Source organism: Hemiscyllium ocellatum, chromosome 13, assembly GCF_020745735.1.
Source record: "Hemiscyllium ocellatum isolate sHemOce1 chromosome 13, sHemOce1.pat.X.cur, whole genome shotgun sequence".
In the NCBI taxonomy this organism is placed as follows: domain Eukaryota; kingdom Metazoa; phylum Chordata; class Chondrichthyes; order Orectolobiformes; family Hemiscylliidae; genus Hemiscyllium; species Hemiscyllium ocellatum.
In genome coordinates this window covers 98,208,115-98,272,229 of record NC_083413.1, presented here as the reverse complement: position 1 = coordinate 98,272,229, position 64,115 = coordinate 98,208,115, and the positions used below count along the sequence as shown (strand labels likewise).

The 64,115-nt window shown below is 42.6% G+C and overlaps 1 pseudogene; it reads right to left on the bottom strand.

The window, feature by feature from the left end:
* Positions 1-9,558: 9,558 nt before the first annotated feature.
* On the bottom strand, positions 9,559-31,809 carry LOC132821648 (Ig heavy chain C region, membrane-bound form-like; annotated as a pseudogene).
* Between the last annotated feature and the right edge of the window lie 32,306 nt (positions 31,810-64,115).

Here is a 64,115-nt window from a genome sequence, read left to right as displayed (position 1 = left end):
CTTTTCAGCTAGGAGCATATCCAAGGCCAGCCTATTTTTCCAAGCCATACGACTGGTGGCATCCAGTTGTTCCGCCAGGCCCTTTACTGCAGTCCTAGTATGGTTAATAAATCTTGCTTGGTTATAATAAATGTAGTTTATCCAATCGACATTCTTGTTAGTAGTGACCCACCAGAACAGGGACGACTCAAAGCCTGCTGCAATTTGGTTACGAGCTTGAACTCATCAGGCACCCCCCTAGGGACCCCTATTGATTCAAGATAAATCTTATCATCAAAAGAAGTGGGCAACAGTGACCTCCTATCCCTTCCCTTTCTCCCGACTATCTGTTCTCACATTGGTGAGTTTCTGTATCCCATAAGGTAGGTTCAATCCAGTCAGTAATGAGAAATAAAGCAGATCAAATATAATGTTGTTAATTATTATTAGGTCAATTAATAGGGATAACTATATGCTGTTCTATGAGCCTCAGGATTTAAAAGCCTTTTCAGTGGAGCCACTGCTGATTTACCCAACGGGCTATCCTGGTGAACTCACTGATACTGAACCCTCTATAATCTGGGACAATGATGAAATACAAACTGACTGGAACCGCAACTTAGCAGAAAAACTAGGGAACAGAGAGAGATTGGGGCCGAAGCTCAGAACACAGAGGCACTGCAAACCCAAGCACCCACTGACACAGCTTCTCGAGATGGGTTATGATGTGGTTCTGCACTATTCAGTTCTGATCTATGATCGGAACCAATGCTTCTCTGTCAAGCCGATGTGGTTTATGGATAAAAATAATGTCTGCTAAAAGGCAACTACAAAGCTCTCTTGCGATAATGTGACACAGAATCAAGTGAAATGTGGAGTATCTCCTTTTGGGGCTTCTTGCATCCTTTCAAGTGGCAGCTGAATTTGGTGATCAGGTATCAGTTACTATCGAATTGGATGAAATCTTGTTAGTGGTTCATTTATTTACATTTCCCTATCTCTGAGGTTTGCCCCATTTCTTTATTAAAGAGCCAATGTGTGTGAGATCTCTTTAGGGCTGTCCATAGGATAGCCGTACTCCTGCCACTGTGCAAATGCATATTGATATCTGCCTTTAAAAACAATCTGAATCTATGGTCACATACTGGTGTAGGAACTGAGTGGGGCCCAGAACAGAATGAGCAACTCTTCAACTGCTGCAAACCAATGTGGGCAGCTTTTCAAACTGTCATTATCACAAGGGTGTTTTTGGTGCCATATTCACTATTCAGAATAACAATTAATTTTCCTGTTCGTGCAGCATTTCTCTCTATTACTTTACATAACAGTGTGCTGTGTGTATGTGCATGTAGTTCGTTTCTATTTATTCCTGTTCCTCAATGGCTTTGAAATTGTTGCTGTATAGGATCAAAGGTAAAGTAATGTCTCCACAAGGACATTGTTGCTGGTTTCCCTCTGAGACCAGTGCAGAACTTTACCAGTTCATTGTCGGCCTGATACATTATAGTGAAGTTTCACCTCTGCCAGCTGGGGCAGCATGGACATTTGAGTATTGATGAAAATAAAGTGTTTTTTTATTGAAGTCTTTAGTATTGTACTTATCAGGACACTCTCAAGAATACCAATGGTAAGGGAGAAAGCATTTAATCTGTCTGGGTAATGAGTGCTGATTGGTAAAGGCATGGAGAATGGACCAGGTGATGATTGGCAGTTAACTGCCAATGCTTGTTGTGATTTGACTAAATTGGTGATGGCCATTCTCGGACTCATTTGGCAGGGCAATACCTTGACCACTCAGGCAACCTGCCAATTGCAAACTTAACAAAGTTTAGCTGTTAACTGTCCGTCACCATCTGACCAGTCCATTTCCATTGGGGACATCTCGATCAATCATTGTGCACTTTCCAAAGCATCAGAACTTGTTCAGTGTAAAATGTTGTTTCCCTTAATATCAAAATCCTTGCAGCTATCCTGATGTATGCAAGACAAAAAAAAAAGAGCATGTCCTATTTTATATCAATATCCAATTTCTATATTTGCAAACAACCGTTTGAATATGGGAACCTTTTGTTAATGGAGTATCCAACATCCAGTTGATATAATTAAAATGGAATCTAGTTTTCGAATTTGAAAAGATTTAACCCCCTGACAAGCCCACTTTGTACATGCAGATCCTTTTTGAATATTGTATCAGTCTGGCTGTTGAAAGACAGCTTTGGAAAGTTGTTTATTTCTGTTAACTTCTATTAAAGGAATTGCTGAAACGGTGGATAATGCATTCTATTGCATTTACAAAACTGAGATATCTTGTGAAATCAGGAGATGTGCACAGTGCAAATAAAAATCCCATTTAATGCTGGCCTGGACAAGACTGGTAAACTTAAACTTGTGCTTATAGAGAAAGGACTGAGATCTTAACTGGCTCATTATCATCGAATGTATTGAGTTTAAACTTATGTCTATCTCTAAATTCTTCAAGGCCTTGATCCACGCTGTCTCTTGTACCCCTTATATACACACTCTGTTCTTTGGTTCTCTGATTGCTTTATATCTTTTTGTCCATGAGTATGGTCAAGCCCCCTTAATTAGCTGTACTTTACTGATAAACTTCCTTACATGCCCTCTGGTACTCATTCTCACTCGAATGCTGAATATAGGGTTAAAGGCAGGATTCTTGGCAGTGTGGAGGAACAGAGGGATCTGGGTGTGCAAGTACATAGATCCCTCAAAGTTGCCACCCAAGTGGATAGGGTTGTTAAGAAAGCATATGGTGTTTAGGCTTTCATTTACAGGGGAATCGAGTTTGAGAGCAGCGAGGTTTTGCTACAGCTCTACAAGTCCCTGGTGAGACCACACCTGGAATATTGTGTCCAGTTCTGGTCACCCTGCTATAAGAAATAGATAGAGGCTTTGGAGAGGGTGCAAAGAAGGTTTGCCAGGATGCTGCCTGAACTGGAGGGCTTGCCTTATGAAGAAAGGTTGAATAAGCTCAGACTTTTCTCTCTGGAGAAGGAAGAAGAGAGGAGACCTGATTGAGGTATACAAAATAATGAGAGGAATAGATAAAGTCAATAGCTAGAGAATTTTCCCCAGGGCAGGATTGACTGGTACGAGGGGAGTCATAGTTTTAAGATATTAGGAGAAAGGTATAGAGGAGATATTAGAGTAGGTTCTTTACACAGAGAGTTGTGAATGCATGGAATACATTGCCAGCGGTGGTGGTGGAAGCAGAGTCATTAGGGACATTTAAGTGACTGCTGGACATGCACATGTTTAGCAGTGAGTTGAGGGGTGTGTAGGTTGTTATATTTTACATTAGGATTAGACCTCGGCACACTGTTGTGGGCCAAAGGGCCTGTTCTGTGTTGTATTTTTCTATGTTCTATGTTAAAGCATCTCATAAATGTGAGTATTAATATCCACTTTGGCAGATTTAATTGATTTTCATTGGAATGTATCTGCCAAACCTTTAGCAAAACTGAATCAGCAAACAGCTTCAGACTGTGCACACGTCCATCACAAAACATTGCTGCTCCTCATTAACTTTTCAAATGCACTGCTCCATTCCAAATAGCGGACCACCCGTTCCCATTCATAGAAATGTGTTTCTGACAGATGGAAGTGGTTGTTTCTGTACTTCTGCCATTTTTATTGAACTCATCTCAAGTTACACTTTAGAATTTGACGGTCAGGCCAAGACTGTTTGTGTTAAGCTTTGTCAATTTTGACCAGGTTGCCAGCTCTTCATGTTCTTGAATATTGGAATGGGACTGGGTTCTATCAGCCCTCTAGGGACAGGCTGCAAGGTCATTAGGTGGATAATAGGGTGGAAGATGATAAGGGAAGGAAGGAGTTTCCACCTCCGTAGTATGTTATTGATCCCAAATTCGGGAAAGGATGACCACTCAGGTGGTCAATGTAGAGTGTGTTCCAGCCAATGCTGGCAGTTTATTAGCAGTAAGGTCCTCCATTGTGTGGGAGACCTCCCCCTGCATCCTAGTGACACACCTGGAGGATGTCCCTCCTAATGAAGTACCTTGTGGCTCACAACAGGGTATCCCATCTGCACACTGGAACAGTCCCCTGTCCATGGTGGTGATCACTACGGGAACTGGAAATCAGAGTAAGTGAGTGAAAGAAGCCGTGAGGGCTAGAGTGTTCACAACATTCCCAGGACCAGGTTGGCAGCTCCTACTGAGGCCATTAATAAGTCATTAAGATCCCCCAATTGGTGCAAGGACGATGGGTTACTCCTACTCCTAGTAAGAGGACTGTGATTACTGCTGTTTCAGTGCTATCAAGCAAATCGTGAAGTGTGGCCATGTGATAAAATCATTTACATTCAGTGCTGGATACTTGAGACTTTTTGTGAGAAACTTTATAACTCTTCTAAATGTTCTTAATGCACTTTTTGTTTCATGCAATGGTGATTTTCTAAGTAGGATTATAGAGGAAAAACAGACCATTTGGCACAATCAGTTCATGCCAGTGCTTATGTTCTACTCAAGGTGTTTCACATCTTTCCTCATCTAAATCGCCCGTTGTAATTCTCTATTCCCATCCCTTCCTAGTGCTCGCCTAGTTTCCTTGAAATACATCTAAACTATTGATTTCAACTATTCCGTCTGGTCACATATTCCCCATTCTCATCATTCTTTCAGTGAAGAGGTTTCTTCTGAATTCCCTTTTGGACTTCTTGAGGTACCGTCTTATATTGACAGCCTCGAGTTATATTCTATCCCACAGTGAAATGTTTTCTTTGTACCTTCTCTTTTCAAAACCTTTCTTAATTTTCGAACTGTCAGCCTTCTTTTCAAGAGAGAAGTGAACAGCACAACAATTCTTCCTGGAAAAACACAGCCAGAAACTTGTGGAGCATTCTCATAAATCATCTCTTTACTCTCTCTCATACATTCTATAATATGTCAACTCGAACTGCAAACAATACTCTTAATTATAGTCAACCAAATTTTTATAGTGACCCTACTTTCAAATCTATCCCTTTAGAGATAAAACTTAGTACTTTGTTTGCATTTTTATGGCCTTTGGAACCTGTGGTGAAATTGTTAGTGACTGATGTAATTGTCTGAAATCCCTTTGTTTGTCTCCCTCACTTAGACGTGCATCTTTGAATAAGTGACCTGCACATTATTCCAAGGCCCCAAGGGATCCTTCCATATCCACCACAAATTCACCTGCACCTCCACACACATCATCTATTGCATCCGCTGCACCCGATGTGGCCTCCTCTATATTGGGGAGACGGGCCACCTACTTGCGGAACATTTCAGAGAACACCTCTGGGACACCGGACCAACCAACCCAACCACCCCGTGGCTCAACACTTTAACTCCCCCTCCCACTCCACCAAGGACATGCAGGTCCTTGGACTCCTCCATCGCCAGACCATAACAACACGACGGTTGGAGGAAGAGCACCTCATTTTCCGCCTGGGAACCCTCCAACCACAAGGGATGAACTCAGATTTCTCCAGTTTCCTCATTTCCCCTCCCCCCACTTTGTCTCAGTCGAATCCCTCGAACTCAGCACCCCCTTCCTAACCTGCAATCTTCTTCCTAACCTCTCCGCCCCCACCCCACTCCGGCCTATCACCCTCACCTTGACATCCTTCCACCTATCACATCTCCATCACCCCTCCCCCAAGTCCCTCCTCCCTACCTTTTATCTTAGCCTGCTGGACACACTTTCCTCATTCCTGATGAAGGGCTTATGCCCGAAACGTCGAATTTCCTGTTACTTGGTTGCTGCCTGACCTGCTGCGCTTTTCCAGCAACACATTTTCAGCTCTGATACTCCAGCATCTGCAGACCTCACTTTCGCCTTGCACATTATTCCTACCAAGATGTAATACCTTACCTTTATCTGTGTGGATCTTCATTTGCTAATTATTTGAACATACCGTAAATTAATTAATGATCTCTTGCAACTTCTTGTAGTCCTCAGAATTGGCTACATTTCAACATTCCTTTCCAATTTCATGTCATTGTATTGCTAATTTTTTTGTCGTAATTAGATGCAATATTTAATTTGCAGTTTTACTTTATTTTGTTTTGAATTTTTAGAGAGGTGCAGTAATCCACACATTAACTACAACAACTAAATGTAGAATGACAGATAGATGAAAATTATTACAAACACTGGACTAATTAATAGACTCTATTAACTTCACGGTCAAAACAGGGAATTATTTTTTACACGAATGATATGGTGCACTATCTGTAGTACAATAACTTTTTGTCCATTTTTTTGTTGTAGTTTATTTTCCAGGTCTTTCCATACACACCATAAATTGAAAAGGCACCCATCCTCCATTTTAAACTAAATGATAATAAAAAAAACAACATTTATATTAAATGCAACATGATTTATGAAGCCAATCCTCTAGGCTTATACATATTCACAGCCATGTAGAGTTATATAGGGAGAGGCTGAATAGGCTGGGGTTGATTTCTCTGGAGCGTTGGAAGCTGAGGGGTGACTTTATAAAGGTTTATAAAATCATCAGAGGCATGGATACAGTGAATAGGCAAGGTTTTTTCCCTGAGATGGGTGGAGTCTCATCTAAACCTACACTCATGAGTCTAGGTTTAGAGTGAGAGGGGAAAAAGTTGAAAGTACCTAAGGAGTAACTTTTTCATGCAGAGGGTGGTGTGTATGGAATGAACTGCCAGAGGAAGTGGTGGAGGCTGGTGCAATTTCAACATTTAAAAGGCATCTGAGTGTGTATAAGAATAGGAAGGGTTTAGAGGGATATGGGCCAAGTACTGGCAAATGGGACTAGATTAGTTTAGGATATCTGGTCAGCATGGGCAAGTGAGACTGAAAGATCTGTTTCCAAGTTGTACATCTCTATGACTCTGTGATCTACCCCTTTGCTCTTAATGTACTAGTCGAATCTCTTTGGATTATCTTGAACATTATCTGCCAAGGCTATCTCATTTTCCTTTCTTGCCCTCCTCATTTCCCTCTTTAGAATGTCCCTGCCCCTCTTTTACTCTTCGAGATTCACTGAATCTCACTTATCGATATCTAATATATGATTCATTCTTAATCTGAACCAGAGCCTCAATATCTTTATTCCTCCAGTGTTCCCTCCTCTTACCAGCCTTATCTTCACACTAACAGGAACATCATACCTCCGAACTCTCGTTATCTCACTTCTGAAAGCTTCACTCTTGCCGGCCGTCCCTTGAGCTGCAAACAGTCTACTCCAATCAACTCTTGAAAGTTTTTGTCTCATACTATCAAAATTTGCCCTAGTTCAATTAAGAACTTTAACTTATATATAATGCCAATCCTTCCATAGATATTTTAAACTAATCGAAATATGACCCGGGCCCCAAAAAGCTCCCCTACTAACCATTCAGTCACTTGTCCTGCCTTATATCACAAGAGTAGGTCAGGTTTGCTCTTCTGTGAGAGTTACATCTGTATATTAATGAAGAAAATTGACTTTAGCACTTACCAAATTCCTCACCATCCAAGCTCTTAAGATCATGACTGTCCCACTTTATGTTTGGAAGGTTAAAATTTGCGATTATTGCAATCCTATTATTCTTACATATAAATAAGATCTCTCCACATATTCATTACTCAATTTCACTCTGACTACTGGTGGAACTATTACAATTGCATCAAAGTAACCATGCCCTTCTTATTTATGAGTTCCATCCACATAGCTTCACTGGACCATCCCTCAGAAATACCTTGTGTTAGAACAGCAGTAATGTATCACCACAAGATAAAATGACTCCAATCTCCTTCTAGCTCTTCCTACTTCTGCCGTATCTTTGATGGTGGGAGGGGCTTTGAACATAAATTATTCAATTTACTGGTGATGGTTAGTAGCAGAAAATAAAGAGACTGTGGGGGACTTGGGTGATGGGAAATAAAAGGTTACATTGTGTGGAAAGAAAATTCTGGATATAAACAAGAATTTTAAAAAACGAACTCCACTCTGTCTGCCCAGCTCTTGCCTACACCGCTGTACCTCCAGAGTACTTTCCTTTTATTTTGATGAGTTCAAGTTAATCTCACCCGCTGTTTTGTACTTGTCAACCATTTGTTAACGGGTGTTTGCTGTTACAGAATGTAGGCTGTCTTACTGTGTACGTTCTCAGAGTTCAGTGTTTGGAGTCCTTGTTGTTTCAACCTGTGCTTTGGTCCATCATGCAAAATTACAGAAAAATATTAACAGCAATTTAAGGTAAAATGTTAGGATATTGGAAGAACAGCTAAGAGCATCAAGTTTGACAGAGGGGTTGTGGGAAAGGACATGGAAAGCAGCAGGGTTTCCAGAACTTCTGATCTTTGTCTTCTCTGATCGAAATCAACCTGTGATTGATCATTTTTGAGGATTGTTATTCATTAATATCGGTGTGTCAGATAGATCTCCGTCTCAGGGAGGGGTGACGTGCTTCTTTGTTTTGTGATGAACTCAGGGGAACATACAATAGTAAGGGGGTAAACCCAAAGGGGGTGAAGGAGCAGAGGATCCTCCATGTGTATGTGCACAAATCAGGGAATGTACCATGACACGTGGACAGAAGAGCAACTAAACCCTACTTCATCAATAACACCGTAGAGAACAAACACAAAGCAATTATGTTAAACTGAAATCAAACAGTCTCTTGTCTCACCTGGAATGTTGCATCTAGTTTCAGGAGCCACGTTTTTGACAAAAGGCAAAATTATGAGATTGGGTGCGTGACTGATTCACAACACTATTCCCGGGATGATACACCTCACCAACTCTGAGAAATTGAGAATGTTCTCCTCTGCTGATAGTTTCCAGACTCTGTGAACAGTTGCTATGATTGGTTCCCAACTCCGTCTTGCATCATATAGATCCCAATGGCTGAATATTTCAGGGACTCATGAGCTCTGACTTGCCTGATCAACATCGACCTCTGATTTATTATTTTTGAGGGTTGCTGTTCAGTAATATCCCTGTATCAGATAGATCCCAGTCTCATTCCCTGGGATTTGACAGGTGTGGTGTGTCAAATAGATCCCAGGAATAGTGCTCCATGAGATTTATGTGTGAGAAAAACTCCAGTTCTGAGAATCCGCCCTTGGATTGTGCACGTGTTGTGTCTGACTACCTGACTGAACGTTGACATTTTTGGCTGATGAATGTTTCGTTGGGCGCTTTAGGTGGTGAGTTATGCATTACTAACCCAGGCTGTCCGGACATTGGGAGTACATGTAGTTTAGACGGTGTAGAGTAAACTTTCAAACTCCTTTGCCTGCCTTTTATAGGCTTCTGGTGGAGCAAAGCTCCTCATTTGTATCATTACGTGACCCGAGGCCGTGACCTTTGGTGCATAAGAGGAAATGTTCTCTAATCATTCTGCCTCTGGAGTGTTCCATCAGGCATATCGTGTGAAAGATGTATTTACATTAGTGGGCGGCATGGCAGCGCAACATTAAACTAAATGACTGGATGAGACACAACCAAACAGAACAAGTGAAAGTATTTGGCTGGGAAAGGAGTAGGATGTGGGAAAATGTATGATTACTGACTGGCCTTGAAGAAAGAATGAAGCAAACTCAAGGTTAGTGCATATTCATTCGAGATTTATTAACCATTTCAGAAAGCATTTTTATCCAAAAAGTTGATGTAAAAGCTAACAGAAGTGAATATAATGGCTGGGTGCCACATTGAGATGAGAACACATGCGCTGTGAGGTGGGAATTTTCTGTACATCAGTAACAGTCACAAGAAAGGGAATACAAAGGCTCATCAGAAAGGGTAGGCAACCATTCTGAGTAAGGAACAAATAAAAACAAAACAAATGGGCTTCAAACAACAGGGAAGCTACAAATTCTTCCAACCACAACCATTTCAAAGATATCAAAGTAAAAACGAAAATCCATCAATAATTGTCTCAGTTACACACTGATAAACTGAAGTGATCTCACTGTGAGAGTCAGCAACAGGACAGATTGTAGATTGGGAATTCAGAGACCTTGATAAGCAGATCAGGAAAATCAAAGGGGTCCACAACTCATTCACTTAACCTGGAAAAGAGAGATAAAGCAATGACACAGATATTTATGATCAGGGACTTTCAGATTTAATGTTTATTCAATGGCACACTTAGAGATTTCACAAAACATATTGGGCTGTTTGGCATGAGAAAGATGTGATTATTCTCACCTTCACCAGAGTGACGGCAGCGCTGTAGAAAATACTCAGGAAGAACAAGGTGATGAACGTGGAAGCAGTTGTCCAGATGTTGCTGTTATCATCCTCATAGTCTTCAATCCAAGTGCGATCTATTGAATCTATGAATATAAAGCCGAGAGAACGCATTTAGATCGTTTATTGATCCAGATCGATCTATGTGTATCCAAGTCATGTAATTAGAGACCATTACATCTTCATAAAGCAGTCAGGTATTTCTCAAGTGTGACTCTTATCTGTATCCATCAGTGCATTATTGACTCTCAGCAAGAAATTACAAATACTGACTGCACATGTTCTTTCTTCATTGTCCATGTCAGAATGTTTTAATTTTTTTTAACCTATTATTTAAGGATATTATTATTTGAGGAATGCTTATTACGAATGATTATTTTAATTATATCATTATATTTTAAATATAGGCTGTGACAGCACTTTAGTTGAAAATTGTGGCCATCACTGAGTAAAAGTTCAAATGTGATTCTCACCTTTATGTATTGGTGACCAATTGCTTGGCAAATCGTGAATATAAGTGACATCACAGTCAGGACATTGCTTCATATTTTTGTTTGTAGGATCTGTATATTTAGGAATAAGCTTTTGTACATGTGTCCCTTAATTTATTTGACCTACTGCTTGGTGTGTTTGGTTTCCCTTTAATGGTTGTGTATGTGGTTATGAGTGCCTCTTACTTCACTCTTGCCCATGTTGGAGTCTGTGCATGAATAAACATATTCCTGTTCCTTTACTGCTAGTGTTCTCATGTGTTTGTGTACGTACATTTTGGTCTTTTCACATTGTGTAAGCATCATTATGCGAATATGCCACTTCATTGCTGCCTATGCTTATCTTGTAATGTCTTTGTGAGTGTTCACTTTTCATTAGTGCTATCTAAAATGTGTGCTTATGTGTCTGTTTCAGGTCCTACCTAAACTAGGTTATTTTCATGTTTATGCTTAATAAATGTTAGCATGCAATGTTATTTTGGTGGATGTTTATATTTATATGATGATGTCTGCTTGTGTGGCAATCTTTCCCAAACCATCTCCTGAGAAGCTTGTTTGTGTTACTGTGTGTGGATGCTTGCTGATGCTTGTGCTCATTATCCTTATTTAATAAATGCCCCTCTATTTGTTGACCTATGCACTTGTGTGTCTGCATGTGAGACTCGGAATTTGTGTGTACGTGTGACATTGTATACATGCTGATCAACGTGGTTTAAAAATAACTAATTAAGCTGCCTCTGTCATCGTATGTTTGTGATTCTGAAAATGGGAAAATAATGATATTAATGTTTATCTCTGTGCACTTACGTGCCTGTGTGAGTTGGCATGTGGGAGGATATTTTTTGGAATTTGTATCTGTGTGTTCATGCGTGTATGCCTGTACGCATTGTGCTGTATGAATGTATATGTATCCATGTCCATTTGTGTGTTACCGTGTGTCTATATTTCTCATGGTTATGTGTGAGTACCCTGATCATTTGTGCAAATAATTTTCTTTCGGTGTATGTGAGTTTTTGTATGAGCTTAGGTGAGTGTTCAAGTACCACTTGCATGTGTGGCTCTGTGCGAGTATGCGTGTGTGACATCTTATCTGTATGCACATTTGAGTGTGCACATCAATATGTGTCTTTAGGTGAGAGCCCATATATGTGTCATTCCGTGTGTATTTGCGATCATCTCTCTGTATCTGTTCTTATACCAGACTGCAATTTTTATTATTCTAATTTATTGTTCTAATTTTAATGGATTGCCTATAATTAGATTTGACCTTGGTGTTGTAGGAAACATTTCCCATCGTCGTGAAGAGATAAGCGTTTTATGAGCAACTCTTCTGTTGCAGTGATAGAATTTCTGTCTCTGAGAGAAAAGGCGTGAGTTCAAATCCCCACTGCCCCAGAGATAACATTTCTGAATATGTTTATTAGAAAATGTCTACTTGTGTTCTGTATGTGAAACAAAATGGTATCAGGTATTCGAATACCAGAATTGATCCCATGTGCTCCAGAAAACTGAGACAAAACTATAGAATTCAAACCGGGACAATGCAAACACCAGTTTTGGATTAGGGGAATCAATGTTAATCATTTGTTAACAGAGCCAAGCGTGTCCAACATGTTTCAAAGGTATTATTTTGCATGGAAATGTTCAATCTTTGGACAGTAAGCAAGAAGCTGACTGTTCCTGTTAGTAACGGGGTTACATTACAGAGGACATCGACCATGAAAACTCTGCACAGGGAGCAAGAGGACAGACCATTCATCGTTCCCCTCCCCTCTGCTCCACGACAACTTATCTGTCGATTCTCTTTGGTGTGAAAGTGAAGATACATTCTGTCAACTCATGCGCTGGCGCAAGATCCCTGGCAGTTCCCCAGAAACAACGGTTACATTCAAACTGTTCTGCACTCTTTACGATTGGTATGTTCCAATCAAATTTAATTTTAAAGTATCTTAAATTTACATTTCCAATTGGTGCAATGTGGCAGTTTAAAACTGACATGAATTTTATAAGAATGTCCAATCAGGGGAATCAAGAACACCAAGTTCAAAACTCGTGCTCTACCCTTGACATAAAATGGACATTGTCAGATTTTGTCACAGAGGGATTTAAGATGGATAAGGGACTTGGCGGAATCCTGCAATGAGTGAGCTTTACTCTGTCTCTGACCCAGGGTGTATCTGAGCAGAGAACATTAACTGCACAAGACACTTGTCCTAGACCTGTTAATAACCCACTTTAACTACAGAGATGGAATGTAAGTCAGAGTGAGAAACAACTCATTCAGTATTTAACTCACAACTGGAGGAAAAAGAAACTTTATTACTTCTGTTGAATTATTAAATGCAACTTTGAGATTTTTATTGACATGAATTAACAGTGTCCATCAGTGCAAGTGAAATGTTTACGAAACTCGGTTTACCGCTGGATTTATCGACTGTTCTGTTGATGATCTTCAATGGAATCGCTTCATGTCCCACCACACAGGAGTAAGAAGCACCGCTGGCCCACTCCTCCGCTGTAATGGATAACAGGCTGTAGATGAAGAAGGAAGTGTTGTCACTCTCTGCCATCACCTCGGTGTTCTTGTAGTTACTGGGATTCACCTGCTTGTCATTGTTTGTCCACTTGACGAAGATCTCTCGGGGGGAGAAACCTCTCACTAAACAGGTGAGGGAGAGAAACCTCTGAGCGGAGATTTCTTCTGTTGGTGGCAGGAGGACCGACACTGATGGCTCCAGCGGATTAATCACTGCAGAATATTTGAGACAAATATAAATCAATCAAAAACATCCTGAACCAATATCACAATTTCACTCAATATTAAAATACGCCATTTTTAATTTGGGATTTATTCACTTTCGTTTTCTAAAAGAGTACACATTCTGTTCAGTAAAAAAAGTAAAGTTTAATGTGAAAGTTGCCTCCATGTTTCCAGCCCACAACAAGGGCATTCTGTCCAACTGTCATTGCTGATGGTGACATCACAACCCAGGTTTCTTCCCACCTTATCTGACTTAATCAGAATACAATATCCTTTGGTCCATCTTTTTCTTAATCAGCTACTTAGTTATCCTGCCTTCAGATGCATCATAAATGCTCCCAACGGTGTTTGTTCATTACCAATCAAAGCCTGCCATTGATGTAACTGGATCTGGATTCCACATGGGATGCTTTGTGTTTTAATCTCACCGCTCACCTTTCTCCTTGTGGATGGAGTCTCTCAGCGGAGTCGGTAGATTCTGATGGTACACCACACATTCAAAAGTAACACCACTCAGCCAGGCTTCAGTAGAAATGTCTAATTTGCTGATCACGCTGTCGGGATTCTGTCCAGGCTGGTCAGCAATCTCGGTTTTCAGAAGCTTCTTTTCTTGCTTCCAGGTCACGCTGACTCCAGATGGAAAATTGGACACAACGCAGGTTAACGTCACCGTCGCCTCCAGTAAGACTTGTTCGATTGGCGGTGGGAGGATTTTAACGGTGTTAGGGTGGCACTCGGTATCTTCTATGAAACAAAAATCAAAGTCAATGAAAAATGCCCCTTTATGATACAAACACCCAATCTTCAGATTACTTCTTCACAGGGTGAAGACACCACCTTCAAAATGGCAACTCCAACCATTGCTGAAACAATGCTTACTATTGTTGATGTATTTTGATTTGTGAAAGCATTTGTGATTACCTATGACATACCCTGTGTAATTATTCCAAAAGAACACTGGCTTTGTAACAAGTGAAAGCTGTGAAAAAAGTAAAATCATCGAAGATACCATGATGTAACCCATGGAATTACCTTTCTTTCAGAGTTTGTCTCTCACTTAAGACCATCTATTGATACTTGTGACAAGAGTAATCTGAATATAATGAGTTCATTTCCATGTTCATAACCCTTAGGTGCAAGTGCTGCTGGTCACGCTGACTGCCAAATCACATCCCAAATTTTGGACAAATTATAAGAAATAATAATTATTCTCTTTGCAGAGTTCTAAAGTGCTACAGGAGCAGTGAATATCCATGGAAATTCTGTTCATTATATTTAACGTGATCAAAAATACTTTGCGTTATTGGTGTGATGTCATTCTCTGATTTATGTCATTGTTCCTCGTGGGCTGAGTTTGGAGTAGATCTGAAAACAAGGCACTGAGTACAGCATTGGATATCGAGAAGGACACCCATCTCCTTAAGTCTTTCCCTCCATTCAGTTAGTTCATGACTGGTCTGTACTTTCACTTTATTTACCAAGCTGCATTTTTTAATTTCTTCATAGAGCAGGGGAGAAAAAAAAACAAACAAAAGCGTCTTAAATTAATCTACAAACGTGATGGAAATGTACACTAATTTTATAGACATCCACTACCCACTGTGTAAACATCGCCACCCCAAACCAGGCTAAATCAGCCTGTCTCGAGTTCCTCGTTCATTCATCCCTATTGTAGCATTCTTACCAGAATTTATTCTCCTGCCTCATCCACTACTTACAGAGAGCATCTTAAAGAGGCTCAGTGAGATCACGTTTATCCCAGTTCATCAAATGTGATACCCACTTGGTCTGTGGTCTGATCCCATAAATGAAGTTAAAGAGCTCAGTACCAGATAAAAATCGATGTCGTACAATGTCCAAGGCCAACAGGTCATTCCTGAGCAGGGAGTGAAGCATTGAACGCATTTTGATTTATTTTCAAGTTAGGGTCACTGCATATTTTAACCACGTCATTTTGAGACCACAACATCATAAGATAGAGGATCAGAATAAGGCTGTTCGGCCAATCCAGAGTTTAGATCAGAATGATGCTGGAAAAGCACAGCAGGTCAGGCAGCATCCGACGAGCAGGAAAATCGACATTTGGGCTAAAGCCATTCTATGGTCTTCTCCCCACACTAAACAAGAACCGATCCATCTCTGGCTTGAATATACACAATGGCCTGGTCTCCACAGCCCTCTGCAGCAACAAGTTCCACAGATTCATCACCCTCTGGCTGAAGAAATTCCTCCCCATCTCAGTTCTAAACGGTGCCCCTTTGACCCTGAGACTGTGCCCTTGGGTCCTAGTCTCGCCTACCAGTCAAAACATCTATTTACATTCACTCGACCTCAGTCTCTCAGTATTTTCTATGTTTCAATTAGATATCTCTCCAATATCCCCCCTCCACCCCCAAACTTATCCTTGAAGCCACTACCAGGCAAGGATTCATCACTCTGAATGCCTCTCCCAGCATGGTCAGGCAACAAACTATTTAACAAACTATTTAACAAAGCTCACTGTCTATATATCTATCTTCAACAGAGAGGAAACATGCTTTTCTGACTTGCCAAAATGTTGAATTATGAGCAATGCTAATGTAACATTCAAACTGAAATGAGATACGTGACATGCTGGGAAATGAGAAGCTGTACCGTGCTGTTTACTACGCCTGATAAATTAGTGTGTTTGATTCACATCAGAGTTCAGAGTGATTTGTAGCTCTCCCAGTATGTGTCTCTTACCCTGGAGTGCGGTGATGTTTTTACTTTGAATGTTCTCTTCGTGAGTGACCTGGCAGGTATAGACTGCGCTGTTGTACCATTCACCATAAGGGACCATCAGCCGACTCGTCACCGAGAAGTTCCCGTTCGCCTCACACACGGGAGACGTGAAGAAGCCAGAATCCAAGCGTCGGCCATTTTTCAACCAAGTCACGTTGATTGCCTTCGGATGGAAATCGATGATTGAACAAACGACAGTTGCAAACTTGCTGCTTGCGATTTCTTCACTGGAGCTCACAGTTAGGAGAAGAGTTGGTGGGAGAGGACCTGTACCTTTAGGAAACACATCGCATAAATTATCTGATGAATTTCATAACAAATACAATCAGTTCTCATATATCAAGGTTTCTTGTGATTAATGGATACAAGAATCATAATTGTGCAGAGTGCTGGAGAAGCTGGGATCCACACAGAAAGATCATCAGGACAATGTGAAAGGCTAAAATTATAGGACACAGCAAGGGAGTCAAGGAGGCATAGAAACTATAGGCCGATAACATCAGAAGGGAGATAGCAACATTGGATGGTATTCGTTTTAATGACAGAGTCTGATGATCAAGGCAGATGAATTACCGGCATAAATGAGGAAATGATGCTGTTGCTATCACGGAGACATATTGAGAGCGGGGCAGGAGTGGCTATTCAATTTTCCAGGATTTAGTGCCTTCAGGCGAGACAGGGAAAGATGGAAAAGGATGGGGGCAGGGGTGTGCGGCACGGAATGTTGCTTCTGTCACAATTCTGACAAGAGTATTTTAGGCTGTAAAGAGAAATGAAATCATAGATACCTCCTCGAACAAAGGCAAATGGACAGTACTTCAAAACCAAAATACAGCAAACATAACTACTGGGAGAGCACGATAGGCCTTACTATAGGTCCAAAAGACCAAGTGCAAATACATGGATAAATTTCAGAGATATGTAAATTAAATAGGGGAATGAGAAAAGAGGTTTTTAACTTCCTCAGCATAGGCTTGGATATTCATTTTGTCTAACGTTTAGAGGGAGCACAATTCTGAAAATGCCCCCAGGAGAATATTTAAACAAAGTATGTGTTAATACAGAGAATTTTAATCCAGACCTTGCAAGAGAGGGGTGAACCTGAATTTAACTTTTGGGAATGAAGTCGACCCAGTGGGTAAAACATCAATGGTGGTGCACTTTGCAGACAGTGATCGTAAATCAGTTGGATTTCAGAGTGTACTGCAAAGGAATAGACATTGGCCCAAAGTTCTGAAAAGGGGAACGACAATTTTAGTAAGATCAGGTAATGACTTAACCAGAGTGGACTGGAAGCTGACACTTATTGGTAAATCTGAGTCAGAGCAGTGTGAAACATTTAAGAAAGAGACAGGAAAATCATAGGGAGGACATTTCCCAGGAAGCCACTGAATGGGACCAAGAATGTAACGTGCTCTGGACACCAAAGGGCATGGAGGGTGAGATAAGGAGAAACAAGGGAGGCTTCCTGTCTATACTGAAATCTCAAAACAATAGAAATTAGTATGGAGTACAGAACGCGCAAGGGGGAGTTTGAAAGACAAAGGAATTAGAAGAGCAAAAGGGACCATGAGAAAATAATAGGAGTCAAAATAAAGGAAAATATTTTTAAAAGTTACAGGCTCATTCATAATAAAAGAATTATTCGGGAAACAGTAATGCCCATTAAGTGTTATTATTGGAGTGGAGCCGGAGGATTAGGTTGTGGTCAAAACGAATGTGTTGTGTCAGTGTTCACTAGTAAGAGGGACAATGTGGGGACAGAAATCATGGAGGAGTGTTGTGATGTACTTTCCGAAATTAGGACACATGACGTGATGTTCTGTGTTGTCTTGCTAAATGAAAAGTGGTTATATTTCCAGGGCAGATGAAAAGTATACCAAGCGGTTGAGCGATGCAAGGGATGAAATAGTTGGGTCGCTAACAATAATTTAGAATTACTGTCTGGCCACAGCAGTTGTGCCAAGTGAGTGTAGATCAGCCAACGTTGCACTGTTACGCAGGACAAAGGAAGGGATAAATAATGAAAACACAGATCTGTCAAGCTAGTCTCAGTGGTAGGGAAACTATTGAAAAGTGAAATTAGTCTTCATTTGGAAGATAAATCAACAATTTTCAGCATAGTTTTATTGAGAGAAAGTCATGTGTAACAATTTGATAGTAGTTTTCAGAGAGATAACTCGATGTCCAGATGATAGCAATAATCAGAGCCAATGGGATCCGAGTTAATTTGACAGATTGGATCGAGAACTGGCTGAGTGATGGGAGCAGGGGATAATAGTCATCGGGTGTCTGGGTGACTGGGAATCTATGTCTCCTGGTGTTCTGTAGGGATTGGGGTTGATTTCCACGTTATTTCTCTTACATACCAATGATTGAGACTCAAATTTAGGAGGATTAACCAGTGAATTCACAGATGAAATGAAAACTGTCATGTTGGTAAGTCATGAGCATTATGGCTTTAGATTGCAGGAGGATATAAAAGGGTTGGTTGTATGTGAAGAGAAGTTGCAAATGGAAATTATTCTGGATAAATGTAAGGTAATGTAATTCGGCAGAAGAATCTGTGAGGTATGACATTTTGAATGGTGGAACCCTGGAAAGGCCTGAGGATCTTTGGTGCATGTACCCACCGATCCCCTATAGTACTGTGTCGTCTGGATAAAGAGACTAAGGAGGTGGGAGGATATTTGCTTTTATTAGCCTAGACATTGACAATGAAGAATCGGGAGATGATACTGGAAATTAATAGAACACTGGTTAGGCCATACTGAAGCGTTGTGTGCATGTTATCGAAGGAATGTGATTACACTGAAGGCAGTATTGATTAGATTTGCCAGGATCTTGCCTGGGTTGGAGGGTTTTAGTTATGAAACTAGATGAGATAGACAGGGGTTTTCCTTGAAGCAGAGGAGAATTAGGGAGAAGATTATCATGATGTCTAGAATTATTTTAGGCATAGACTGGGTAAACTGGATGAAACCTTTCCCCTTGATGGAGAGATCAATGCCTCAGGGGCACAGGGTGAAGGTAAGGCCAGGAGGTTCCAAGTGGATCTCAGGGGAAAACAAAATCAAACAGAGGGTGGTGTTAGCCTGGAGCTCAGCACCTATAAGTCATGTAGAGACTGAGCCCCTCATAATAAGTATGAAGTATTGAGATGCATCCTTGCAAGGGCAAGTCACACAAGGCAATGGATCATGTGCTGGCACATGAGACTGGAATAGTTAGGTGGCTGTTATTGATAGGCGTAAACTGGATGGATCAAAGGGCCTTTTTCCTGTGCTGTATAAGGGGATTCTGTGAAAATGGTTATAAATAATGCCTTATTCATATTAATGCCAGATGCTCTGTTTATCTCAGTCCCCACAATACGTACCTGGACATGGCATTTCTTTGCTCTTGTGTGACTCTCTGTGTTGAACCTCACAGTAGATTTTGCTGGGGCAATCTACCGCTGACCCGGGCAGGGTTAACTGGCTGCTCAGGGTGTAGGTTCCCTTCTTGTTTCTCACTGATGGGTAAGTCTTCAATCCACCATTCGTGATTAGCACCCCACCTTTCTTCCAGGTTACCTTGGTGACTTCTGGGGAATAGTCCATCACCAAACAACCAAAGATTGTCGAACCGGTGCTGTGCTCCTCACAGGAGGAGACCAGGCCATAAAGCGTGGGGGGAGATGGTGTCTCTACAATAGAATGACCAATTGAGCATGTTAGTTTCTGTTAATTTGACCTTATCAGTTACTCAAATGTATCCTCAGCTGTAACCGTTTGCCAGTATGCTCCCGCTGAAGTCTACAGCATAACTGGAGTTTATTTTTGTTTCCTACCAGTTGCTGATCATGATCATTGGTTCCCTCTTGAGAAACATGCCCTCGACCTTGACCATTGCCATATAATTTAGGAAGAAGAACATCCTGATCCCACCCCAGTAACTGTTTGAAGATCTCACCAATTGACACTTTCATTGGATTGCTGTGAAGAGCAGAGAAGTTTCACAAAATACAAACCAAGGAAATGCAGATTCATCGAAATTCTACAGTGTGTGCAAACAGGCCATTTGGCCCAACAAGTCCACACCCACCCTCTGAAAAGAAACGCATCCAGACCCATTCCTCTACCCTATTATGCTACGGTTAACCCTGACTAATGCATCTAACCTCCCAATCACTGAACACAACATTTGCAATTTCCCCAGCTTGTACAGATTTGGACTGTGGGAGGAAATGCACACAGATATGGGGAGAAAGTGCCAACTCCACACAGACAGTTACCCGAGGCTGGAATGGAGCCAGAGTCCCTAGCACTGTGAGGCAGCAGCGCTAACCATGGAACCAGCGTGCCGCCCCACTAGGTACCGTGCTGCTGGAAATACCCAACAGCTGGCAGTACCCCCAGAGAGAAATCAGAGTGAATCATAGAACATAGAACATCACAGTGCAGTGCAGGCCCTTCGGCCCTCGATGTTGCGCTGCCCTGACATACTAATATGAAGCCCATCCCACCTACACTATTCCATGTACATGCATAGGCCTGTCCAATGACAACTTAAATGTACTTAAACTTGGCGAATCTACCACCATTGCAGGCAAAGCACTCCATACCCTTACTACTCAATGAGTAAAGAAACTACCTCTGCTATCTGTCTTATACCTATCTCCCCTCACTTTAAAGTTGTGTCCCCTCGTGTTTGCCGTCCCCATACTTGGAAATCAGGTCCAGTGAGCCTTCCTCACTTATCAATGTAAGACAGAATGTTCTCTCTGGGAGGAAGGTCACAGCAGCAGCAGCAGCAGCAGCACAGGCAGGAGCTGAGCACTGGGACGGGGAGGATGGCTGTCACGGCTGAACTCAGGCCAATTGGCTGGAAGTTGAAACATCTAATTTACAATTATCTGAATTCTGGAGGCCTCTGAAAAATGGAGGACCATTAAGGTTCAGAGACTTTGGAGTGTTACAGCTGAGTATTTATGTAAATATGATTTGAGAAATGAACAAGTAATCTTTAACTTTAATAACTATCAAACTGATACGCAGTTCACCACCAAACCTCATCTCTCAGACTAACCACTGCACTTACTCTGCCTAGACCTAAATTTCCACTCACATTGACAAACCCCACCCTGCTATACACCCATTCATGCCCGGAACACACAACCCCCTATCACACAAAACACATCCAAGGCAATCCATATTGACAGTGTAGCTGAGCAGAGAGATCTCGGTGCCCATGTACACAGATCCCTAAAAGTTGCCAGCCAGTTTGATAGAGTTGTTAAGAAGGCATACTTTGTGCTGGCTTTCATCGATAGAGGGACTGAGTTTCAGAACCACGAGGTTAGGTTGCAGCTGTACAAAACTCTGGTGTAGCTGCACTTGGAGTATTGTGTACTGTTCTGGTCGCCACATTATAGAGAGAATGTGGAAGCTTTGGAAGAGTTCAGAGGAGGTTTACCAGGATGTTGTTTGGTATGGCGGGAAGGTTTAATGAGGAAAGGATGAGGGTCTTGAGGCTGTTTTTGTTTGAGAGAAGAAGGTTGACTTAATTGAGACATAAAAGATAAACAGAGGGTGGACAGTGAAAGTCTTTTTCCTTGAATAGTGATGGCTAGCAGGAGAGGACATAGATGACAGATGTCAGAGGTTGTTTCTTAACTCAGAGAGTGGTAGGGGCATGGAACGCACTGCCTGCAACAATAGTACACTCGCCCACTTTAAGGGCATTTAAAAGGTCATTGGATAAACATATGGATGAAAATGGAATAGTGTAGGATAGATAGGCTTCAGATTTTTACACTGACCTGTGGAATCATCGAGGGCTGAAGGGCCTGTACTGCACAGTAATGTTCTATATTCTATATTCCAGATGGACATATGATCTCAATTCCTTTCAGTCATTTACACTCCTGCCGCCCTGTACCTGGTCCATGGTGAACCTGGCCCTGACTGGACCTGACACCATCATTTCCACAACCTCTGACAAAAGCCCACTACCCAAGACATGACCTCAGCCCTTGATCACTGACCTCTCATCTTACCCAAGACAACCTGTGCACATTGCATCCTAGCTCCTTTGGCATCTGTGCTTTACAACCTACCATTTTGCCAGACTCTGAGCTTTGCATTTTGACAACACGTCCACCTGTCACTTCATTACAGTGACCTTCCACCCCCTGAAACATCCTGGCACCCTGCCCATCTCTACACTAACCAGCCTGGCATCCTGCCCACCTCTCCATAAACCAGCCTGGCAAAGACAGACCTCCTGCATTTCAGCTCAAACTACCCCTCACCTACCAAGCACAATTCGACCAAATTATCCTGTGACCATTACCATTTACCTTGATGCCACCTTGCCAGACAGAGTGCACGCAAGCTTACCCAGCAGCCAGCCTACCAGCCTACCAGCCCAAACTCTCCCACATGCCCAATCTAGCCCCTCACTTGTTCACCACCTTCCAACTTTGAGCCTATCCACCATAAAGTCAGTGAGACATAAAGTCGTACAGCACCGAAACAGTTCCCTTGGTCCAGCCCATCCATGCTGACCAGAGTTCCCAAATTAAACTCATTCCACTTGCCTGCCTTTGGCCCATATCCATCCAGACCGATCCAGTTCCTGTAGCTGTTCAAATGTCTTCTCAATGTGGGACCGATCTCTGCATTTACCGCTTCCTCTGGCAGTTCATTCCAATGTTTTGGACAATTACAACATGAAGCCCTAACTCCTGCACTCAGTGCTCTGACCAATGAAGGTACGTGCGCCAAACACCTTCAACACACTAGGTACTTGAGACAACGCTTTCAAGAATCTATGAGTCTTGAATCTATGAATTTCTGTGGTGGAGAATTCCAAACGAATTCACCATTCTTGTGTTGAACAGTAAACAAATCAGGTTCAATGTTATCAGTGTGTTGGGAAGATTGATGAGCAGCAAGATTAATGATGATCCCATGAATGGAATAGCCTTCTAGAGAGGCCGAGATGCCTTCTTCAGCTTCCATTTTGCATGCTGACATGTCCCTTCGGCAGCATATTCCAAAATTGTGATCCTTGAGGATAAGGGCACACATGCATGTGAAGCTTTCCTCCAAATCAGACTTCAACTTAACTCTCAACTATTTCCCTGCCCGTTTCCTCTTCCTCAATCACAGCCATGGGGCTCACTTCCTAACAGCGCTGTGAATGTGCTAATACCACACAAACTTCAGCAATTCAAATAGACTGATGACAACTGGTTTCTCAAGGCGATATAAAAAGTCTGACACTTCCACACCTGTCTCGAGATTCAAACAACCACTAGAAGAATTGAAAATTATTTGAGGCACTTGTGTGTCTACACAAGATGACATGATTTCCTTTTTTTAAAAATCACACAACACCAAGTTATAGTCCAACAGGTTTAATTGGAAGAAAACTAGCTTTCGGAGTGACGCTCCACTATCACCTGATAAAGGAGCGTCACTCCAAAAGCTAGTGTGCTTCCAATTAAACCTGTTGGACTATAACCTGGGGTTGTGTGATTTTTAACTTTGTACACCCCAGTCCAACACCAGCATCTCCAAATCATGGTTTCCTTTTGAGTGATTTGACTGTGTTTTCACTGAATGAACAGAGCTATTTCTTAATCATATAATAGGAATGAAGCTTCCCTCATTTTTAGCAACTGCTGAAAATGTATTGCTGGAAAAGCGCAGCAGGTCAGGCAGCATCCAAGGAGCAGGCAGCATCCAAGGAGCCCTTCCTGAAGAAGGGCTCATGCCCGAAACGTCGATTCTCCTGCTCCTTGGATGCTGCCTGACCTGCTGTGCTTTTCCAGCAACACATTTTCAGCTCTGATCTCCAGCATCTGCAGTCCTCACTTTCTCCTCATTTTTAGCAAGGCAATCACACATTATATTTCTTGATTCCAGGGAAGTATAGTGTTAAATTAATGAAATATGATGATTGGGATGTTTCAATTGGAAATTGTCAGATATTTAAAGTTTACTTTCATGAGCAATTAATCCCAGCCTCATTGTATCACAGTACTCACAGGAATGTCTTTCAGAAATGGTGTCTCCCTTTGTTATGGGCAGTCAAATCAGTAAATCTGGGATAGCTTTTGCTTGTTAAACAAAGGTGTTAAAGAGCTTTAGCCAAAGGGAGACCTGTGGATTGAGCTCACAGATGCACCATGATCTAAGTAAGTGGGGGAACAACTAGAGGGGCTGAGTGCCCTCCTCTTGTTCCTACCTTCCTATCATTGTGTCATTCATTAAGCTAGCACTGGCCGTGAATACTTTTTATTAAAATATTTCGATAAATTAATTGTTTCACACATGCTTTAAAAAAAACTTCTGTTGATTATTTGGAACGGGATCACTGACATTCTCTATTTGAGTGATCAAAATAACTTCCACCCAATTACAGCAGCCACTGCACTCTGCAGTGTGTTGTTACTTCATAATAGTTTCTTGTGAAACTACAGCTCGAGATCAGGGCACTCAAATTCAATAATATCTCTGAACATTTGCAATTTGTTCAAATGCATCCTTTCTCTGAAGAACGTGTTTAATCGAACAGAACGTTTTTCAATGAAACAACAAACTTTAAATGCTAGAAAACCAAAATAAAGACAGAAACGTCTGAAGAAACTCAGCAGGTCTAGCAGCTCCTGTGGAGAGAAGGCAAGGTGAACCTTTCCCATCCAGAGACCCCCTCTTCACCAAATTGTTTTCATGTTTTTGGCACAAGAGCTCACACCCGTTGAGATAAACAGTGATTCCGTTGGCTTGACTCCTGTTGGAAAAAGGATTCTTAGCAGAGGTACTGGACGGTCTGAGATAGCAATGGAAGACCAACTGAAAAGCTATCACCATCTGCTGCAAGTGTTGGATTCAACGGAAACCCCCACAGTACTGAACAATCAAATTCAGCTACAGCACTGGTTTAATATAAAGTAAAACAGCCTAAGCAAAATCTCATCAAATATACTTTGAAAATGATTCATTCGGGATTAGTTATAAATGATATTGTTAGAACAGCAAGTCAAAAGCTGGGATTTCTTTGAGCACTTACTCCATTAACCCCATCTAGCGATGCCCAAAAGCTTGTGAACAAATATTGATCTGGAAAAAGCTGCTAACCACCAAAATTCTGTTTAATGTCTAAGAGACACAAGTCAGGACAGCGATTGAATAGATTTCACTGGCCTCTGTGAGTGGAATTCCAACAAACACCCAAACATCTCAATCTGCTTTCTCGTACTGAAGTAACCTGATAAGAGATGGTGTTACATACCTCTCTAACAGGTTGTAAGTGAACACAGGCCACCTGGCACAGAATCAGGGACCCTACCACAACATCACAACAGACCTGAACACAATGAGCGCGACACTATCACGGAGAACACAGCTCACCTGTTTTGACAGTTTATAAACCATGTTAGTTATTAACACCTTCCAACAACCAGGGATTGTTCCAGAATGTTTGGACAATGAAAGTAACATTTCAACATTTATCCAAGAATACTTTGACAGCTGCTCCAAATTGTTCAAACTCTATGAGAACTACAGAGCAATAAAACTAGGAATTGCATTGCCATCAATTCACTGTCACTAGATTCCAACCTCGAACTCCCTTCCTCTTTCCCCTGTGAATGTTGCTGCACCAGACGGTCTACTTAGTTTGAAAAAGATTATAATGTTCTGAAGTGTAATAAGACCATTGCCAGTAACATTAAAAGCTGATAATTAGTTTTCAAATAATAAGATGCAAAAAAAATTCTGATTTTACATTGTGCCATGAAACATCTCCTGCATAACTGAGGCACAAAGAAAATCTGCAGCATATTTCCCTCTGCCTCGCTCAATCAAATATCTCTTGTTGTCAACAACCAATTTCAAATCTCTTGCTATCTGCCTTTTGTTCCTGAAACGTTCGTTCTGATTGGAACAACTTAGTCAGGGCTCTCAATTCTGTGGCACCTAATCAAATATTGTATTTCTGGCAGATAAAAGTGGTTTTAAAGCGCGAGATAAAATTGAACTGTCTGAGATTCAGGTATCCGAACTGGACAATTTATAAATGGTCAGGACCGTGGACAAGTTAGTCAGAGATAGCACTGAAACAAACTATACAACAGACTTAATCCCAGAGGATACATTGCTCAACTCCTCACGTCAAATATATTCACTGTAATTGAATATTCATCAGAGGAACTAACCAGTGGATTAATGTGAACGAGAATGTATTCACAATAAATATAAATAACCACTGAGTTCATAAACTTGATAAGTCATTGTATTTAACAAAATTATTGAGGTGGGAAATATCGCCAATTAAAGCACAGATCTGGAGGAAATGGATTATTCTCTAAATTATTTTTACATATTCTTAAAACGTTCCTCGAATTGTGGAGATTTTGCATGCACTGCATAAACAATACTGCATTCCAGTGTGGAAAGCATTTCTGTTGAAGGAATTAGGGCAAGGTTATTTTCTTGTTAACTGCTTGTAATGAACGAAAATGTTGAAAAAGGTATGAATTGAAAACATGCTTCTGTCTGGAGTTGCCCACTTTAACGGATGTCTAAGTAATGTGGGCACTGCTGCCTCACAGATCCAGGTACCCAGGCTCGGTTCCAGCCTCGGGTGACGGCCTATGTGGAGTTTACACAATCTCCCCTGTGTCTGTGTGGATTTCCTCCCAAAATCCAAAGATGTGCAAGTCAGGTGAACTGGTCATGCTATATTGTCTATAGTGTTAGGTGCATTAGTCAGGGGTAAATATAGGGTAGGGGAATGGGTCTGGGTGGGTTACTCTTCAGAGGGTCGGTGTGGACTTGTTGGGCCAAATGGCCTGATACATACTGCAGGAAATCTAATCTAAATGATTGTCACACTGGACTAATGTGAGCAGATTCCTTCAGATCGCTACATTGCAATAAATCGATCAAGTATATTAATTAAAATAAATATTACTCTATTTTCAGTGTTTGAATAAACAATGTGCTCTGTTATCCTCTAGTTCATGTCTTCTGCAAATTTGTGAACTCTGCATACGCCTGAACACATCGATGTAAAATGAATTTTCTGCGTTTGCAGCAAGTACTCCCATGGTTTTAAGAGGAGAGTTCCTACAGTATGGAAACAGGCCATTTGGCCCAACAATTCCACACTGACCCTCTGAACAGTAAGTAGCCCACCCAGACCCATTCCCCCTAATTTATATTTGTCCTTGACTAATGCACCCTAACCTAGACATCCCTGAACACTATGGCTGTGCTAAACTGCACAATCACCTGACCTGCACATCTTTTGGACTGTGGTAGGAAACCACAGCGCCCGAAGGAAACCCACACAGACACAGGGAGAATGTGCAAACTCCACACAGGCAGTCACCCGAGGGTGGAATCAAATTTGGGACCCTGGCGCTGTGAGGCAGCAATGCCAATCACTGAGCCACCATGCTGCCCTGGAGTTCATGAGTGGATTACTTTAATTAATTCGAAATTTGGTTGGTCACATAATTCACTATAGCAGTTGTTTCCCGAAGAATGACTCTTCAGTTGATATTTTGTTGTAATATGTAACTATTTATTTAAAATGCACAGATTGGGAACACCTAAAGCACTGTGCAGGTTAAATAATTCAGTTAATGTTTTATTTTTATCCTGCAAATCCAGTTTAATCAGGGACATAACAATTAATTAACTCAAGTTATATGTGAAACTGATCAAAGCAGTGAAACTGATCTGTTCTTCATACAATTGAGCAGAATTTCCAAATGGTCTTTGCCAATGATCTTTTCCAGCCAGAAAAATATGTATGTAGTGTACAGCGGAATTGAAAGGTGTTTCTTGATCAATTATAGCACAGTCATGGCAGTGCAAGAGCAAGAATTATTAGAACATTAGACTTTTGAAATTCTATTTATATTTCTCTATGACTTGTAAACTGTTTAAAGACAGACCTTGTGATTGAACTAGATAGTTGAGTTTCGAATTTGGATTGTAAAGCATGGATTAGATTAATCCTTAATTATTTATTTTAAGTAAAAATAGCACCTGAAGGTATCTGTTTTCCCTTCATTTCTAAAACCTGTGCGATTTGCCTTTCACTTTATAATAGACTTTATGAAATTGTAACTCGCATGCTGATTGCATTGAATGAGGAAAGAGCAGTTCACTGTCACCAACCGTGTTAACATTGCAAAAACAATGTAGAAACCAGAAACGGTTTCCCAAATATAACACATTTAATGTTACCCAAGCACAGTCCCTCCTCAACAGATCAACGATCACCAGATCACAACACGGTATGTTTGCAGCAGAACTAGCTCTGCAAACATTTTCAACAGAACCAAGAACATGATGTCACCTCACAAATAAAACCAAATTGAAGTCTAACAAAGCTGCTCAGAATCAAGCAAACTAATGATTAAATTGAATAGAAATAACAGGTCATAATAGCAACCTTGTTTGTGAGGGGACTTAACACTTAAAGCTGTAACGTTTCTGGCAATAGTTCAATTTATTTCTAACCTGCACACCCTTCCTGATCATGACAATCTTGTGCAGTGCACAGTAGAGTGGGGTTGAAGGCATATATTGATTAATCACCTCGTGGTCAAAACAAAATTACTGAATGGACAAATATTACCACATTATAATTTTAAGTTAGTTTCAATTACGTAATCTGATCAATTCTGCAGTTTCAGATTTAGGTCCCAAATTTTATTTTGAATGAGGCTACTCAAAACAAAATTCAGTTCGTTTACAATTAGAACTGAGTTTTTTTTTAAAGTCAATCCATTAAAAACTCGTTTTTTTTTCATTTCTCACACATCTGGGTTTCTGCCTTAAGTTGTTTTTCAGACCGTTACAAATGGATGTCATGTTTTCAATCAAGCAGAGAAAAATGTGTCATATAAGTTTAACAAATGCAGAAATGATTCATGAAAAACAAAAGAACTTCACAAATATTGGTAATGAAAAGTATTCCAGAGAGTCAATCTCCTCACCAGAAAGAAAACATCGATTCAGAAAGCATGAAAACGCAGATCAATTTCACAAACTGAATAAGAATCCAATCAACTCAATTCAACAGAATCAAGGAAAATAAAATCAGAATCCAATCAACTTAAAACAACAGATTTGAATGAAATATAATCAGAATCCAACCAATTCAATTCAACAGAATCAAATAAAACCATTTCAAAAGTCAATCAACACAATTCAACAAAACCAAGTAAAAACAAAGTCAGAATCCAATCAACACAGTTCAACCCGAATCAACTAAAACAAAGCCAAAATCCAATCAACTCAATTCAACAGAATCAAGTAAAACAAACTCCGAATCTAATCAACAGAATGCAATATAGCACCGCAAGAAACTTTGATGACAGTTTCTAACCTGCTTGTCATCAACAAAATTAACAAAATAAATGAGAAAATATAATCATGGTAAGAACATATATTCAAGAAATGAATAATGATATTTTAGCATATTTTAGTCATGTTTGGTAATATCTTGAACATCTTTGAATTCGTAGCATTTGTTGTTGATAATAAAACTCACAGTCAGGGTGTCACTGACATTAAACATTATTTATAGCTGACTGATTAAGAGACATTAGGTGTTTCAAGTAACCCAGCCACATAGAATGTCCATCTGATCAAAAAAAAGAGATACACTGAGCAAATGACTCCATCATCACCATTTTAACTATTTGCTGAGCCTTAACTGAAGTCTATAATCAGTCTGAACAAAAATCAATCCGAACCAAACCAAACTCAGCACAGAATCTGAGTTTCATTTAATTCAGAAATTAGTCACATGAATAGAAAGTTTTTAAAATGTCACTAAGAATGTTCAAAGTTCTTACCTGAAGTCACTGTCACCATGGTCCCTTGGCCCCAGTAATCAAGATAGTCACAGTGTTACATTCTCTGGACTGGATCACACAATAACTAGCTCTGCATAAAACAAATCAAAAATCTACCATCATTTTAAATTTTCAGAACCACAGGCAAAATAAAGTCATGATAAATCTTCATCACATAATTGCGCGAGTGAATTCTGATCATTCTTGATAAATTTTAATACTGTTTTATACTTCACAGAGTAACACATAGCTGATTCTCAACATCCCCAACTAGTGTATCAATAATTACCCAACACTTTTACAAATTAAATAGTGATACTGGCATAAAACCCCACAGAACTAATACCGAACTGCAAGTTAAGACGGTTTGTAGAAGTAATCACTGACTATTTCAAACAATGGAGGCTGAATAGGTTTTTGTATTGATCATAATTGCAGTGTCACTCCAGCTATATCACTGTGAGACACGTTGTGTCAAATACTATGACAGACTGGAAACAGTAAAATGCAAATAATTTCTTCACTTCCTAGAAAGCAGTGATTCAGACTCCTCGAAAAATGATTTGGTGCATTATTTCAGCTTTTACTATTCATTGTATTTTGAAAGCTTGGAATACTTTTCCAGGTTTGGTCTGCATTTAACTTGGCAATCAACACGAAGAAGGTAGAAAATAATTCTACATTTGTACAAACTAGCCCGACTGGATTGTGTTTAAATTGCATCTCACATTATTTCACGCTCCTGCCACGGTAGAAATCACCAATTTGAGATAAATCCTTGTCAGTGGTTATTGTATGAGGATGTCGCTGTGCACAGCACTGTGACCCACTGTAGTATCACAATGATGTAGACCAGTACACTCATTCTCTGTTCTTTACTCTAGGTCTCAATTTTCATTTGAAAGAGCCATTTAGTACTGATCATGTTTAGAATGAATGCCATAGTTGACATAACAATTAGCAGTGATTTCCTGAGCTGTCAGATATATTTTGTCCCAGCATTTAATTGATGGAAGTGTTAGCAGTACATATGACATGCCTAAAACATTGTCCCATTGTGTCACCAGTTTGCTAGTTTAAATGGTACATTTCCTCTTTGATAGCTTTGTAAGAGGCAGCCTGAGGTCTGCTTCAGATCGCAGTTGGTATAATTGCATTTAAAACTCAAACTGACCATCAGTTTATGATGGAATTGACAAAATGTTCCCTCGAGCTGTTTTTGAACGGGTCCAGCCCTGGTTCCTCTCGCTGTGGTATCTTGCACAGTAATAGATGGCGGTGTCTTCGATCTTCAGGTTAGTCATTTTCAACGAGAAAATGTTGTTTGAATTGTCTTTGGACGCAGTAAATCGACCCTGAATCGCTGGTGCATAGTTATTGTTGGATGAACTATAGTAGTACAGCAGCCACTCCAGACCCTGGCCGGGAACCTGGCGGACCCAGCTCATGTAGTAGCTGCTGAGATCGAACCCGCTGGTTTTACAGGTCAGTGTCAGGCTGCTTCCGGGATGGCCAGTCTCTGCCTCTGGCTGGGTCAAAACAACCTCCGACTGGACACCTTTAAAAAAGACAAGAAATAAACCATGAGCATTACTTTTACATTCCTGAGGTAGACTAACATTGAGACAGCAACAAAGACAGACTTAAACAAAAAAAACACTCACATGATAAGAAAGTCAGTAATAAACTGAGAAAAATTGTCGACACAATCATTCTGATAACCTCTGGGAAGCGGTTCTGTCAAGATCTTTCTAAACAAAGCCGATCCCGGAGTGTTGAATTACGGTCCAGTGCCTAGGATTTATATGGCTATCGGAAAGGGCAGGCTCACAGCTTCCGCCTGTTGGTTTCCTGCTGGAGGCTGAGACTGGATCCTGGTCTCAGCTTGCACAGCCCCAACACATGGGCTCATGTATTTACCAGGTTACGCTTAAACATGGATATATACACATCTTGGGATATTTATTTTGCTGAATAGCTTCTTTGGGAGTGTTTTTTTTAATGGTGGAAGTAAAATTGAGTACCTTCAGGTCTATTTCACATGATAGTTGCAAGTATTTTGTTTTAAAATAAATCCATTCGGAAGTTAGCTCCCTTTATTTCTACATTCATTCACAAACAGATAAAACTAAAATCAAAGTTCAAACGTATTACTAGCTAGTAAAACAATTGAGTTTTTTTCCCCAGGACACTGCCAGTCTCTGTCCCACTACAAAATAACATGTAATTCATACTAAACATTTCAAAATTCAATTTAGGCAACTGAATACAGAGCGTGTCCAAAGTGATTATATTCAGAATATTCAATTAGAAGTTAACTCCCTTTAATTCTACATTCCACCACAAGCAGATAAAGCTAAAAAGAACTTCAATCATATTATTAACCAACAAAATGAGTGACTTTATTTTTGCTGTCACTCAACGTCTCTCTCACTTTACAAAATAACATCCCATTTCTAATCTGCGTTTCTAAATTCCATTTAGGCAACCTAATATGGAGCAGGACTAAAGTGATTATGTTCAGAATGTGAGTGGATATCACTAAACAGTTTGGACCCGGAGATTAGAAGCACCTCCTTACATTGCAGAATGTCTCTCCTTGCATCTTTTTTTTCAAATTTTTTAAAATGCATAGTAAAGGAAAGCTGTGTGCCGGAGAAACAAAAAGTGAGTTGGCAGTGATACATAACACCTAGGTAAACTTTTGAAAGAGCATCTAATGAACTAGAACAGGACAGTCCATACGTTTTTTTAAAAAAAATCCTCAACATCTAAACCATTGCAGGTAACTGTCTGGGTACATCAGGAGTGTTTGGTTAAATTAGAGAGTATTACAATAATCATTACCACGAATGTAGGTTATAAACAGTACATTTCTCTGCTCACTGATAGCTCTGACAGGGGCAGTTAACTCATAAAAATAAGCAGAAATTCGCTGTTACACGACACCAGTGTTAACCATGTATAAAGGGCCCACTCAGTTTTAATGAGATAAATGAATCAGAGAATGGCGTACCAAGTGATGTGAGTTTGAACCAATTCAAGTTTGTTAATTTACTTTGAGATGATAACAAATGTTACTGCAATGTGGGATTTTGGATCCATTAACTTCATATTCAGGAGCTTTAAAGATACTCAATAAACAGGCTGAACTAACCAGAATGTCACTGCATTCAATGTCCTGTTTCTGATAGTCATACAGTGAATGCTGTATTCAGTGACTTTCCTTTTTAAAGAAGAAATGCCAAGTGAAATGTATCCATTGTGAGTAAATGGGAAAATATAGTTTGTTTGGTAGGATTTTACTTTAGTTGATTCATTTTCCCTTTAATCGGCAAGATACAATAGTTGGCAGCAATTAAGCGGACTGCAGAAAAGGTCCTTGAGTTCCCAGGTTCATTTACTGGAAGCAGGTGGAGTTTCTGCAGGGGATCAAAGATATTTTGTCTCACTGTTGACCAGTTGGTGGAAAGCAAACTGCAGACCATAACCACTGCCTCTGCAGAAACACATCTACTCAGCAACAATACTGGAGAAAAGTTTATTTTTGAGTTGTGAAACTTGGAGAACTAGTGCCTCCTCTCATTGAAGGAAATATTCGCAGAGTCTCAGACACAACCTAAACATCAACAGTTCATTCGAGGATCACTACAGCACTGTTTAATATTGAGAAAAATTGATAAATAGTCATAGAGTCATGGAGTGATACAGCATGGAAACAGACACTTCAGTCCAACCAGTCCATGCCAGTCATAATCCCAAACTAAACTAATCCCACCTGTGTGTACTTGGCCCATATCCTTCCAAACATTTGATATTCATTTACTTATCCAAATGTCTTCTATAGGTTGTAAGTATCCACCACCAGATCATCCCAGACACAAACCATTCTCTGTGTAAAAAGTTGTCTCTGATATCATTTTAAAAATTTTTCTCCTCTCATTGTAAAACATGTTCCCTATTGTTGAAATCCCCCACCATAGGGAAAATACAACAATGTCTGGGTCAAAAATTGAAAACAATCCCAGCTCCAAACATTTACAAAATATTACTATGGATCTTCCTTGAGTCCAAAAAAGATTGTCCCCTTTGATCAATGATTTGTAAAATTTATTCGCGTATCTAATGTGATGGACGTTTTCAAATAACTTCTGAAATGGTTCACATCAATCGTATTAAAGAGACATTTCATGTGTTACCCCACACACAAAAAAACCAAGTTTGTTGACATGAGTTGCTCTGAGGAAGTCTACGATGAATTCTTTTATCAAACAAAATCATTTCCAGTGTTGTGAGGGCTTGTCTATCTTCTGTGCAATGGTCTGAATTTTGAAGTTGTGTCTGACTGCAGATGAAACTGGCTGCTCTGGGTAAAAGTGCAGTTTGCGCCTTTCACATTGTTAATGTATATTGCTGACTTTAGTTGAATAAAGGGATGTTGCCCCAGGCATCGTCTGGCACCATTAATTAGACCATTAATTTCCACATCGCTCGCCAGAGGATCAGGTGGAGTTTATTGATATGTGATATTTTTGAAACGAAAGCTTCGTACATTTCCAGGATGAATCATGTAAATTAGAGCCATTCACCTTTCCACTCATGGCTTTATAAACTTATATGAGGTCACCCCCCGAACTCTCACCCTCCAGTGAAACAAGTTCCAGTCTATCTGGATTTCCAACGGTAACTTTGTTCCCTCACATTCTGCTGTTAAAGATCCTCCTGCCACCCCAGGCCCACAGAGAGTGTCCCTTGATACTAGTTCAAAGAAATGAAAAGGAACTTGTCCCAGCATATTGTTCAATTTTATTTGGTTTCAAACACCATAAAAAATAAATGTTCATGTCATTGCTGATTTATGGGAGAATTCTGTTTACACAGTATCTGCTGAAATACCTGCAGTACCATCCTGAATCTGGTTCGCAGGTTCACCTGTTGCTCACAAATGCAACCAGACATCAGGGAACAGTGTGTGGGATATAGGTAAAGTAGTGTTACTTCTGCAATTATAATTACTTATACAAAGTAAATGAACTCACACCAGTGTGTAATTGTTTCAGCCAAGAGCTGAGTCAACAAGAATGGAAACTATGTAGAGGAAATACATAATTGTTTTTGTATTCACTAAAATTGTATGCAAGAATGAAACGTGACTGCAAAACAATGGTAGATATTACAGACGAATAGATAAGATGCTGTGAGGGGAGGGAGTTAAGCTAGATACGCCTGTACAAACAGTAGGTATAAACATTTGTTTCCCACTTTTACTGAAACACAGGAACAAACCCCAATTAAAAGGGTCATAAGGATCAGTATGGTAGGGGAAGGCACAGATGGAGGGAATAGATAATAGTGAAGAAAGGATATGCCTAACAATGGGCCACAGCGGGATGAGGTCAAACAGCCTTGTGAGGCCAGAAATAAGCATTTTGTCACAGACAAGGAGGGCGCCGGTCTTAGGGAAGTGGAAGATGTAAACAGGGGAGGAGCAATGAAATAAAAAAATAGAAACCAAATTACATAAATATTGTGTATTAGTTGAATTCAGTGTGTGTGTCCCTGCCTTGTGGACAGTGGACATCACACCGTCTTGCAAGAGTAAAGTAAAGGGCACCACTGATTCAGATTTTGTCTCGGACTGAAATTATTGAAGTGTGTGAGCTTTGTTTCTCACAAGTGAACATCGTCCACACCCAGCCCTCCACCCTTCCCTTCTGTACGTTTCACTTTGTGAAATCCGTGTTGTCAATAATCAGTTAAAAGAAAGATTTTTAAAAACTTTCTTAATTCATCTTGCTGATCTTGACTGAGTAAAGGTATGTTGCTGTCAGCGTTTCTGGGGAACATGTCTGCATTTTTTTCATGTCAGTTTACAATGATATTAAGTCAAGAATTGTCAAAACGTCCTGAGAAACAACGTTTAGAAATGGGTGTTCTGCCCCTACTTTTTTCCCCATAAGCCAGGATTTACAGCATTGGAGATCATATCTATGTTGATAATGGATTAGACCCTACACAATGTTCCCGAATGTTTACTTCAAGTGCTATCACCTGCAGGGTTATGGACAACATGCTATAAAGTGGGTGTTGGCTGGAAGGTTCTGTTTTCACATGATACAGGTGTAATGGGCGAAGTGATCTCTCTCTGTCGTGAAAACTTCATCTTTCCTCAATTCATCTTTCCTACTTTGTCTCGTTCAGAGGCTCTAATTCACATGATTCATACCGGAAATATTCCAAGCCTTCGGTTCAATGATATTAATAAACTCCACCTGACTCTCCGGCTAGCAATGTGGAAATTAATGGTCTAATTAATGGTGCCAGACGATGCCTGGGACAACATCACTTTATTCAACTAAAGTCAGCAATACACATTAACAATGTGAAAGGCACAAACTGTACTTTTACCCAGAGCAGCCAGTTACATCTGCATTCAGATACAAAATTCAGACCATTGCACAGAAGATAGACGAGCCCTCACAACATTGGAAATGATTTTGTTTGATAAAACAGTCCATCCTAGACTTGCTTAGAACAACTCGTGATAACAAAATTGCTTGATTTTTTTTGTGTGGGGTAACACATGAAATGTTACTGTATTCCGACTGATGTGAACCATTTGCACTTCAAGTTATTTGAAAACGTCCTTCAAAAAAAGATATGGGAACAAATTTTAGAAATCATTGATCAAAGGGATTTTTTTTGGACTCAAGGAAGATCCATAGTGATATTTTGTAAATGTTTGGAGCTGTGATTGCTTCAAATTTTTAACTAAGACATTGGCATACAGTGGACAACATCACAATTTGCTGTAACATGAAACTCGCAACCACTGTGAACCATCGCCTGATGGTTCAGAATTTAACAAGGACCTCGCAAGGTTCGTGGAATGGACCGACGAGTGACACATGAAAATTAACAAATTTCTGAAATGATTAATTTAGCTAGGAAGAATGTAGAGGCTTCACATCTCTGTTTGCATTTCAATATACTATAAATTACTTTTCTATTATATCCTAAAATACTCGAGTCTTTGTTCATATTTAATACACTCTATCTTGTTCCGGGGTTAAGATAGTTTCTTTATTTATTTCACTCAAGACTGGATGCTGTACTTTTGCCTCAGTATTGACCAACCTCGGTTTGATGCCAGCTTATATCACTTGAGCTGCTTTTTCAGGAAGTGAATCTCTCCACCTGTTAAGTCAAAATAATCTGTTCATGCTTAGATTGAAATAAATCCTATTAATATCATCCCAAATTCAGACTCGTTATTTTGTATTTATTCATTGGAATTGAACAGGAATATGACTGGCTGTTCTTGGTGGAGTGGGAGGGGGAGTTAAAGTGTTCAGCCACGGGGCCGTGGGGTTGGTTGGCACGGGTGTCCCAGAGATGTTCTCTTAAATGATCCACAAGTTAGTGTCCTGTCTCCCTGATGCAGAGGAGACCACATCGGGTGGAACAGACACAGTGGATGACATTTGTGGAAGTATAGATAAGTTTCTGTGGGATGTGGAAGGATCATTTGGGGCCTTGTCGGAGGTGAGGGGGGAGGTGTGGGCGCAGGTTTTGCACTTCCTGTGGTGACAGGGGAAGGTGACAGGGGTGGGGAGTGGGCTGGTGGGGGGCATGGACCTGACGAGGGAGTCGTGGAGGGAATGGTGTCTCCGGAATGCAGATAGGTGTAGGGAGGGAAATATACCCCGAGTGATGGGGTCTGTTTACAGTGGTGGAAGCAGCAGAGGATGATATGATGTATGCAAGGTTGGTGCGGTGGAAGATGAGGACCAGGAGGGCTCCCTGTTGCGATTGGAGGGATGGGGTTCAAGGGCATCATCGACCACGTGGGAGGGGAAATTGCATTCTTTGATAAAGGATCTGGGATGTTTTATGGTGGAACTGGACCTCCTGGGAGCAGATGCGGTGCAGGCAGAGGAATTGAGAATAAAGGATGGCATTTTTACCTGAGGTCAGGTGGGAGGAGGTGTAGTCCAGGTAGCTGTGGGAGTCAGTGGGCTTGTAGTAAATGTTTAGTTGGTCACTGGAGATAGAGATGGAGAGGTCTAGGAAAGGGAGGGAGGTGTCCGAGATGGTCCCTGTAAAGTTTAGGTCAGGGTGGAAGGTTTTAGTAAAGTTGATGAACTGTTCAACCTCCTAGTGGTTGCATGAGGTGGCATTGATACAGTCATCAATGTAGCGGTGGTAAAGGTGGGCAATGATACCGGTGTAGCTGTGGAAGATTGACTGTTCCACATATCTGACGAAGAGGCAGGCATAGCTGGGGTCCATGGCTACCCCTTTGGTTTGGAGGAAGTGGGAGGATTGAAAGGAAATGTAGTTGAGGTTGAGCATGTACTGCTTGGGTTGGCATGACAGGAAGAAACGGAGGGCTTCGAGGCCTCCATCATGGCGTTTGGATGTGTACAGGGCCTGGACATTCTGTTCATTCTGGGGCTTATCAATAGCTTGCAGTTATTATGGAACTGCAAGGGCAGTGGCTGGGAACTCAGAGAAACCAATGGTTCAGTCTTCTGCTTGAAGCAAATTTTGACCAGAACATTTAAACACCACAAAGCTCACTGTAGGAAATGCCAGTGCTGCAACTTTTAATAATATTTGAAACTTGGTTAAAAATAGGTATTTTTAGTTATAGTTTCTGAAATAATCAAGACAAGAATTAACTGTTAGAACAAGCTCTATCAAAGAGAGAAGATTTGCAAGGTTTGAAACCACACAGTGCGGTGGTTTATTTGAATTCAATGTTGGTCAGATTTAGATACAGCCAATATGATCTCTCCATATATTGATTCTGTTAATCGGACACACCAACATACCTGTCTGTACTAAACTGTATTATTTGTTTAGTTGATCAAAATTTAGGAAATAGATCAAACAGAATGTATTTGGGTGGGAAGGTGATGGATACAGAAGACAGAATCAAAAGCTGGGAACATTAAATCTGAAGAGAGAGTAACAAGTAGTACAAGATCAAAGACATGGAAAGGTGCATGTCAATGTGTTCCAGACGTTAGTGAATCGAATGAGCTTGTTAGATAGTCGAGAGACTCGTCCAACGACGTCCTGGAATCAGACCGTGAAATAGAGATCGAAAGGTCGATTTGCAAATGTCACTTCAATGTGATCACTTCACACTCTGTGTCCTGATCTAGGCCACATTGGCAGATGTTTCTGCCAGATTGTATCCCCTGGGTTTATTTTCTGATCAGAAGTGAGATGTGTGGCTTGCTGCTGGCACATAGAAACAGGAAGTTGCGCGCCAGCTGAGAATGATACATCAGGCGCTACTTTCCGTATTATCAGCACAAACAGTCTTCCTACCTCTGAGGGTGAACACACACTGACAGTGTCAAGAACAAACGGACAGTTTGCTGTTGGTCTCAACATTGTATTCAATTCCATTCCCATTTTCCAGAATGAAGCAGAAGAGACACAAGATTATTTCAGCTCGAGTAAATTATCTGTCAGAGAGATAAGAAGAGATATCATCGGGTGAAAGGAGCGAAATGACAATATGTAGTTTCGCTCATAAACCTATGTTTAAAAGTAGAAAGCTTGAGGGAAGGTAATAAATAAATCTAAGAGACAGCATTCATTAAAAGTTGGAATTGTAAGGTTTAAGCAATAAAATTCAGCAGGGCTTTGGTGGAAGTGAGATCATATCGGAAGTGGTTGATTCTGTTTTCCGCAGAGGCAATGAGATGTGCCATCGGGTGTAAAAAGTGGATGTAATGCTTCTTGACTTCAATCAGGTTTTTGACCAGGTCTTGCATCTTCAATATACTAAGGGTTCATGGGATCTGGTGCAGTTTGGCAAATGCATCGAAGGTTATTTGTTGGCAGAAGGTAATGGTCGAAGGTAGTCATTGTGAAGACATCTTGTGTCCAGTGGCTTACTATACGACTTGGTGCTGGATCCTTTGCTGTTTGCAGCGTATATGAACGATCTAGTCAAGAATGTAGCAATTTTGATCAGTAAGTTCAAAGATGAGGTGAAAAACGTTTGGTTTTGCAATTAATGAGGAGGAAAGCCAGTGTGACATCGATGACCTTGCCTGTTGGAGAGAAGAATTGAAAACAGAACATTATATCCTAAAGTCTGTGAAGTAAAGCATTTTCAAGACTAACAAATGAAGTGAATATACGATGCATTGTTGGAATCTACAAATACAAAGGATAAGCGATCTTCTGTTGTGCATATCCACATCATGGAGTGTGGGTTGGAGTTATAGTCTGGAGATATTGTGGCTAGACCATTACTTTAGGAAACTGGGGTCTGAGCCTGCAGTGCTGCCACATCAAGTCATGAACTAAAGTTGATAATTAAACAACTCATTGAAGGAATAAGCTCCCCTTGCTCTGCTTTGGAGAGCACAACACATCAGCGCAAAAGTTAAGGCTGAAGCATTCACAGCAATCGTCAGCCAGAAGTGCCAATTGTCTGATCCATCTCAGCATCTTCTATAGATCACCAATATCACAGATACCTGTCTTCAGGGAATTCGCTTCTCTCCATGTGAAATCAAGGCACTGTTGGGCGGGGGGCACTGGTTACTGCAAATGCTATGGAGCCTGACAAAATTCTGGCAATAATACTGCTGACTTGTGCTAGCCAAGCACTCCCAGTACAGCTACCACACTGGCATGGACAATGTGGAAAATAGGCCAGGCATGTCCTGTGCACAGAAAATAGGTCAAACCACCCTGGCGAATTACTGCTCCATCAGTCCATGCTCAATCATGAGTTAGGTGTAGGAAGGTGCTTTCAACAGTGCTATCAAGCAGCACTAGCTCAGTAATAACCTGCTCAGTGACATAAAATGTGGGTTACGCAAGGCCTACTCAGCTCATGACTGAATTACAGACTTGATTTAAACATGGCTTAAAAATGTGTTGCTGGAAAAGCGCAGCAGGTCAGGCAGCATCAAAGGAGCAGGAGAATCGACGTTTTGGGCATAAGCCCTTCTGAAGCCTGATTCCTGAAGAAGGGCTTATGCCCGAAACGCCGATTCTCCTGCTCCTTTGATGCTGCCTGACCTGCTGCGCTTTTCCAGCAACACATTTTTAAGCTCTGATCTCCAGCATCTGCGGTCCTCACTTTCTCCTAGTTGATTTAAACATGGACAAAGAACTGAATTCCAGAAATGAGGGAAGAGTGACAGCCCTTCACATTAAGGTCACATTCGACAGAGTGTGATATTATGGAGTCCTAGCAAAACTGGATTCAATGGGTATCAGGTGACAACCTCCCTGCTGCCTGCAGTCAGACCTCACACATTGGAAGGTGGCTCTGCTTGTTAGAGGGCAGTCGTCTCAGCCAAAGCAAATCTCTGTTGGAGTTCCTAAAGAAAGTGTCCTTGGCCCAATCATGTTCAGCTGCTTCAGCAATGCCTTTCCCTCCCTCAGAATGTCAGAAGTGAAATCTGCATTGATCTAGCACTTTTTTTGGGACTGCTCAGTCCACATTCAAACGCAACAAAATCTGGACAATTTCCAGACTTGAGCTGACAAGTGGCAAATAGCATTCACACCACAAACCTGCGAGACAATGACCATTGACAATAAGAGACAATCTAACCAAAACCCCTTGACATTCAATAGTGTTACCATCACGGAATCCCTCACCATCGACATCCTGGGTTTTATTGTTCATTAGAAATTGAGCTGGACACTCCATATAAATACAATGGTTGTAAGAGCAGGCCAGAGGCTAGGAATACTGCAGCGAGTAACTCACCCTCCTGACTTGCAAAGCCAACTGACTGTCTAAGAGACAGAAGTCAGGAGGGTAATAGCACAGCTCGCCCTTTGACTGGACAGGAGCACCTTCAACTGCACTCAAGAAGCTAGGCATTGTCCAGGACAAAGCATCCCACTTGATCAGCAGCACATCCACAAGCGTCCATTGCCTCCAAATCTGATGCTTAGTACCTGCCATATGCTGAAAAATGTGTTGCTAGAAAAGCGCAGCAGGTCAGGCAGCATCCAAGGAGCAGGAGAATCGATGTTTCGGGCATAAGCCCTTCTTCAGGCATACCAGCCGTATGCACTATCTAAAATACTGCACTGCAGTAACTTAGCCACTTCCTTACACAGTACCTTCCCACTCCCACTTGCATCTCGATGGATAAGAACAACAGACACATGGGAGCAGCACCACTGTAAGCTCCTCTCTAAACTACTCAGCATCCTGACATGGAAATATATCATCGATCTTTCACTGTAACTGGGTCAAAATCTGGAATTCCCTTCCTCAGGTCATTTTGGAACATGTTATTTCAGAAAGGCAGCTTTCTGCCATCTTCTGAAGGACACCTACCGACAACTAAAAGCAACCACCGTGTTCCATGAGTCAATAAAAAAATCATTGAGGCTAACATGACAGTTTGAGAAAGTGGTTAAGGAGGCATTATGAGTATGTAATAAGCAACCGAAAGGTTTGGAGTAAAGTTCCAGAATCAAACTATACCATAGTAGCTTCAATTAATGAAAGAGTATGAAATGAAACTGCTGAAATAACGAATGATAATCACAGACCTACCAAAGTTTTGAAGCATGTTACATGGTTCAGTATTGTCCTTCAGAGGAGGATGTGTGACCTTCCTACCTGGCCTGCCCTACCTGCTCAACAAAAAGGCGATGGTTCCTTTCCTGTGCCGAACCTGACTAAGAAACCCATCAGGAGAAAGTGAGGACAGCAGGTGCTGGAGATCTGAGTTGAGAATGTAGTGCTGGAAAAGCACAGCAGGTCAGGCAGCATCCAAGGAGCAGGAGAATCAACGTTCCAGGCATAACAACTACATCAGGTATCTTAATAAAGGCTTTATGCCCAAAACGTCGATTCTCCTGCTCCTCGGATGCTGCCTGACCTGCTGTACTTTTCCAGCACTCGATCTGAGAAGCCATTTGGTTGTAATAAAGCTTCTTAAGAAAGATCAACCATAATTAGCCGAACAAGATGGCAGGCCTCAAAAAGGGAGCTGATGACCACCTTGGGATATGTGACTAACGCTTTCATAATTCAGTGAAGAATTCAACAAATGCAAATGACGGTGAGTCAGGCTCTTCAGACAGATTTTAGATTGGTGATTGGATGCAATGTGATGTTGCTGTGAACAGCAAGAGGGTTCTTGCCAGTATTCCACTCCAATATTTGTTCATGATGTAAAGTGTCAGATTTCTTGCATTTCTGTGCTTTCTGTGCATTTCCAACATTCAGATCACAGTGATGATATCATGGGACCAGTATTCTCGAACTCCACTTTGATGTTGAATGGACAGGGTTTGGAATATCATCGTTTTGCATTTGAGTGAAATTTGAATTTAAAGAAATCCTGGAATCAGAAAGGAAGGCAAATGATGACCATGTAACCCGAGTCAATGGAAAAATACAAAAACAGCTGGTTCACGAGTGACAAGGCATCTGTCACATCTACATGGTCTGGCCGACATGAGATTCCAGACCCACTGGGAAGTAATTGACTGTGTTCTGAAGTGGCTTTAGCAAGCTATTCAATGGGCAGTTGGGGATAGGGACTCATTGCTGACCCTTACCATTAAGTAATACGTGTAACGAAACCTCGTAACAACTATATCAATTAAATGTAATTGTTGCGGCAGTTCCTGTATTTCACGTGAATATTCTAAATTTGCAGAATTTTCAGCACTGAATTGTTAACCTAAATAAAAGTTTTAAATTATTTATCTTTCAGAAATAAATAAAATCTGTTGCAATTCGGCTTCATAAATTTTTATTCACTTCTGCAAATGGTCAACATTCTTAAAATAAACTTGTTTCGATTTGAAACTTACCAACAAATCACTTCATTCACCTGGCTTTGCTGCCAACATCACTTCCTTGAAGCCAATTAAGCATTTATGTAAATAAACACAGAAATAGAATTCTCAGAACCACAAAACCCTCATTTATATTTCCCTACAAGCACAGCACACGAATTGTGGAAAAAATGCAAATAACTCAATGGATTCCAATACTAATTGATGTTCGGACTTTTTAATACATAAGTTGTATGATTGTTGAATGACAGAGGTATCAATTGTCATGTTTAGTCAAAAAACTATAATTAAGAGATACATTGGCACAGCTAATATTTCTGTGTCTCTTTTTCTCTCTTCCCCTCATGCCTTCCCCCTTTTTTCTTTATCTCTGATGCCTTGTTTTGCCTCTCCACAATCGGACAATGTTTTCCCCAATAACATGAAGCCAACACCTCACCAACATTGCCTCTCAGCCAAATTCATCCATTTCTTTCGAGAGATTTGAGTCAGGACAGCAAGATTTTCTCAAAAATCTGTCTGAGCATTGAGTGATCTGGAAACGCTTGATAGGAATGAGGCTGCAAGACTTTACTGTGTTAGTGTTTTCATTGTATCTCTGCACTATTATTCTTGTCTGAGGAATGTTTAATGGTTCAATGTAATGCATATTTAGTCTACAATTAACCTTACGCTGCACATCTCATGGAAGGTTTAATATTATAGAGGTCAATTTATTCTGTATAGACTCTGGGAGGATGTTTTTTAGGGAATCCTGGATGCAGCTCTACTCTGTGTCTAAACCAAAATATATTTGACATGATTGCATTGGACAACACAATATAGAGGGAGATTTACCCAGCACATTACATGAGCTGTACAATCACAGAAAACATTTGATGTAGCCGTGTGAAGGGATTTGAACTCCTACCCACTGTCTTTCTGATTTTGAAATGCTTGACACCAGAATAAAAAGGGAACAACACTATGCATCGAAACTTTGTTATACAAGTAGACTATCATTTACAGGCACAGACATACACACACACATAAGCAAATCATCTCTGAACAACCCTTGCAGTGTTTAATGGATGAGTACTGAGAGAGCTTTAATATGCAACGTGTGTGTATTCCATGCAACACATGCCGACAGTGTGCTTGATATGGTAGTTTAAATGTAGTTTTGATCTGTCTTTTACCTTTTCTGTGACAGCCGTGGTTGTGTTTGACAAATATTTAACAGAACTGAAGGACTATAAATGTAGTCACTGCATTAGAGGCAGAATGCAATGCCACCAAACAGTGAGAAAGATGATCCCTGTCTTTTTTCATGATGAGGGGGGATTGAAGCAGCTGGGCTTCAAACATGGAGGTTAATTTAGATGAGACCTATATAATTCTGAAAAGACTAACTTAGAGCAAAAGTCAATGAGAGGGAACCAGAAGCGGTCTGTTCAGCCAATGGGGTTTGGGCTTCCAAACAATGACATCATAGCTGAGCTGATAATCCTCACCTCCATTTTTACAGCGTTTAACTGTAAGCATTGATTCAATTCCCAAATCAAAACCTGCCCATTTCAGCCTTCAGTGTTCTATGGAAACAAATTCCACAGATTCACTACATTCTGGGAGACAAAATTCTGTTCTGCCTGACATTTGTGACCTCTAATTCAGAGATTTTACTCACTGGCCGGAACCTCTCCCACAAGGGGAAACTACATTTCTGCATTTACACCATCAAGTTTCCTGAAAATAATAGATGTTTCAGAATGTCACCACTGAATCTTCTATGTTCTAATGAGTATAGGCCCAAACGACTCAGTCTCTACTCTCAAGACAGTCCCTCCATCCCCAGGATCAGTCGGCTAAACCTCGTGTGGATTGTCTCACAGTCCAGTGTACCTTTTCTTTGTGAGATGAGTCCCAAGAACAGTCCACAGTCTTCCAGCTGTGGTAAAAATAGAGCTTCTTTTCAGTTTTAACAAACATTATAGTCATACAGATATCAGGCACAGAAACAGACCCTTCGGTCCAACTGCACTGCCCAGATATCCCAACCTGACTGAGTACCATTTGCCAGACATTTGGCCTATCTTTCTCTAAATGTTCCCTGTTCATACACCCATCCAGGTGCCTTTTAAATGCAGTAATTGAACCCACCTCCACCACGACCACTGGCAGCTGTTTCCATACATACACGTGAAAAGGTTACCCCTCAGGTTCATTTCAAACGTTTCTCCTCTCACCTTAATCTGCTGTCCTCTAGTTTTGGACTCTCCCACTCGAGGAAAAAGGCCTTGGCTATTCACCATATCAATGCCCTGCATGATTTTATAGGGTCTTGTTCAGGCCACTCCTCAGCCTCCTTTCCTCTCACTGTAGGGAAAAGAAAAGCCCCAGTCTATTCAGCTTCACCTTATACCTTAAACACTCCAGTTCCAGCATCATTCTTGGAAATCTTTTCTACATCCCCTCAAGTTTCACAAAATCCTTCATAGAAATGGTCAGCCAGATTTGTCTGTAATAATTCTAAACATGGCCTCACAAATGTTCTGTACAGCTGAGAGATGACATCTCGACTCCTACACTTAATGTTATGACCAATGAAGGAAAGCCTGCCAAACACCTTCTTCCCCACCCTGTCTACCTGCAACTCCACTTTCAAGGAATGATGCATCTGCTCCCTTTGGTTTCTTTGCTCAGCAACAATCCCCAAGGCCCAGCCATTAATTGTATAAGTCTTGCCCTGGTTTGCCTTACAAAAATGCAGCACCTCACATTTATTTAATAAAGTTTGGGTTCATGAAAGGCAGGTCATGTTTAACTGATTAATTGGAATTCTTTGAGGTCATAATGAGCGTGGTAGACAATGGGGAACTGGTGAACGTGGTGTATCTGGATTTCCAAAAGGCATTCAGCAAGATGCTGCACAAAAGGCTGCTGCATAAGGTAAAGATGCACAGTGTTACAGGCAATGCATTAGCATGGACAGAAAACTGGTTAACTAACAGAATGCAAAACGTGGGGATAAATGGGTGTTTTTCTGGTTGGCAATCAGTGGCGAGTGGTGTGTCTCAGGGATGAGTGTTGGGACTGCAATTGTTTACAATTCAGGTCGATTGCTTCGAGTTAGAGATCCAAGTGTAGTGTGTTGTAGTTCGCAGAAGGCACTTAAATGAGTGATAGAGCAAAGTGTGCAGGAGGATATAGACAGGTTAAGTGAGTGGGCAAGAGTCTGGCAGATGGAGTACAATGTTAGTAAACGTGAGGTCATCCATTTTGGTAGGAATCATAACAAACAGAATGCTGCTGTGCAGGGGGACTTGGCTGTTCTTGTGCATAAAACACAAAAGTATGATTTGCAAGTACAGTAGCTAATTAGGAAGACAAATGGAATAGTGTTCTTCATTGGCAGTGGATAGAGTTTAAAATTAGGACTTTACCCTCTTTCCTTACAGAAAGCATAATCGCTTGTAAATTTCCCACTGACTATTAGGAGGCCCATTTTACAATCCCAGCAAGGTCATCACCTCTTCCTTATTTTTAAGTTTCATCCATATAACTTCACTGGGCAGTCTCCAAGAAATATCCTCTCTACATCCAGCTGTAATGTTCTTTCTAACCAAAAACACTACTCCATCTCCTCTCTTGCTCCTCTGTCTATCCATTCTATAACATCTGTATCCTGGAACATTAAGTTGCCAGTCCTGTTCATCCCTGAGCCACATTTCTGTAATGGTAATGATATCCTTGTCCCACATTCCCATCTATGCTCTATGTTCATCTGTCTCACATGTCAGGCCTCTTCCATCGAAGTAAATGCAGTTTAGCAGTCTTACCTTGCTCTTGCCAAACTGTCGTCTGCCTTGACCCCGAGAATTGCTCACTGCATCTCACCTCAAACATTTCTCTTTTCTCACTATCTTGTTAGTTCCCACCATCCCCCTTACTAATTTAAAACCTTCAGCATACTGCTAGCAAATTTCCCCACAAGAATATCGATCCCCTTCCAAGTCAGGTCCCTTTTATATAGGTCATTTCTATCCCTGAAGAGATCCCAATGATTGAAAAATGGGAATCCTAACCCCTGCAGCAGTTCCTCAGCTACACATTCGCTGCTCTATCTGACTGTTCCTAATCTCAATATTCCATTAGTTTTTAAACAAACCCCAACATGACATTTGCCATCTTTATTGACAGTTGAAATTAGAAGCTAACTTTTTGTGGTTCGGAGATGCAGACTTTCTGTAGATTTCTGAATTCAATCTCTATCTTGCCTGTTAAAATGCACAAGTTCACGGTTTATGTCTGTTCTCATTTATTTAATCCACATTACATTAATGTGCAAAACTCCTTGTTCACTCTCGTCCTATCTGTATCGCTCCACAAACTTCTTTTTGTGTCATACTCACCACTTGTCTCCGCTCTAATTTTTGTGTCTTTCGCAAACTTGCCTACAATATACTCACTTTCCTCATCTAAGTCATCAAAATACTTTGTAAATTTTTTTTGTCCCCCAGAACAGATTTATGTGGTCCTCCACACTTTGACATCCTGTAAAATAAAACACTTCATCAAACTTTTCGGATTGGGATTTCAAAAATCCTCTCTCCACGTTAATACAGTACCTCCAAAGCCAAGGCTCCTTTCTTATTCAGTAATCTTATGCATGGGTGCTATCAAACACCTTCAGAAAATCAAAACATATTACAATCACCGTTTCCTCCATTTTCTCCAAGAATTCCAATACATTTATCAGGCAAGATTTCCATTTTTTAAAGCCATTCCCAGTTTTCTGCTGGAACATCCTTTTTTAAAGACTCCACCATTTTTTTCAATAAATGATGTTAAACTAAGTAGCCTCAGTCAATCTTTTGTGTGCCTTAACTTTTTATGAGTGAAGGTGTTGGTTGAAGGATCTACTATCAGCCGTCACTTCCACCTGCTGGAGAAGCACTGTCATCTACTGTGAAAAACTCAACAAGTTGTATCTATGTTCATTTACTGAGAAAGCAATTCCACAAATGTTCTAGCTCATCACCTTCTGCTGGCGGTCCCAGATTTTACGAAGCTATTCATTGAAAGTCGACAAGGCTAATTAACATCAAATCAAGATCAATAATTGAGCAGAAATATCTCAATTCCTGGTCACGTATTTTTGTTCATCTCTTTTTAGGACATTAGCTTTGACAATGTGGAGACTGTATGGGAGGAGCTGTGAAATACCAAGGGACAAAAAACATTAGTGGGTGTCATAGACAGACCCCCAGACTGCAGTGGTCGTATCGGAATAGTATTAAACAGGAAATTAGCCAAGCATGTGATATGGAGACATCTGTGATCATGGGTGATTTTAATCTGCATCTAGATTGGACAAATCAAATTAGCCACAATGTCTTAGAGGAAAAATTCCTGGAGTACATACAGGATGGTTTTCTTAACCAATATGTGGATGAACCAACTAGAGAGCAGGCCATCTTAGACTGGGTACTGTGTAATGAGAAGGGAATCATTGCCAATCTAGCTGCGTGAGACTCCTTGGGGATGAGTGACCATGACATGATACAACTTTTTTATCAAGATGGAGAGTGAGCCAGCCGATTTGGAGACTAGGGTGCTGAATTTTAATAAAGGAAACTGTGAAGATATATAAGGCATGAGTTGGTGTTGATAGATCAGTGAAAGTTGCTTAAAAGTGTGCCAGTAGATAGGCATTGGTAAATATTCAAGGAAATCATGGGGGAACTGCAACAGGGCGGCACGGTGGCACAGTGGTTAGCACTGCTGCCTCACAGCGCCAGGGACCTGGGTTCAATTCCCGCCTCAGGCGACTGACTGTGTGGAGTTTGCATGTTCTCCCCGTGTCTGCGTGGGTTTCCTCCGGGTGCTCCGGTTTCCTCCCACAGTCCAAAGATGTACGGGTCAGGTGAATAGACCATGCTAAATTGCCCATAGTGTTAGGTAAGGGGTATATGTAGGGGTATGGGTGGGTTGCGCTTCGGCGAGTCGGTGTGGACTTGTTGGGCTGAAGGGCCTGTTTCCACACTGTAAGTAATCTAAGTAATCTAATCTAAAAAAAAAGCTATTTATTCCTGTCTGGTACAAAATCAAAATGGGTAACAGGGCCAATCCATGGCTTATAAAGGAAATTAGATAGCATCCAATTGAAGGAAATAGCATAGAAATGGGCCAAGAAAAATAACAGGTCTGATATTTGAGAGCAGTTTCGAATTCAGCAAAGAAGGACCAAGGGATTGATTAAGATGGGGAAAACACAGTACAAAAGAAAGTAAGCTTGCAGGGAGCATGAAGACTGATGCTACAAGGTTCTACAGTACATGAAGAGAAAGAGATTGATGAAGACAAATGTTAGGTCCCTACAGATGGAAATTGGGGAAATGTATAACAAAGGACAACGAACAGCTGAGCAATTGTATACATCCTTTAGTTCTGTCTTCACAAAAACCGACAGTTATACAGGAGGTGGGTGAGGCTGCAGTTGGAGCATGTGTTCTGTTTTGGTCACCTTACTCGGGGAAGGATGTTATTAAACTGGAAAGAGTGCAGAAGAAATTTATAAGGATGTTGCTCGCACTCAGTGTTATAAGGAGAGGCTGAACAAGCTTTTTCTTTTCTTGGCAGTCTAGGAGACTGAGAGGGGATCTTATAGAACTGTACAAAATTATGAGAGGCAGACACTCAGTCTTTTTTGTCTTGAAGAAGATATCCTCCTCTGTCTTTCCAATCTGCAGGCTCCCTGCCTCTATTCCTGATGAAGGGTTTTTGCCCGACACGTCGATTTTCCTGCTCCTCGGATGCTGCCTGACCTGCTGTGCTTTTCCAGCACCACTCTCATCTAGACTCTGGTTTCCAGCATCTGCAGTTCTTTTAACTAGTTGGTTTATATCAGACAGGGGGAGATTAGTGTCAGTGACTGTGGGGCTGGTTTATATCAGACAGGGGGAGATTGGTGTCAGTGTCTGTGAGGCTGGTTTATATCAGACAGGGGGAGATTGGTGTCAGTGACTGTGGGGCTGGTTTATATCAGACAGGGGGAGATTGGTGTCAGTGACTGTGGGGCTGGTTTATATCAGACAGGGGGAGATTGGTGTTAGTGTCTGTGAGGCTGGTTTATATCAGACAGGGGGGGATTGGTGTCAGTGACTGTGGGGCTGGTTTATATCAGACAGGGGGAGATTGGTGTCAGTGTCTGTGGGGCTGGTTTATATCAGACTGGGGGAGATTGGTGTCAGTGACTGTGGGGCTGGTTTATATCAGACAGGCAGAGATTGGTGTCAGTGACTGTGGGGCTGGTTTATATCAGACAGGGGGAGATTGGTGTCAGTGACTGTGAGGCTGGTTTCTATCAGACTGGGGGAGATTGGTGTCAGTGTCTGTGGGGCTGGTTTATATCAGACTGGGGGAGATTGGTGTTAGTGACTGTGGGGCTGGTTTATATCAGACTGGGGGAGATTGGTGTTAGTGACTGTGGGGCTGGTTTATATCAGACAGGGGGAGATTGGTGTTAGTGTCTGTGAGGCTTGTTTATATCAGACTGGGGGAGATTGGTGTCAGTGTCTGTGGGGCTGGTTTATATCAGACTGGGGGAGATTGGTGTCAGTGTCTGTGGGGCTGGTTTATATCAGACTGGGGGAGATTGGTGTTAGTGACTGTGAGGCTGGTTTATATCAGACAGGGGGAGATTGGTGTCAGTGTCTGTGAGGCTGGTTTATATCAGACTGGGGGAGATTGGTATTAGTGACTGTGAGGCTGGTTTATATCAGACTGGAGGAAACTGTTGTCACTGTCTGTGGGACAGGGTGAAATCAGACATGGGGAGACTTGTGTCTGTGGGGTGGTTTATATTCGACAGGGGGTGATTGGTGTCAGTGAGCGAGGGGCTGGTTTATATCTGACAGGAGGAGTTTGGTGAGGATGTTATAAAGCCAGAAAAGGATCACTTCATGTTTTAATTCTCTTTCAAGGCATACTGGGCACTCAAGGGTTAAACATTCCACTGTGAAACAGACTCATTACAGTATCAATTACAGAATAGACGGAACATCTCAGCAGGATAACTGAATCTTCGAGAAGGAATCCATTGCAGCCACACATGTGGATTCCTCTGCAGCCTCAAGCAACGGTATTTGTCCTCCCCAGCCAAGACTGATAGCCTTGGCCACAACCCTGTTCAACTGCCTCCTGCTCCCATTATCTTGCTTCTCTCCATATTAGCATAGGGATGTGAATTCCCCGGTGAAAACAGGCCAAACCCTTCAGTTTTAATCTCTTCCCATTGACACATGATCATGAAGAACACGATAATCAGTTGTTATCGCAGGACATCAACATTCACCGGACCTTGTAAAATTATAATTGCCCATCTTAAACAATGTAACGACAGTCAACCATGTGGATTATAGACCTTTTGTATCACCACAAGTAGACGCACAACTACTTTCAGGGACATGGAGAATCTCGCGCTGCACTCCGATAATAAAGCATCTGCTGTTGTACTGAAACTTGTGTCGTCTGGATTTGTGGAACAAAATATAGATTACCAGCCTCACAATTCTATGTTTGATTTTTCATTTTCAATCAGGAAGTATCTGCTTCGCCTTCCCATATCTAACAAACCATCAGATTTCATCTCTGCAGCCTCAGCTCCTCTCTGTCACCACAAATAAACACTGAGTGATGAAGAGATTTAGCAGGTGCAGAAGCATCTGCAGAGAGCGAGAACAGAGTTCAAACCCAGGTCTGACAGTGTGTCAGAATAAAGCTCAATCTTGTGGCACTGCCACACTGACAATTGTTAGTGCCAACACCTCAATCAAAGTCTCTTCATTGTCCTGTTGTTTATCGAATGGCAGTGGTCGACATTGCAGAACAAGTCCCTTCAGCCCATTGATTCTGTGCCAGTCATAAACAACCATCAAACTATGGCAACCTCATTTCTCAGCCCTCGGCCCATCACCTTGTATCAGGTAAAAACAAGGACTGCAGATGCTGGAAACCAGAGTCTAGATTAGAGTGGTGCTGGAACAACCCAGCAAGTCAGGCAGCATCCAAGGAGCAGGAAAATTGACGTTTCGGGCAAACAGTACAGACTACAGCTTCAAAAACACCAGCAACGGTTCTCCTTCAAGACCCATCACCTTGTATGTCTTGGCATTGCAAGTGCACATCTGAATACTTCTTCAATGATTTGATGAGCTTCTGTCTGTAATGCCCTTCCGGCAGTGAATTCAATTTCTCACCACCCTCTGGGTGAAAGCCTTTTTCCTTCATTACACAGACCATGAGTATAGGAGTTAGGACATCATGTTGAGGTTGTACAGGCCTCTTCTAGAATACTGTGTCCTATTCTGGTCTCCCTGTTATAGGAGGGGTATTGTTAAACTGTTCAGAAATTATTTACAAGGATGTTACCAGGACTGGATGGTTTGAGTTCGATGGAAAGGAGCTTGAAGGTTGAGGGGTGACCTTACAGAGGTTTATAATATAATAAGGAGCATATATAAGGTGAATGTCAGATGTCTTTTCCCTCGGGTGATAGAATTCAGGGTTTGTATATGAAGAGGAAGTGATTAGAGAGATATGGAACAAGTACAGGTAAATGGGACTAGGGTAATTTAGGATATCTGGTCAGCATGGATAAGTTGGGCCGAAGGATCTGTTTCTGTGCTGTATGTCTCTATTACTCAATGACATGCTTGAGATGTATAAAATAATGAGGGGTGTTCATAAGGCAGATAGTGAGGAAATTTTCCCCTTGGACTAGGGAGCTTATTCCCCCCTAGACTTCAGCACTAGGGGACATACTTTTAAAGTGAGAGGAGAAAGATTTAAAAGGGAAATGAGGGTCAACTTTTTCTACACAGAGAGTGGTTCATGAGGAATTAATGGATGTGGGTACAGTTCCAATGTTTAAAAGGTATTTGGACAAACAGGAAAGTATTGAAGGGATATGGGCCAGGAGCAGGTGGTGGGACTAGTTTTGTTTGGGATTATGGGTAGCATGGACTTTGGGGGGAACCAAAAGGTCTGTTTCCATGCTGTATGACTTTATCACTGACATTCCCCTTAAGTCTCCTGCCCCTTACCTTAAATATCTGCACTGCCTTCCAGTCTTTACAACATTTGTCTGAATTGGTTCCTCCATCAAGGGGAATATTTCCTTACTGTCTACCCAATCAACACCTCTCATTATTTTGTACATCTCAGGGATCTCTTGAGTCAAACAGATGTACAACACAGAAACAGATCCTTCAGCCCAACTCGTCCATGCCAACCAGATATCCAAAATTAACCTCGTCCCATTTACCAGCACTTGGCCCTCTAATCCCTTCCAGTTCAAATTAAAAATCACCCAACACCAGGTTATAATCCAACAGGGGTTTATTTGGAACCACTAGCTTTCCGAACACTGCTCCTTCATCAGGTGGTTGTGGAGTTTTCTTCTACTCCTCCCGATACCTTTTATATGTTACTAGCCTTGTACTGGCCTGCACTTCCTCTTGCATACACGCACCGCCTGTTGCATGAAAACGTTGCCCCTTAGGACCCTTGTAAGTCTTTCCCCTCTCACCCTAAACCTATGCCCTCTAGTTCTGGACTTCCCCACCCCAGGGAAAAAACCTTGTCTATTTACCCTATCCATGCATCCATGATTTTATAAACCTCTAGAAGGTCACTCCTCAACCTTCGACACTCCAGGGAAACCAGTTCCAGTCTATTCAGCCTTTCCTGTAGTTCAAACCCTCTAACCCTGGCAACATCCTTGTAAATCTTTTCTGAACCCTTTCAAATTTCACAACATCCTTTCTGTAGGAATCTGAGCAGAATTGCACACAATACTCCAAAGGTGGACTAACCAATGTCCTGTACCGCCACAACATGACCTCCAAACTCCTTTACTCAATGCTCTGACTAATAAGGGAAAGTATATCAAATGCCTTCGTCACTATCCTATCTACCTGTGACTCCCCTCTCAATCTCTCTGGTCTAAGGAAAACGAACCAATCTTTCCAGTCGCTCTTCATAACTGAAACTCTCCAGCTCAGACAATATCTTTCCAAGTCTTGAGTGCTTAACACATCCCTCCTTAAATGGGGATTCCAGAAATGCAGACAACAAGCTAGCTGTCCCCTAGCCAATGTTTTCGATAGTTCTAACAGAACTTCCCAGCTCAAACTCGGTGCTTAACAAGGAAAGGCGAGTTTATCACCTGTGTTGCTGTTTAAGTGACTGGGGGACATGCACAACAAGGTCCCTCTGATCTTCAGTGCTTCCCAGGGTCCTATAGTTCATCACGTATTCCCTTACCATGATCTCAGCCCATCTTCCTCACTGTTTGCCACCACACTGGTTTTCATATCATCTGTGAACTCACTGATCAATCCTCCAACTTTCAAGTGAAAGTTATTTCAATAAACCTAGAAACTGCGAGGTCCCAATACTGGCCTCTGCAAGATCCCACTGGGAGAAAGTGAGGACTGCAGGTGCTGGAGATCAGAGCTGAAAATCTGTTGCTGGAAAAGCAGAGTAGGTCAGGCAGCATCCAAGGAGCAGGAGAGTCGACGTTTCGGGCATGAGCCCTTCTTCAGGAATGAGGAAAGTGTGTCCATCAGGCTAAGATAAAAGGTAGGGAGGAGGGACTTGGGGGAGGTGCATTGGAAATGCGATAGGTGGAAGGAGGTCAAGGTGAGGGTGTTAGGCCAGAGTGGGGGTGGTGGCGGAGAGGTCAGGAAGAAGATTGCAGGTTAGGAAGGCGGTGCTGAGTTCGAGGGATTTGACTGAGACAAGGTGCGGGGAGGGGAAATGAGGAAACTGGAGAAATCTGAGTTCATCCCTTGTGGTTGGAGGGTTCCTAGGTGGAAGATGAGGCGCTCTTCCTCCAGCCGTCGTGTTGCTATGGCCTGGCGATAGAGGAGTCCAGGGACCTGCATGTCCTTGGTGGAGTGGGAGAGGGTGTTGAAGCGTTGAGCCACGGGATGATTGGGTTGGTTGGTTCGGGTGTCCCAGAGGTGTTCTCTGAAACAGTCCGCAAGTAGGCAGCCTGTCTTCCTAATATAGAGGAGGCCCCATCGGGTGCAGCGGATGCAGTAAATGATGTGTGTGGAGGTGCAGGTGAATTTGTGGTGGATATGGAAGGATCCCTTGGGCCTTGGAAGGAAGTAAGGGGGGAGGCAATTTTGCATCTCTTGCAGTTGCAGGGGAAGGTGCCGGGAGTGGAGGTTGGGTTGGTGGGGGGTGTGGACCTGACGAGGAGTCACGGAGGGAATGGTCTTTTTAGAATGCTGATAGAGGAGGGGAGGGAAATATATCTCTGGTGGTGGGGTCCGTTTGGAGGTGGTGGAAATGACGACGGATGATACGATGTATATGGAGGTTGGTGAGGTGGTAGGTGAGGACCAGTGGGGTTCTGTCCTGGTGGCGATTGGAGGGGCGGGGCTTAAGGGCGGAGGAGCGGAAAGTGGAGGAGATGAGGTGGAGGTCATATTCGATCACGTCTGGGGAGATATTGCGGTCTTTGAAGAAGGAGGCCATCGGGGTTGTACGGTATTGGAACTGGTCCTCCTGGGAGCAGATGCGGCGGAGACGAAGGAATTGGGAATATGGGATGGCGTTTTTACAGGGGGCAGGGTGGGAGGAGGCGTAGTCTAGGTAGCTGTGGGAGTCGGTCGGTTTATAGTAAATGTCCGCATTGATTCGGTTGCCTGAGATAGAAAGGGAAAGGTCTAGGAAGGGGAGGGAGGAGTCTGAGATGGTCCAGGTAAATTTGAGGTCGGGGTGGAAGGTGTTGGTAAAGTGGATGAACTGTTCAACCTGCCTCCACGAGGCAGCGCCAATACAGTCATCGATGTAGCGGAGGAAAAGGTGGGAGGTGGTGCCAGTGTAGCTGCGGAAGATGGACTGTTCCACATATCCTACGAAGAGGCAGACATAGCTGGGGCCCATTCGGGTGCCCATGGCTACTCCTTTGGTTTGGAGGAAGTGGGAGTGTTGGAAAGAGAAGTTGTTCAGGGTGAGGACCAGTTCAGTCAGTCGAAGGAGGGTGTCAGTGGAAGGGTACTGGTTGGTACGGCGGGAAAGGAAGAAGCGGAGGGCTTTGAGTCCTTCATGATGGGGGATGGAGGTGTACAGGGACTGGATGTCCATGGTGAAGATAAGGCGTTGGGGACTGGGGAAGCGAAAATCATAGAGGAGGTGGAGGGCATGGGTGGTGTCCCAAACGTAGGTGGGGAGTTCTTGGACTAAGGGGGACAGGACCATGTCGAGGTATGCAGAGATGAGTTCTCTGGGGCAGGAGCAGGCTGTGACAATGGGTCAACCGGGGCAGTCAGGTTTGTGGATTTTGGGCAGGAGGTAGATTAGATTACTTACAGTGTGGAAACAGGCCCTTCGGCCCAACAAGTCCACACCGACCCGCCGAAGCGCAACCCACCCATACCCCTACATTTACCCCTTACCTAACACTATGGGCAATTTAGCATGGCCAATTCACCTGACCCGCACATCTTTGGACTGTGGGAGGAAACCGGAGAACCCGGAGGAAACCCACGCAGACACGGGAGAACGTGCAAACTCCACACAGTCAGTCGCCTGAGGTGGGAATTGAACCCAGGTCCCTGGCGCTGTGAGGCAGCAGTGCTAACCACTGTGCCACCGTGCTGCCCGAAACGGGCAGTGTGGGGTTGTGGGACTCTGAGTTTGGAGACGATGGATGGGAGATCCCCTGAGGTGATGAGGTTATGGATGGTCTGGGAGATGATGGTTTGGTGGTTGGAGGTGGGGTCATGGTCAAGGAGGCAGTAAGAGGAGGTGTCCGCGAGCTGGCGTTTAGCCTCAGCGGTGTAAAGGTCGGTGCGCCAAACTACTACCGCGCCTCCCTTGTCTGCCGGTTTGATGGTGAGGTTGGGGTTGGAGTGGAGGGAGTGGAGGGCTGCACGTTCTGAGGGTGAGAGGTTGGAGTGGGTGAGAGGGATGGAGAGGTTGAGGTGGTTAATGTCGCGGCGGCAGTTGGCTATAAAGTGATTGAGGGCAGGTAAGAGGCCAGCATGGGGTGTCCAGGTGGATGGGGTGTGTTGGAGGCGGGAGAAGGGGTCGTTAGAGGGTGGGCGAGAATCCTGGTTGAAGAAGTAGGCACGGAGGCGAAGGCGGCGGAAGAATTGTTCGATGTCTCGCCGCGTGTTGAACTCGTTCATCCGAGAGCGTAGCGGGATGAAGGTGAGGCCTTGTACAGCTTGGGGAAGGTAGGAAGGGACAGTGGTAGCATCTTTACCTCTGAGCTAGGAGATTCAGTTTCAAGTCCCACCTGGTCTAGAGGAATACCATACCATCACTGAACAGGTTGGTTGAGAAACTATCTCCAAGGTGTTTTCTCCTCTCTGAAATCCTGAATAGACATTCCAACAATACCTCTGCACCTGAATGGCACTATCTCTTCTCAATCTAATCTTTCTTCCTTCCATCCGAACCTCTTTTGGGAGATTTACAGCATTCACTTTACCCCAGGGAAGTGAGTTTTGCAGCTTTTAAACACTTTTATGTTTGTGTCTTCGCTGAAACAGCAGCAGGAATTAATCTTCTTGGAACACACACACACACACACACACACACACACACACACACACACACACACACACACACACACACAGACTGAACCCTGATCTCGGATGATGACCTCTGCAGGGAGACAGACATCAACTGTAAATAACCTCTTGGATCTTCCTGTACATCGACAGCATTGGTCTGTTTGGGTGCCTGCTTTTCTAAACCGTGTCTCAGCAACAAATGATGATAGATTCATAACAGTTTTCCTCCAATCCATGTTTAAGGCATGTGTTTGTGTTATTTTTCACTGAGTGTTGATATAATCTTCTAAAATGGGGAGTGGCTTCCATCCCAGATGACCACACCAGAGTGCCTTGGGGACCCTGAGGAAATGATTAGGGAAGTGTATCTGTACCATTCCACCTTCTGCACCCTGTACCTCCAGATACTGCTCCCTCAGTATCTCAGAAAGCACCTCCTCTGTATGTTTATCCCCAAAGCACCTCAACAGAACATTCATGCCCTCAACACCTCAGAAAACAAACCTGTTACCCCCTTGGACCGTGTTCATCCCCAAACCTGTTCTCACTGTGGGGACCCACAGCCACCCCCAAGATTGGAGCCCAGGGCCCAGAACATTATTTGGGTCTCTGGATTGGTTATAGAATGTGGAAGCAGGCCATTCGGCCTATCAGGTTCACACTGACCTTCGGCAGAGCATCCCATCCCCCCACTCTATCCCTGGATCCCTTCATTTCCTCAGGCTAATCCACCGAGCCTGCACATCTTTGGACAGTGGGAGGGAACTGAAGCACCCGGAGGCTGACACGGGGAGAATGTGCAAACTCCACACAGACAGTCGCCCGAGGCTGGAATCGAACCTGGGTGGGATGAGGCAACAGAGCTAACCACAGAGCCCTGTGACAATCCCACTATCTCCGCCCCATTGATGACCGTTTGATGTGTATACCCGGGGAGTATCTAACCTGTCTAGCGTTTATTTAAGAAAGATTAGGGAAAAGGACAATGCCTCCACAAGCTCAAGATGCTTGGTCCTCCTCTAAAAAATATTTATATGTGTTTCAAACAGAGACTTTATTCACAAAAACAATGATGTACAAACATAGTAACTAAAGTTTGGTTCTGTACAGTCTTTACAACAAGTCTTTATGATGACATATATACTTCTCTTGGCTGATTAACTGAAATGTTAGATCTGAGCTGTTCCTTCTTAATTAACATCATAAAGTTACATTGATAAGGATCTTTGTGAAGTGCCGTAAATCTTTATCTGTTCCCCCATGCATCCCGCCCTCCAAATACAATGCCTTACAAAGGCTTAAACCTGAGCTGAAAATGTGTTGCTGGACAAGTGCAGCAGGTCAGGCAGCATCCAAGGAGCAGGAGTATTGACGGAAACATCGATTCTCCTGCTCCTTGGATGCTGCCTGACCTGCTGCGCTTTTCCAGCAACACATTTTCAGCTCTGATCTCCAACATCTGCAGTCCTCACTTTCTCCTAAAAGCCTTAAAACTGTTTGTCAACTTTCAACAGAAGCAACCTCAGGGCATGAACACAGACTGAGTTGCTCAGTGACACAAGATTGATTGGGTCAGATCAAATTCTCAAGCAAACACCCGCACAGATTGCTGGGGAAATTAGAACATAGAACATAGAACAATACAGCACAGAACAGGCCCTTCGGCCCACGATGTTGTGCCGAACATCTATCCTAGATTAAGCACCCATCCATGTACCTATCCAAATTCAGCAGATCAGACAGCAACGGTGAAGAGAGAGAGAGAGGAACAATTCACATTTCAAGTGACCCTTCCTCAAAACAGTCTGTTCTGAAGGAACTTTTCCGCAGAAATCACTGGATTGAAAGGTGAACTCTCTCTCTCTCTCCCTTCACAGATGCTGCCGGACATGCTTAGCTTCTTCAGCAATCTCTGTATTGATAGTTCAGGTTTCCAGCGCGTCCGTACAAGTTAATTTTAGTGTTGAATTCCCAAGCTTGCTCTATTATAGGGATTGGATTCCTCTGATACAGAGTGTGGGGGGGTGGGGGTCTCAGTTACCTCAGCTAACTGGTTCGTGATGGCAACATTGTTGGCTCAATTTCTATCATGTCTGAAATTACCATCAAGGCCCCAACTCCTCCACCTCGCCCCTCCCCTGAGGTGTGTAACCCACCAGTCCTCTCTCTCTGACAAGACAGCAGCTCCCGGGTCCTCCTGGTCTATAATAACTTCCCAACTTTAAAAAGGCACTCCAGTAAGAGAGCTCTTTACATGGTTCAGGTCAAAATCCTGGAGTTCCCTCCCTAACATCAACGTGGGACACCAAGGGCTATAGCAGGAGAATACAGCTCACCCCCACCATCCAGGCAACTGGATGGTATGGTAATCTCATGCAAGTGAAATTTGCAAGTAACCTTTATTACAAGGTCACGGTGGATGGTCACTGAGACTGTTTCTTTACCTCTGTTCAAATCAGCCTAACGGAGAACCAAAGGATGGGGTGAAAATGACAGTGATAGCATTTCGTAGGTTGGTGTCTGTTTGAGGTTCCATCATCTCTATGAATGTTTGAACACTTATTCAAGGGCATGCAGTTAGCTGCCAGAGGATATGGTGGGGGCTGGTACAATTGCGACATTTAAAAGGCATCAGGATGAGTATGTGAATAGGAAGGGTTTAGAGGGATATCAGCCAAGTGCTAGCAAATGGAACTAAATTAAGTTGGATATCTGGTTGGCATGAATAAGTTGGGCTGAAAGGTCTGTTTCCATGCTGTGCATCTCTCTGAATAGACTGTTGCAAAGTTTCAGACAGGGCTTGGATTGTGTGTCTCTGTCATACTTTCTCAGAATCTGCAAACACAATGTCTCCATATTTCCACAAAACATTAAGAAAGAGAAAAAAAAAGGTCAGTACTGAGGGAGTGCCACACTGTTGGAGGGTCAGTCCTGAGGAAGTGCTGCGGTGTGGGAGGACCAGTACGGAGGGAGTGCAGCACTATGGAACGTCAGTACTGAGTTAATATTGAACAGTCAGAGGGTCAGTACCGAGGGAGTGCTGCACTGTCAGAGGATCAGTACTGAGGGAGTGGCACACTGTCAGGGAGTGAGTAATGAGGGAGTGCCACACTGTTGGTTGGTCAGTACTGTGGGTGTATCGGAATGTTGGAGGGTCAGAATGGAGGGAATACCGCACTGTCAGAGTTTCATTACAGTGCAGTGCCAAACTGTCAGAGAGTCACTACTGGGGGAGTGCTTCTCTGACAGAGGGGCAGTACTGAGGGAGTGTCACACTGTCAGAGGAACAGTACTGAGGGAATGCCACACACTGACAGGGGGTCAGTATGAATGGAGTGCTGCACTCTCGGAGTGTCAGAAGTGAGGGAACTCCACACTGTCAGAGTGTCAGCATAGACAGAGTGCTGCACTGTCAGAGGATCAGTATTGAGTGTGTGCTGCACTGTTAGAAGGTCAGTACTGGGGGAGTGCAGCACTGACAGAGGTTCAGTATGCGGGAGTGCAACACAATTAAAGTGTCAGTACTGAGGGAGTGCTGCATTGGCAGAGTGTCAGAACTGACAAAACACCGCACCATCAGAGGGTCAATACTGAGGAAGTGCTCATTCTCGGAGGGTCAGTAAGGAGGGAGTGATGCACTGTTGGTCAGTCAGTAAGGAGGGAATGGCACACTATCGGAGCAAGAGCATTGTGAGAGGTCTGTACTGGGGGAATGTCACACTGTCCAAGGTTCAGTCCTCAGGGAATGCTACACTATCAGAGGGTCAGTACTGAGAGAGTGCTGCACCATCAGAGGGTCAGTACTGAGGGAGAGCTGCACCATCAGAGGGTCAGTACTGAGAGAGTGCTGCACCATCAGAGGGTCAGTACTGAGAGAGTGCTGCACCATCAGAGGGTCAGTACTGAGGGAGAGCTGCACCATCAGAGGGTCAGTACTGAGGGAGAGCTGCACCATCAGAGGGTCAGTACTGAGAGAGTGCTGCACCATCAGAGGGTCAGTACTGAGAGAGTGCTGCACCATCAGAGGGTCAGTACTGAGGGAGAGCTGCACCATCAGAGGGTCAGTACTGAGAGAGTGCTGCACCATCAGAGGGTCAGTATTGAGGGAGTGATGCACCATCAGAGGGTCAGTACTGAGGGACTGCTGCACTGTCAAAGGGTCAGTACTGAGGGAGTGCTGCACTGTCAGATGGTCAGTACTGAGGGACTGCTGCACTGTCAGAGGGTCAGTACTGAGAGAGTGTTGCACTGTCAGATGGTCAGTACTGACAGAGTGTTGCACTGTCAGAGAGTCAGTACTGAGGGACTGCTGCACTGTCAGAGGGTCAGTACTGAGGGCGTTCTGCACTGTCAGAATGTCAGTACTAAGGGAATGCCGCACTGTCGGAAGGTCAGCCCCGAGGGAGGTCCACATTGTCTGAGAGTCTTCACTGAATGAGTACTGCAATATCAGTGGGTCAGTACTCAGGAAAAGCTGCACTGTCAGAGGTTCTTTAATGGAAGAGTGCTGCACTATCAGAGGGTCAATACCAAGGGAGTGCTGCAATGTCAGAGGGTCAGTACTGACGGAGTGCTGCAACATGAGAGGATCAGTACTGAGGAGCACTCCACTGTCAGAGGGTCTGTACTGAGGGAGCACTATACTGTGAGAGAGTCAGTACCGAGGGAATGCTGCACTGTCAAAGGGTCAGTACCGAGGGAGTGCTGCACTGTCAGAGGGTCAGTACTGAGTGAGTGCTGTACTGTCAGAGGGTCTGTACTGATGGAGTGCCGCACTGTCAGAGGATCAGTCCTGAGGTTGCGCTACACTGTCAGAGGGTCAGTGTCAAAGACACACCGCACTGTCGGAGGTTCAGTACTGAGGGAGTGCTTCACTATTAGGGATTCAGCATAGATAGAGTGCTGCACTGTCAGAGGGTCAGTACTGAGTGTGTGCTGCACTGTTGAAGGTAGTGCTGCACTGTCAGAGGGTCAGTACTGAGTGTGTGCTGCACTGTTGAAGGTAGTGCTGCACTGTCAGAGGGTCAGTGTCAAAGACACACCGCATTGTCGGAGGTTCAGAACTGAGGGAGTGCTCACTCTGCGAGAGCAATGATGAGGGAGCGCCACACTGTCAGTCGGTCAGTACTGAGGGAGTTCTGCACTGTCAGAGGGTCAGTACTGAGGTAACGCCCCACTGTCCGAAGTTCAGTGCTGAGGGACTGTTGCACTGTCAGAGGGTCGGTATGGAGTGAGTGATGTGCTGTCAGAGGGTCTGTACCAAAGGAGTGTCACAATGTCACAGGATCAGTCCTGGGGGAGTGCCACACTGTCGGAGGGTCTGTACTGATGGAGCACTATACTGTCAGAACATCAGTACTGAGTGTGCACGATATTGTCAGAGGGTCAGTACTGAGGGAGTGCTGCACTGTCAGAGGAGCAGTACTAATAGATTGCTACACTGTCAGCGGGTCAGCACCAAGTGAGCGCTGCAACGTAAGAGGGTCTGTATTGAGAGAGTGCTGCGCTGTCAGAGGGTCTGGACTGAGGGAGTGCTATACTGTCAGAGGGTCGGTACTGAGGGAGTGCTGCATTGTCTGAGTGTCAGTCCCAGGGGAAGGCCACACTGTCAGAGCGTCAGTAATGT